The sequence below is a fragment of the Leucoraja erinacea genome, chromosome 34 (assembly GCF_028641065.1).
Source record: "Leucoraja erinacea ecotype New England chromosome 34, Leri_hhj_1, whole genome shotgun sequence".
Lineage (NCBI taxonomy): Eukaryota > Metazoa > Chordata > Chondrichthyes > Rajiformes > Rajidae > Leucoraja > Leucoraja erinaceus.
Genome location: NC_073410.1, coordinates 18585201 through 18657289, shown reverse-complemented (window position 1 = coordinate 18657289; position 72089 = coordinate 18585201). Strand labels below are relative to the sequence as shown.

The window sequence follows — 72089 nt, the reverse complement described above, 5'->3', positions numbered from 1 at the left end:
AGTATGGTGTACAATTTTGGTCGCCTAATTATAGGAAGGATGTCAACAAAATAGAGAGAGTACAGAGGAGATTTACTATAATGTTGCCTGGGTTTCAGCAACTAAGTTACAGAGAAAGGTTGAACAAGTTAGGGCTTTATTCTTTGGAGCGTAGAAGGTTAAGGGGGGACTTGATAGACGTCTTTAAAATGATGAGAGGGATAGACAGGGTTGACGTGGATAAGCTTTTCCCACTGAGAATAGGGAAGATTCAAACAAGGGGACATGACTTGAGAATTAAGGGACAGAGGTTTAGGGGTAACATGAGGGGGAACCTCTTTACTCAGAGAGTGGTGGCTGTGTGGAATGAGCTTCCAGTGAAGGTGGTGGAGGCAGGTTCGTTTTTATCATTTAAAAATAAATTGGATAGTTATATGGACGGGAAAGGGATGGAGGGTTATGGTCTGAGCGCAGGTATATGGGACTAGGGGAGAATACGTGTTCGGCATGAACTAGAAGGGTCGAGATGGCCTGTTTCCATGCTGTAATTGTTATATGGTTATATGAAGCTAGATTCGGAAGTAAGGAAAATGAACTGCAAGTAAAAGAAGAAATGTTGCAAAAGCTTCAAGAGGAGATAAAGGTCAAATCAGTCAACATTCAAGAACTCCAATTCAGAACTTCGAAGATGAAGCAGGCATTTATACAACTTAGTTTGGGTAGTAAGGATGCTGAAGCCAAGCATCAAAGTGAAACGGTGAACAAAGTTATTTGCAAACAGTGAGAAAAAAATTGAGAAGATGGAGGGGTTATTAAAAGACAAGGTGGCAACCTTATCTAGTTTATCACAGGAAATTAGTTATTTCACACAGCAATCCGAAGTAACCCAATCTGTGAATGAAGTAAGCCAATCTGTGAATGATTTAAAAATGGCAGAGTGCAGCTGAAAACAATGAACTGAAGCAAGAGATCAGGAATTTTCTCACCCAGGTGGATGACCTTAATTCTGAAAACGCGCTGCTATAAGCACAGTTGGTTCAGTACAGGGAGGAGCTAAACCAGGTCCTGTCTTTGAAGGATAATCAGTTGAAGGAGTTGTTGAAAAAGCACCAACAGCAAATTAAGAATCTTGAGAATGAGAAATGCATCTTTAAAGAGCAATGTAAAGTTGCTCAAGGATCACTTACCCCATGTAATGAAAGCCTAAAGTCCTTCCAAGAAGAAAATAAGTGAATTTTGGAGTAGATTACAGAGCTCAAGATTATTGGTTTCCAAAAAGAAGAGGATAAATATGTGACAAAGGAAGAAATGTTTTTATTTGTGTATGGGTCCCATTCTGCAACTGTGTAGTCCAAATGAGGTGTAACGAGGGTGACGTATAGCTCCCCCTTGACAGAATTTGAACAATGATGAACGTTGAGAACAATGAAAATGTTTTAAATTTTTTAGGTGGTATTTGAAGATTGAGGGTGGTTGAGTTAGAAAACAAATGGACAAGCTTCTTGCTGAAAAGTATGTCATGAGTATCCAGGTCCGAGATCTGATGGAAAGGCACGAGGCAGATTTGAAAAATGCCAAAACAAAACACAGCACTGCGTTCCATCAAATCAGGGAGCAACGTGAACAAGAAATATGGCAGAAGGATCAATGCCGTTTACAACTTCCGAAAGAACTGCAACTTTTACGACCTCATGCCAAGGTCTGTGCACCACTTGCAGAACAGGCAAATCATTCTTTCGATTATTACACTGAACGGAAGATTGAAGAACTGGAAGGTAATTACTTAAAGTTGACCTGTTCATATTTTTGGTAGGCCATAAATGTTCCTACTGCAGATTTGTACATCTGTCGTCACGTGGCAGGGAGTAGGTTTGCCTTAAAATATTCTCGCATGAGAGGAATGGAGTGCATTTTATGACAAAACATTTACAAAACATTAAACAAAGATGTAAATTATTTAAATGCTGCCACTGCAAAGCTTACATTGGAACTAGAAGAGAAACAGATGTCATTGAATCAGCAAGCAAATTTACTGCAACAGCTCGAAGCCAAAACTTTACAATGTGAAGAGCAGTTGGGCGAATATATGCAGATGATTTCAGGGTTGCGACATCAGGAGGTTCTGGTGTGTGAAACAGGTCAGCTTAAGCAGACTCTGGAAGAGAAAGATAAATCCATGCAACAGCAGGGAGATCAGCTTGGATATCTTGAGAAGAAAGCTGCAGAACACCATGCCCTGGAAATGCAATCCATGCAAAACATGGAAACCTTTTCCAAACTTCAAAGTCAAATCCAAGACGTGACCTTGAAAGCTCACAAACTGAAGCACACCGTCGATGTGAGAGACTTGCTGCTGCCTGTAAAGTGGAAGATTGTGTCAAACTCAAGAAGGTTTATTCTGAAATGGACGACACTGTTTCACAACTTAGTGCGCAACTGACAGCTGCCAGTTGTGAAGCTGAGAGATTGAAATGTGTTATAAAGAAAAGGACATGTATCTCTCTCAAATGACATATCTTTATTTTATAGGAGGTGGTTGAAGATTGAGGGTGGTTGGGTTCGAAAATGAAAATCTCAAGGACAAGCTTCTTGCTGGAAAGCACGTCATGAGAACCCAGGTCCGATATGTGATGGAAAGGCACGAGGCAGACTTGAAAAATGTCAAAACAAAACACAGCACTGAGTCCATCTAATCAGTGAGAAACACGAACAAGAAATATCGCAGAAGGATCAATGCCGTTTACAACTTCAGAAAGAACTGCAACTTTTACGACCTCACGCCAAGGTCTGTGTTCCACTTGCAGAACAGGCAACTAGTTCTTTAGATTATTACACTGAACGGAAGATTGGATAACTGGAAGGTAATTACTCAAAGTTGACCTGATCTAGATTTTGTGCTTCTGTTCAGTGTATTAATCAATGATTTCGATAAAGGGATTCAAAGAACGAAGAGAAGACACAAGCTCAAATTACTCAGAAGAAGAAGGAACTACTTGAGATTTTAGATCAACAGAAAACAATTCATTAGAAAAAATATTGAGGTATCAAGATAAACTGGATTTGCTGGAACGGGGCAAAGGCAGAGTGGTTGCAGCAACCTTGGAAATGCAAGTTGAAATGCATGGCTGAGATTTTATGATTAAAAAAAACTGTGTGATGAGTTGAACAACAATTTGGCTAAACTGGCAGCATTCACAAACTCTATGTCCTCTCTTCAGGATGACAGACAGGATTATTGAAGAGACCAAAAAATAGGAAGCTAGATTCCAAAGTAAGGAAAATGAACTGCAAGTAAAAGAAGAAATGTTGCAAAAGCTTCAAGAGGAAATGAAGGTCAAGTCAGTCAACCTTCAAGAACTCCAATTCAGAACTTCGAAGATGAAGCAGGCATTTATACAACTTAGTTTCGGTAGTAAGGATGCTGAAGCAAAGCATCAAAGTGAAACGGTGAACAAAGTTATTTGCAAACAGTCAGAAAAAAATTGAGGAGATGGAGGGGTTATTAAAAGACAAGGTGGCAACCTTATCTAGTTTATCACAGGAAATTAGTTATTTCACACAGCAATCCGAAGTAAGCCAATCTGTGAATGAAGTAAGCCAATCTGTGAATGAGTTAAAAATGGCAGAGTGCAGCTGAAAACAATGAACTGAAGCAAGAGATCAGAAATGTTCACTCCCAGGTGGATGGCCTTAATTCTGAAAACGCGCTACTATAAGCACAGTTGGTTCAGTACAGGGAGGAGCTAAACCAGGTCCTATCTTTGAAGGATAATCAGTCGAAGGAGTTGTTGAAAAAGCACCAACAGCAAATTAAGAATCTTGAGAATGAGAAATGCATCTTCAAAGAGCAATGTAAAGTTGCACAAGGATCACTTACACATTGTATCATTGGTATCATTTAAAAATAAATTGGATAGGCATATGGATGAGAAGGGAATGGAGGGTTATGGTACGAGTGCAGGCAGGTGGGACTAAGGGGAAAAAAAATGTTCGGCATGGACTTGTAGGGCCGAGATGGCCTGTTTCCGTGCTGTAATTGTTATATGGTTATATGGTTATATGGTTATTGTAATGAAAGCCTAAAGTCCTTCCAAGAAGAAAATGAGTGTATTTTGGAGTAGCTTACAGAGCTCAAGATGATTGGTTTCCAAAAAGAAGAGGATACATATGAGACAAAGGAAGAACTGTTTTTATTTGTGTATGGGTCCCATTCTGCAACTGTGTAGTCCAAATTAGGTGTAACGAGGGTGAAGTATAGCTCCCCCTTGACAGAATTTGAACAATGATGAACGTTGAGAACAATGAAAATGTTTTTAATTTTTTAGTTGGTGTTTGAAGATTGAGGGTGGTTGAGTTAGAAAACGAATTCTCAAGGACAATCTTCTTGCTGAAAAGTATGTCATCAGAATCCGGGTCCGAGATCTGATGGAAAGGCACGAGGCAGATTTGAAAATGTCAAAACAAAACACAGCACTGAGTTCCATCAAAACAGGGAGCAACATGAACAAGAAATATGGCAGAATGATCAATGCCGTTTACAACTTCCGAAAGAACTGCAACTTTTATGACCTCATGCCAAGGTCTGTGCACCACTTGCAGAACAGGCAACTGGTTATTTCGATAATTACACTGAACGGAATATTGAAGAACTAGAAGGTTGAGTTAGAAGCATTACTGTACACCTTCAAAATAAGTACTCATGCTTGAGTAAGGGTGGGGGAGACAGCCTACCTGGGGGCAGCGACAGCGGCCGGGCCTCTGGCACAAAGACCGCTCCGGTTGCTCAGAAGGGTAAGGAAAAGAAGGGGAGGGCAATTGTAATAGGGGACTCTATAGTCAGGGGGTCGGATAGGCGATTCTGTGGACGTAGACAGGAGTCCCGGATGGTAGTTTGCCTCCCTGGTGCCAGGGTCAGGGATGTGTCTGAACGTGTCCAAGAAATCCTGAAATGGGAGGGAGAGGAGCCTGAGGTTGTGGTGCATATGGGTACCAACGACATAGGGAAAAAAAGAGAAGAGGTCCTGAAAGAAGAATTTAGGGAGTTAGGTAGAGAGTTAAGGAGAAGGACTGGAAAGGTAACAATCTCAGGATTACTGTCTGTGCCACGCGACATTGAGAGTAGGAATGGAGCGAGGTGGAGGATAAATGCGTGGATGAGGGACTGGTGCAGTGGGTATGGATTCAAGTTTCTGGATCATTGGGACCTCTTTTGGGGAAGGTGTGACCTGTACAGAAAGGACGGGTTGCACTTGAACTCAAGGGGGACCAATAACCTGGCGGGGAGATTTGCAAAGGCTACTGGGGAGACTTTAAACTAGTATGGTTGGGGGGAGGGACTCAAATTGGGAAAGCTAGCAGTCAGTGTGTGAAGCAGGTGGCAGAGAATGGTAACACTCTGACCCAAAATGTAGGGGAGAGAGAAGAAAAAGAAAATAATCAGAGAATAAGAGAGGGTGGGTTTCTTAAATGTGTATATTTTAATGCTAGGAGCATTGTAAGAAAAGCGGATGAACTTAGAGCCTGGATTGACACCTGGAAGTATGATGTTGTGGCGATCAGTGAAACATGGTTGCAGGAGGGCTGTGATTGGAAACTAAATATTCCAGGATTTCGTTGCTTCAGGTGTGATAGAATTGGAGGGGCAAGAGGTGGAGGTGTTGCATTGCTTATCAGGGAAGATATTACAGCAGTGCTTTGGCAGGATAGATTAGAGGGCTCGTCTAGGGAGGCTATTTGGGTGGAACTGAGAAATGGGAAAGGGGTAGCAACACTTATAGGGGTGTATTATAGACCGCCAAATGGGGAGCGAGAATTGGAAGAGCAAATATGTAAGGAGATTGCAGATATTAGTAGTAAGCACAAGGTAGTGATTGTGGGGGATTTCAATTTTCCACACATAGACTGGGAAACACATTCTGTAAATGGGCTGGATGGGTTGGAGTTTGTAAAATGTGTGCAGGATAGTTTTTTGCAACAATACATAGAAGTACCTACTAGAGAAGGGGCGGTACTGGACCTCCTGTTAGGAAATGAAATGGGTCAGGTGGCAGAGGTATGCGTTGGGGAACAGTTCGGGTCCAGTGATCACAATACCATTAGTTTCAATATAATTATGGAGAGGGACAAAACTGGACCTAGGGTTGAGATTTTTGATTGGAGAAAGGCTAACTTTGAGGAGATGCGAAAGGATTTAAAAGGAGTAAATTGGGACCGTTTGTTTTATGGGAAAGATGTGGACGAGAAATGGAGTACATTTAAAGGTGACATTTTAAGAGTACAGAATCTTTAAGTCCCTGTTCGGTTGAAAGGAAATCGTAAAAATTGTAAAGAGCCATGGTTTTCAAGGGAAATTGGACACGGTTCAGAAAAAGAGTGAGATCTACAATAATTATAGGCAGCATGGAGTAAATGAGGTGCTTGAGGAGTATAAAGAATGTAAAAAGAATCTTAAGAAAGAAATTAGACAAGCTAAAAGAAGATATGAGGTTGCTTTGGCAAGTAAGGTAAAAGTGAATCCGAAGGGGTTCTACCGCTATATTAATAGCAAAAGGATAACGAGGGATAAAATTGGTCCATTAGAGAGTCAGAGTGGACAACTATCTGCAGAGCCAAAAGAGATGGGGGAGATATTGAATAGTTTCTTTTCTTCGGTATTCACCAAGGAGAAGGATATTGAATTATGTGAGGTAAGGGAAACAAGTAGAGTAGCTATGGAAACTATGAGGATCAAAGAAGAGGAAGTACTGACACTTTTGAGAAATATAAAAGTGGATAAGTCTCCAGGTCCGGACAGGATATTCCCTAGGACATTGAGGGAAGTTAGTGTAGAAATAGCAGGGGCTATGGCAGAAATATTTCAAATGTCATTAGAAACGGGAATAGTGCCGGAGGATTGACGTACTGCGCATGTTGTTCCATTGTTTAAAAAGGGGTCTAAGAGTAAACCTAGCAATTATAGACCTGTTAGTTTGACGTCAGTGGTGGGCAAATTAATGGAAAGTATACTTAGAGATAATATATATAAGCATCTGGATCAACAGGGTCTGATTAGGAACAGTCAACATGGATTTGTGCCTGGAAGGTCATCTTTAACTAATCTTATTGAATTTTTTGAAGATGTTACTCGGGAAATTGATGAGGGTAAAGCAGTGGATGTTGTGTATATGGACTTCAGTAAGGCCTTTGACAAGGTTCCTCATGGAAGGTTGGTTAAGAAGGTTCAATGGTTGGGTATTAATGGTGGAGTAGCAAGATGGATTCAACAGTGGCTGAATGGAAGATGCCAGAGAGCAATGGTGGATGGTTGTTTGTCAGGTTGGAGGCCAGTGACGAGTGGGGTGCCACAGGGATCTGTGTTGGGTCCACTGTTGTTTGTCATGTACATCAATGATCTGGATGATGTTGTGGTTAATTGGATTAGTAAGTATGCAGATGATACTAAGATAGGTGGGGTTGCGGGTAATGAAGTAGAGTTTCAAAGTCTACAGAGAGATTTATGCCAGTTGGAAGAGTGGGCTGAAAGATGGCAGATGGAGTTTAATGCTGATAAGTGTAAGGTGCTACATCTTGGCAGGACAAATGAAAATAGGACGTAGATGGTAAATGGTTGGTAATTGAAGAATGTAGGGGAACAGAGGGATCTGGGAATAGTTCACAGTTCGCTGAAATGGGAATCTCATGTAGATAGGGTGGTAAAGAAAGCTTTTGGTGTGCTGGCCTTTATAAATCAGAGCATTGAGTATAGAAGTTGGGATATAATGTTAAAATTGTACAAGGCATTGGTGGGGCCAATTCTGGAGTATGGGGTACAATTTTGGTCGCCTAATTATAGGAAGGATGTCAACAAAATCGAGAGAGTGTAGAGGAGATTTACTAGAATGTTGCCTGGGTTTCAGCAACTAAGTTACAGGGAAAGGTTGAACAAGTTAGGGCTTTATTCTTTGGAGTGCAGAAGGTTAAGGGGGGACTTGATAGAGGTCTTTAAAATGATGAGAGGGATAGAGAGAGTTGACGTGGATAAGCTTTTCCCACTGAGAGGAGGGAAGATGCAAACAAGGGGACACGACTTGAGAATTAAGGGACAGAAGTTTAGGGGTAACATGAGGGGGAACTTCTTTACTCAGAGAATGGTGGCTGTGTGGAATGAGCTTCCAGTGAAGGTGGTGGAGGCAGGTTCATTTTTATAATTTAAAAATAAATTGGATAGTTATATGGACGAGAAAGGAATGGAGGGTTATGGTCTGAGCGCGGGTATCTGAGACTAGGGGAGAATACGTGTTCGGCACGAACTAGAAGGGTCGAGATGGCCTGTTTCCATGCTGTAATTGTTATATGGTTATATGGTATACCGCCTATCGAAAAGACAGACAGGTGGGCAGAAGGGGTGGGGTTGCCCTGTTGGTGAGGAATGAAATTCAGTCCCTTGCAAGGGTGACATTGAAACAGGAGATGTGGAGTCAGTATGGATAGAACTAAGGAATTGTAAGGGTAAAAAGACCCCAATGGGACTAATCTACATTCCCCCAAACAGTAGCCTGGACATAGGGCGCAAGTTGAATCAGGAGTTAAAACTGTCATGTAGCGAAAGCAATGCTGTGGTACTTAAGGAAGTGGCTCTAGAAATCGTGGATGCATTGGTGATAATTTTCCAATGTTCTATTAACTCAGGATCTGTTCCTGTGGATTGGAGGATTTCATTGAGGAGGTGGGATGACTGTGTTGTGGCAGTCCCTGGGGGGTAGGCCACTCCTTGCATCATCCCCCTCGCCGATTGAGGGACAGGGGCGTTGGTGTGTCATGGGGTTTCCCGACGACGCTGTCAGGGGTGCTCTCTTCTGCTACGGGGTTTCCAGACGACGCTGTCAGGGGTGCTCTCTTCTGCTACGGGGTTTCCTGACGACACTGTCAGAAGTTCTCTCAAGGGTGTTGTGGTGTGTACTCTGACTGTTGGAATAAAAAGCTTCTTTTGAATCCGCAAGACGTATGGGCTTTTCCTGACCTTGACCAGACCACTACACTGGTAACCCTGCGTCGTTCATCACGCATCGTGATGGATAATAACGCTGTTGTGCTGAAGCTCCCAACTCTGTGGACCGAAGAACCGGAAACCTGGTTTCAGCAGGCAGAGGCAGTTTGCTGTGAGAGGTATCACGCAGGATGAGACTAAGTGCTATTACGTGGTTGGATCGCTTGATCAACTAACTGCCAGGCGAGTTAAGCCTTTCCTCAGGGCCCCCCCCCGGTAACAAATAAATATAGTGGCCTTAAAGAATTTCTCATCGGGAGGTTTGGCCTGGGTTACGCCGAGCGGGCAGCTCGCATTTTCAGAATGGACGGCCTGGGCGACCGCCAGCCGTCTGCCCTCCTGGAAGACATGCTCACCCTAATGGGGGACCATGAGCCGTGCTTTCTGTTTAAATATGCCTACCTGCAGCAGCTGCCTCCTGACATTCGCATGCAGCTCGCCAGGGATCCGTTTACCGACATGCAGGCACTGGGTGAACGTGCCGATGAGCTGTGGAATTCTCACCATCACAACCTGGAAGCAGTGGATGTCCTTCCCGAGGCGTTTGGAGACTCAGAGCAGGTCGGGACTGCTATTCACCGCGTCTCCGTTGCTCCCGGTCGGCCCCCGCGGCAAAATCCGGTGGTCATTGCGCATTCCACAGCAGGCACATCCTTCCAGCACGGCCAGCCTGCAGTTCAAACTAATGCCAGCAGAGGTCGCTGGCGCTCAAACCAGCCTAATTCACCTGCAGTTCAACCAGACGCCAGCAAAGCTGGTTGGTGCTATTACCATCGCCGCTGGGGAGCTGCAGCCAGGCTTTGTCGCCCACCCTGTTCGTTCTCGGGAAACTAAAGGGCCGGTCGTCAGTGATTCCTTTGTGGCCGGCACAATTCATCGCGTTTTCGCTTGGGATCGCCGCAGTGGGGGACGTTTCCTCGTCGACGCTGGTGCGGAAGTGAGTGTTCTGCCTCCCTCCATCGCCGACATCCGTGCGGGCAAACAAGGCCCCCTCCTCACCGCGGCGAACGGGAGTGCTATTCGCACCTACGGGTTTCGCACCATCCCCCTCAACTTTGGCCGCAACTCGTTTTCGTGGAGGTTCGTCGTTGCAGACGTTTCCCAGCCGCTGCTGGGCGCCGACTTCCTTCGAGCCCAATCACTGCTCGTGGATGTCAAGCGGCGGCGCCTGATGCACTCTGTCACGCTGGAGCCGGTCTTCCTCCGTACTGGTGATCCTGTAGCACGCCCTGATGGCCCCCGTCATCCGTGGATGTGACTTTCGCATGCATCCTGGCAGATTTTCCCGGCATTCTCAAACCCCACTTCCGCTCCTCCACCCCCAAGCACAGGGTGGAGCACCATATCCCCACTACTGGCCCGCCTGTGCACGCCCGGGCACGTCGTCTCGCCCCAGACAAGCTCCGTCTAGCTCGGGAGGAGTTCCGCCGGATGGAGGCGATGGGCATCGTGCGTCCCTCCGATAGCCTATGGGCCTCACCGCTCCACATGGTCCCTAAGAAGAACGGGGGCTGGCGCCCGAGTGGGGATTACCGTCGCCTGAATGATGCGACCGTCGCCGACAGGTAACCGGTCCCGCACATTCAGGACTTCAATGCCCATCTGGCCGGAGCATCCATATTCTCCAAGGTGGACCTCGTGCGAGGGTACAATTAAATTCCGGTCCGGCACGAAGACGGACATTATTACACCATTTGGTCTATTCGAATTTGTGCGGATGCCGTTTGGGTTGAAGAACGCCGCGCAGCCTTTCAGCGGCTTATGGACTGCATGTGCCGCGGATTGGACTTTGTCTTTGTGTACCTGGACGACATTCTGGTGGCCAGTCGCTCGCGGCAGGAGCACTGCATCCACCTCCGTCAACTGTGTCAGCGCCTCAGCGATTTCGGTTTGGCTATCAACGCGTCCAAGTGCAGTTTCGGGGTGACGGCTATCGACTTCCTCGGCCACTGCGTGACTGCACAAGGGGTGGTGCCTCTGCCGACCAGGGCCGACGCTATCCGCAGGTTCCCCCGTCCGACCACAGTTAGGGGCCTGCAGGAATTTGTGGAGATGGTCACCTTCTATCACCGCTTCCTGCCGTCAGCGGCTGCAATCATGCGTCCGCTTTTCCACCTGATTGCCCTGTCATCGCAGGGAGGTTGATTGATCCGTGGAAGCAACAGCGGCATTCGAGAGGGCTAAGCAGGCACTGGCTGAGGCCACAATGCTCATCCACCCACGAGAGGACACCACGACCGCCTTGACGGTGGATGCTTCTGAGGTTGCGGTTGGGGCAGTGTTAGAGCAACTCGTTGAGGGTTGCTGGCGGCCACTTGCCTTCTTCAGCAGGCATCTCGGTGGTCCTCAGCGTCGTTACAGCGCCTTCGACCGTGAGCTCCTTGCCCTGTATCTCGCCGTACGTCATTTCTGCTATTTTCTGGAGGGGAGACCATTTACTGCATTCACGGACAACAAGCCACTAACCTTCCCGTACGCCAAGGTATCAGACCCGTGGTCTGCCCGGCAGCAGAGGCAGTTGGCGTATGTGTCCGAGTGCACCACCTCCATCCAGTTCGTTGAGGGCAAATTCAACAGGGTGGCCAATGCCTTATCAAGACCTGCAGTCCACACGGTTCTCCAAGCCGGTGAGGGGATCATTTATTCCGCACTGGCAGCTGCTCAGCTTGTCGACGAGGAGATGACCGCTTATTGTATGGCGGTTTCGGGCCTGCAGTTCATGGACGTTGTCTGTGGTCCTGGGGGTACCACGCTGCTGTGCGATGTCTCCTCTGGAGTTCCACGACACATCGTCCCCATCACTTGGTGGTGCAGGGTGTTTGAGGTGCTCCATAGGTGCTCCTCCGTCAGGGCGACAACGGCCCTGGTAGCCTCCCGTTTTATGTGGCACGGGCTGCGGAAGGTTGGACATTGGGCGCGCACTTGCATTCCGTCCCAGACCGCCAAGGTGCAACGACACATGCATGCGCCATTGCAGGAGTTCCCCATTCCTCAGAAACATTTTGACCACATTCACGTGGACATTGTGGGGCCGCTGCCGTCGTCCCGGGGCACTACGTATCTATTCATCGTTGTGGACTGCTTCACGCGGTGGCCTGAAGCCATTCCGCTACAGAATTCTGCAACAACCACCTGTGCTCGAGCATTGTTGGTGCACTGGATCGCCCAGTTCTTCCGACCGGGGGCCTCAGTTCACGTCAGAGCTGTGGTCGGCCATGGCACGCCTCCTGGGTGTTCGTCTGCACCACACGATGGTGTACCACCCGCAGTCGAACGGCCTAGTAGAGCGACAGCTTAAGGGTGCCCTGAGGGCGCGGCTCACTGACCCAGACTGGGTAGATGCTCTACCGTGTGTTTTGCTGGGGATACGCACCGCACCCAAGGAGGACTTGGCCTCCTCCTCCGCCGAATTGATGTATGGGTCTCCGTTAACGGTGCCTGGGGAGTTCATCCCGCCGGCATGTGGCCAGGTGGAGCAGCCTTCGGACGCTCTGTAACGTCTTCGGCAGACGGTGGGCAAGCTGGCGTCGGTGCCCACGTCTCGTCATGGGTACTTCCGTCCGCACGTTCCCTCTGCTCTGGAGGACTGCCAGTTTGTTTTTCTGCGCAGGGTTGCACATCGGACACCTCTACAGCAGCCGTACGAAGGTCCCTTCCGGGTCTTGGAACATGGCTCGTCGACTTTCGTCCTGGACATGGGGGGTCGGCGTGAGTATTTCAGTTGCGAGGTTGAAGCTAGCACATATTGATATTGATCGGCCGGCCCTGGTAGCGAGGGCGGCCTCTGTCTAGGGTACCTCCTCCTCTGGCTACTACGTACCCTGCACTTGTTGCTCAGTCGCCTGTTCCGGGGCCGAGCGTTGTGTGCACCCGGGCTGGCCGCCGTGTACGCCCTCCTGTCCGTTTCGTACCTCGGGTACTTTGGGGGCGGGGGGGGGGGGGGGTCCTGTGGCGGTCCCTGGGAGGTAGGCCAGTCCTTGGATCGTCCCCCTCGCCGTTTGAGGGACAGGGGCGTTGGTCTGTCACGGGGTTTCCCCGACGACGCTGTCAGGGGTGCTCTCTTCTGCTACGGGGTTTCCCAACGACGCTGTCAGGGGTTACCTCAAGGGTGTTGTGGAGTGTACTCTGACTGTTGGAATAAAAAGCTTCTTTTGAATCTGCCTGGCGTCTGGCCTGTTCCTGACCTTGACCAGGCCACTACAGTGTTATCATTTATGCTGATGTTTCTAGGCTTCCTGTCAAACTACCGCTGATGAAGGTTCAGCTGATGAAGGTTCATCTTTCACCACCTTCAACATGCTGTATAGTGTAACAATGGATACTTCACCCATCACCAAGGAATCGAGCACTAACCATGGAAACACTGTCACTTTCTGATTGACTGCAACACTGGACTGTTTAGAATCTAGACTTCCTGTCCAATAGTTCACCAAGGAATCTACATTGCTTGTTTGCTCATTGAATAGTGCATTTATTTGGATCATAGTATTGAAGCCGCTACCACCCATTCGTACATTATAATGCAGATCTTTGTAACATGATAAGTAAATACAAATCTTCACATCTGTACCTTGATATTTTACCAATTAGTTTGATTCTGAAATAACTAATTAGTTGAGATTCATAAGTGATAGGATAGGAATTAGGCCGTTTGGCCCATCAACTCTCATTCATTCACCGTTAACCTATCTCTCCTTCGTGACCCCATTCTCCTGCCTTCTCCCCATAACCTCTGACAACTGTATTAGGTTGATGTTAGTTAGCTATTGACCTCTGTTTCTGTTTTGCAGGTGAAGAGTGGAGTGCTTTTCTTCAAGTACTGGCTGCGAGGCTGCAGTTTGTACTGCTCAAAGCTGATGGCTTCCTGGACCAGGTCACGCTACTTGGTTTTGGCATAGTTATTGACACTGCATTTGCATGTTTACATGTGCCTGACGAGACGTTTGTAGACACACTACAAAGGCTCTGGATAAAGAGGTGAGGGAGTTATTTTAATGCTGACATGGAAATGGTGAAATCCACATGGAATACCCGACACTGGTTCTCCACATGACTTGATTTGGTCATCTGTCTTGGAATAGATTTTCCACCAAATCCTCTGACCTTCCTGTCAAAAGTAGGGTGCAGTTGGAAGTGACACCTATGTGTTTATCAAAGCTGCTAATGAGTCAAACACTGATCACAGGTGTATAAATTAATCTTGTATAAAGGTAATGTAATGAGTGGGGGCGCTGTCGAGTATGTGGGGAGGTGGGGGGAAGAGAAAACTGTATATTTCAGTCCCTACCTGGTCGGAGAAGCGGCTTTCCTCCGAGCCGCATCTTCGCCCTTTCCTCGCAGCCTACCAATGGGACTGGAGCGGCGTTTCCTGCCGAGATCGGCAAGAACCTCAGCTTCGGCAGCGGCACAGTCCTGAAGCACCATCACGGAGCGGGCGATGCCTTATCCGGATCGCCGTGTGGTCAGTTCCGGAGTGCTGATACCGCCAACTCCAACATCGCGGAGCTGTGGTAGCGGAGCGTCCAGCTGCGGGCGGCGCTGAGTTTAAACACCGCGGAGCCTGGGATCTTTCGCCGTGATCGCCAGTGTTGGATGGCGTTGCAGGCTCGAAGGGCCGAATGGCCTACTCCTGCACCTATTTTCTATATTTCTATTTTCTATGTGGACTTCTGGAGCCGCGGTCTCCGGGGAGGAAGATCCGGTGTCGGAATTCTTCCGATACGGGCGATCCATCATCCGGTGAGAGGGCCTGAAACATCAGGCTGCCGTCGCGGCGACTGCGAAGGCCTCAATAGGCCCGACCATAGGTGAACAAGAGGAAGAGGACTGGACTTTGTTGCCTTCCCTCCAGTGGGAACCATTGTGGGGGGATGTTTTTATCTTTAATGTTAAATTCTTTAGTGTTGCGTTTTATCTTTATTGGTGTGCTGCAATTGCAACTCAAATTTCACTACAACAATTGATGGATATGACAATAAATGTCCTTTGTCCATGTATGAAATGCGTTGTCCAAATTGTTTTTGTCCAAATTGTTTTTGTTCAGTGACATTTTAAACTGGGCTCAAATTTGTGATTTTGTTTTCATCTGCTATCAAAATCCAAAGATTTTGTCCTGGCCCAGGCTCATCCTTGGTTCCAGCAGCAGCCTCCAGTCGTCAGCTCGGCCGCCGCCTGGGCTCCAGTGCAGGTTCCAACTTCACCGTCCCTGATCCTGGACCCAGGCTCGTCCTTGGTTCCAGCGACGGCTTCTTTATCAGCCCCAGTCATGGTCCCATCCCAAGTCCCAGGCTGGGCTCTCACTCCAGCTGGAGCACCAGGCTCGGCTCCAGCCAGGGCCCGCGGCTCAACCAGGTGTTGGGCACCGGCAGCGGGCGCATGAGCGCTGGAGTGGCCCACCCTCCCGGAGTGTCCCATCCTGCCTAGCGAGTCCATTGTGATGTCACTCAGGATTTTTCTTTCCCTAAATAGGCGAGTTTTTGGGCTTTAAAACTTTAAACGATTCAAAATGTGAGCAGAATGAGTGAAACTTGGGAAGGCTGCGGCCTTGCGTTTATAAGGAAATGGGAATCAAGCAGATTGTGCCCAGATGACTGACACACACACACACACACACTGAGCATTTTAGTTATATAGATATAAAAGCTTTAAATGCAAAATTAGGTATATTTCTGAGTTGTTAAGCAATGTTATTTAACTGTGCTCCTTAGGAATTAAGATGTCAGGCAAGGGTTGCGAGATTATATTTCTGCTTGGAAATGCATTGGTACATTTAAAGTGGTGTTGCAGATTTAAAGAAAGCACTGAGTAAAGAATATAATTTATCTATTACTGTCATTTTGATCCATCATAGAGGAGTTGCAGAGTGAGAATGATTCTTATCAGGTTTATCTTAATGAACTGTCATTTCCTGTCATTAGAATCCCAATGCCCCTGAAGGACAAGTCTGTGATGAAGGAAGGAAAGGTTCACACTATAGGGCAAGTGTGAGGAAAGAGTTAACAGGCATGGTTGATTTAGACTAGGGATAGAAAAATAACTTAGAAAGATATAAGGCAGAAACCAGACTGCTAGTAGATTAGAAAGTAACGATATAAGAACAGAGAGAAATTCTAGATAAAAAGTAGCAGTAGAAAGACTTCAGCAGGAGATAGTAAAGAAATTAGAACGAAGGGGAAAGGGACACGAAGTCACGCTCAACTACGCATGCTTGATGAGATTACATGAATATGTACACACACCCACTATGACAAGATGCCTAATTTAAATGCACATGCGATGCATGATAAGGGAGGTGTATTTGACGTTAGGTGGGCGTTCCCAGACGTTCTCGTGGGAAACAGGGCTTTATGTTATGATTGGAAGAAGCTCAATGGGGAGGGATGAGAATGTGATAATAATGAAATGAAATGTATAAAGATAAAAAGCATCTCCATCTTCGGTGTGCCTCTAGGGGACATCAGAGGAGAGGCACCTATTCTGCAGAATATGAAATTAATAAAAACACTTCTTTGTCTGAATTTGTCTCAAGAGCATTTGTGATTTTTGAATCTCACAACTTGGGGGCTCGTCCGGGATCCAATACTCTGGACAGCTGACGGGAGTAGACGGACGAAGGGAAGGTGCACCCTGCTGAGTTCAGCGGTCTCAGACTCCTTGCTTGCCTTCAGCTGTTTAAGCAGTAGTATCCGGACCACGCAGAGACTCGGCAAAGAAGTGGGAGTAGTTGGAAATCGTGAAAAATCAATCGAGCAATTTCTGTGCACAGAACCCAGGTAGGAACAACGACTAATAAAGTACTTCCTGGGCGATTGTGGAAAGACCTTGTGGTTGACGCCCTGAAGGATTCAGGGGCTGTAAGGTACCCAGAAGGGAGGGGAAGATAAGAAGTTCTGTAGAAATTAAGACCTTGTACGGGCAAAGCAGATATGATGAACACGGTATTGAGAATATGATGAACATGGTATTAAGAATATGATTATGATAAATAAGGTAATTAAACACGGTGTTAAGAAAAAGGGAGGGGAAAAGGCTGTGGGCCAAATCCCCGCATTCTGCCCAATAGTCCGTTGGGGCAAATGCTGGACCCTGGAGGGCAGGAAATATCCAGGGGTTGGAGGAGCCAACATGATAAGGTATAGTCCGTTGGGACAAATGCAGAGCCGGAGGGGGCCAAAATACCCAAAGGAAAGAGAAGACAGGGGCCGCGGTGGACGAAGATCACCCGGCCAACAGGACGGGGAGTCAAAGGGCAGAAGGGGAAGATAAGTTCGGTTGAAATTAGACCCCAGAGGGAGGTACCTAGGAGAGGACCCTGAGGGGGAAGGGGGTTTGTTAAATAGCCTCCTTGAAGATCCTTTAGGTCTGACAAGAACAGTTAGATCAATTCCTTTTCACAGAAGTGAAAAACAAGTAGTAAAGATTATGTTGCAGGCAGTAGAAAAACAGTAAATACGGAACAGAGAGAGACAGGATGATGAGGGAGTTACTCCCGAAAGTAGCAGATAAGAAGACGGCAAAGGCCGGGGACAAGAGTGCAGGACAGGGAGAAAATATAAAATGAATAATCTTATTTGAAGTAAGAACGGAACGAATGTGATTTGTATGGAAAAACCGGTTTGGAACGAATGGTTGTAAGATGAAAGGTTGGAATGAGCAAGTTGTAAAATTGAACACAGTGTCTGGAGCGAGGATTTCCACTGTAGTTCAAATTGGATTGCGAACAAGCTGTAAAATTAACTCTTTGTATCCTCGTAACCTGAAAAAGGGAAGTTGTAAAAATCAGCTTTTGATTTTCTTTTAATCGTTTCTTGATGTTCTTTTAGATTTCTTGTCAGTAAAGTTAATTTGGAAAATTGTTACTACTGCTAGGAATTGGACATTTAAAATAATGGTGAATATGGATTGAAATAATTGGAATAAGTTAATTGATGAAACATGACCAGCTTTTATGGTTTGTTGTTTTATGGTAGACATTCAAGTTGAGAAACAGAGAGAGAGAGAGAGAGAGAGATACAGACAACGAAACACAGAGATACAGCCAGAGAGAGAGAGAGAGCCAGACACAGAGATACAGACAGAGAGAGAGAGAGAGAGCCAGACACAGAGATACAGCCAGAGAGAGAGAGAGAGAGAGAGACACAGAGATACAGATAGAGAGAGAGAGCCAGACACAGAGATACAGACAGAGAGAGCCAGACACAGAGATACAGACAGAGAGAGAGAGAGCCAGACAGCTTTACTCAGAGAGTGGTAGCTGTGTGGAATGAGCTTCCAGTGAAGGTGGTGGAGGCAGGTTCGATATATGGTTATATGGTATACCCTTAGAAAGTATTTGCTGATGTGGACAATGTGTTGGTTTGTTCCACAAGTGAAGAGAGAGAAATACTTCAGAATATAAGACAGCAGATGATGACCTTGGGAAAGGCAGGATATAGTTCAGACTAGATTGGAAATTTTGAAATTGTATGGTGAAATGGAAAAAGTACATGTCAAAGAAGTTAAATTAAAATGCAGACAAAGCAGCTGAAACAGCATCTGGAAGAGATGTCCAGGGTAAGTCTGAATCGATCTAGGTATGAGCACTGTAGTGTCGTTTATGCTGAATAAGGTAATTAAGAGGTTTGATAAACCCACAGAAATCAGCTTTGACAACGGATTGTTTTCATTTGATGAAAAGAATAAATGGAACATTGAAGGTTAAAATAAATAAGATTTGTGTAATGCTCTGCCATTGGCACTGAAGAAATGTTGCATGCAAACTAACCAGCAGGTGATACAATGGAGAAGTTCCTGCAAGGGACGGAGTTTGGAACAGTTACAGATAGAATTAAAAAAGTATATGAAACAGTTAATAATGATATACAAGTCTATTTATGAACAGATAAAGTAAAAGCTGTCGGAGATGGACCAGGAGGAAGGACCCTTTAAACCTGAAGACAAGGTGCATGTATTTATTCGGCCAAATTTTAGAGCAGGTATTGGAGGATTTCCCAGGTCACGGGGAAACGCAACTATTACAGTATGTGGATGACCTCCTTTTGTCAGGAGCAAGAGAAATGGAAGTGAGGGATGCCACAATAAGCCTGTTAAACTTCTTGGGAAGGAAGGGTTTAAGAGTGTCCCGTAACAAGCTTCAATTTGTGAAACAAGAGGTAAAATATCTGGGACATTTGATAAGTGGAGGAAAGAGACGACTAAACCCCGAAAGGATAGCTGGGATCACGAGAGTACCACTGCCAAAGAATAAGAAAGAGATCCGAAAATTCCTGGGATTGATAGGATACTGTCGACTGTGGATAGATGATTACTCCAGACAAGTAAAATTCCTGTATGATAAATTGGGAGAAGAAAAAGACAAAGTTCAGTGGACTCCAGAACAGGAGGTGAAATTTGGGAAATTAAAGAACAGTTTGATTACTGCTCCCGTGTTGGCTCTGCCCTCAGTAGAACAACCTTTCCACCTGTTTGTAAATTCAGACAAGGGGGTGGCACTAGGGGTACTCACCCAGAAAAGAGGGGGAAATCGACAGCCAGTGGCCTTCCTCTCAAAAATATTAGATCCAGTCTGAAAGGGATGGCCGGGATGCATACCAGCGGTAGCAGCTACCGCAATATTGGTGGAAGAGAGTAGGAAATTAACCTTTGGAGGCACTCTGGTTGTTTCTACACCACACACAGTAAGAACCATACTCACTCAGAAATCCAACAGATGGTTAACAGACTCCAGACTTTTAAAGTATGAGGCCATCCTGATGGAAAAAGACGATTTGATGATAATTACGGATAAGAACCTTAACCCGTCCCAATTCCTGTATCCAGCAGAGAAACAGGGTGACAAGGAAGAGGGCCCAGTACACTGCTGTAGTGAAATAATAGATTTACAGACAAAAAGTAGAGAAGACTTAGAAGAGCAACCTCTGGCTGAGGGCAGCCGGTGGTTCACAGATGGATCCTCCAGGTGCATAGATGGAAAAATACATAGTGGGTACGGTATAGTGAACGGGGAAACTATGGAGGAAATTGAAAGTGGCAGGCTGCCTGGTAGTTGGTCAGCTCAATCTTGTGAATTATATGCATTAATGAGATCTTTGGAATTATTGGAGGGGAAGGAAGGAACAGTATATACCGATTCAAAGTACGCTTTTGAAGTAGTACACACCTTTGGGAAGATCTGGAAAGAGCGAGGAATGATAACAACTCGAGGTAAAGAACTAGCACATGAGCAATTGATAGGACAGACACTGGAAGCATTGCAAAAACCAGAACGAATAGCCATAGCACATGTGGCAGGGCATCAGAAGGGTAACACCCTGGAGGCCAGAGGAAATAGGGCAGTGGATGAGGTTGCAAAAAGAGCAGCCACAGAACAGATGGTAGAAATGAAGTCACTAATACCGTTAAGGGAACCAGAGGAAAAGATACCTATCTTTAGTGAGAAAGAACAGGAAAACATGAAAGAAATGGGGGCTCAGCGTACTTCAAATGGGAAATGGTGGACACCAAATGGAAAGCAGCTATTGAACAAAGAAATAATGAGGGAGTTATTAGGGAGATTACATGGACAAAGTCATTGGGGAACACAAGCCCTCTGTGACACCCTCCTCAGAACCTACGCTTGCTGTGGGATGTTTACCATGGCCAAACAGGTCATAAGGGGCTGTGCGATATGTCAGCGAATTAATAAGAAAATCATGAGAGCAGTCCCAGGAGGAGGACAACCATTAGCAGTTAGGCCCTTCCAAAGAATACAGATAGATTTTACCGAGCTGCCCCGGGTACGAACATGGAAGTACCTGTTAGTGGTAGTGGACCATTTCACCAGATGGGTAGAGGCATTCCCCACGGCAACTGCCACCGCACAGGCGGTAGCCAAGATATTATTAGAACAAATTATACCCAGATATGGGATTGTGGAAACAATAGACTCAGATAGAGGGACCCATTTTGCCTCAAAAACACATGAAATGATATGTGAAGCACTGGGAATAGAATGGAAATTGCATACACCATGGCATCCCCAGAGCTCAGGAAAGGTGGAAAGAATGAATGGCACCTTAAAGACCCAAATTACCAAGTTGATAGAGGAAACGAGACTCCCCTGGACTAAGTGCCTCCCGATAGCCCTGTTGAGAATCCGAACGGCACCTCGAAAAGACATAGGGATATCTCCATATGAAATGTTATTCGGGCTCCCATACTTAGGGAAGATAGAAGGAGTCCCAACAATACAAGGGAACGATGTGTTCCTGAGGAACTATTTACTGGCAGTGTCCCAATCTCTTGCAGAACTAAAAATTAAAGGATTGCTGGCCCAGAGCCCACCACTGGACTTTCCAATTCACTCAGTCAAGACTGGAGACTGGGTATTAATAAAAACGTGGAAAGAAGAAAAGCTGCAACCTAAGTGGACTGGACCCTACTTGGTATTACTAATCACGGAGACAGCAGTACGAACAAAAGAGAAAGGGTGGACACACGCACGTCGAGTTAAGGGTCCTGTGGAGGCCCCACCAGACGATATCAGCCCGTGGACAGTGCGCAAAGGAGAAGAACCATTGACTTTAATATTTACCAAGAACCCGCAGGAAAAATGAAGATTTCGTGTTGGTGGGTCGTGTGTTGGGTGGTTACCCAACTTGCAAGTAATGTAACATGCATAAAAATCACAATACCACAAAATAGAAGGTCCACCACCATCCAATTTAATGTATGTAAAGGAAAAAGGTGGTGCGGCTATACAATGTATGTATGCACCCATCCCTGTAAAGATTGGCACGCGGTGTTTACTTCATCAAAATATGGGTGGCATCGGACCACCTATCAAACTGATAGGTGGAGAGTATATCAAAACCCGAACGAGAAATTGCCAGGACGCATATATGTGAGCATACAGAGTGTCCAAATACAGGAAAGTGGTGGGTATTGGATATGTGCAGATAAAACAGGGAAGGACGCATGTCTGAAGTTTGAGATAGAAGGAGATGGGAAGAAGGTAATATACGAGGATAGGGGAGAGGTGTTCAAGATAGATGACAGTCAGAATAGGGATCCCGGGGCAACACCTGCACCACCAGTAGTCAGCAATGTCACCAGGGAAAATGAGTCTAAGAAGCTGAAGATAATGATAGTAGCAGGGGAAACAGGATTAAGGCAGTTATATGAGAAGGGAATACCAACACCAAGAAAAGGAGCCAACACCTGGCTTGCCTGGATGATGTACACAGCCAGAAGTATGCAACGAACCAATTGTTACGCCTGCGCCGGAGCTAGGCCTCAGCTGGTCCCAGTACCATTTCCCCTGAATTGGGATAGAACACCTAGGGCTATGACATGTATACTACAGCTATTCACGAATCCCCTCTTACAAAAAAATGAGATATGCCAGAGTTATCATTACCTATTTCCGGCCAGCAACAACAATACGAAGGGCCGAAGGGAAGATCCTCGACCTCCTCCATTTACCATTCCTTTTGGGGAGGAGGGGTTTGAGTGCTATACAAGAAATAACCCAAAGGGACAGGACATGGGGGAGGTGCTCAACTGCAATCCGACGTATAACATAACGGCTGAGGAACAGGGGCCACTCTTCAATAGCTCCTGGCTGAAAAAGCAGATAGTCAGTAGAGCCGATGTCTGGTGGTGGTGCGGTAGGAAATCCCTGTGGCCCCGGTTACCGGGGTCATGGACCGGAACCTGTACCCTCATACAACTGATGATGCCCTTCACCATAGCAATAGAACATGCTGTAGAACTCAATAAAGGAAGACAACGACAAAAGAGAAAGGTGAGAGGATCATTCGACACACACATCTATATAGATGCGATAGGGGTGCCAAGAGGGGTACCCGATGAATTTAAAGCCAGAAATCAGATAGCTGCGGGCTTTGAGTCCATACTCTTCTGGTGGTCCACAATTAATAAAAATGTGGACTGGATCAACTACTTATACTACAATCAACAACGCTTTATAAATTACACTCGAGATGCAGTTGAAGGATTAGCGGAACAACTGACAGCTACCAGCCAAATGGCCTGGCAAAATCGCATGGCCTTGGACATGCTACTGGCTGAGAAGGGAGGGGTGTGTGTAATGTTTGGCGAACAATGTTGCACATTCATCCCCAACAACACTGCTCCGGATGGGTCAGTGTCAAGAGCCCTAGCAGGGCTCACCTCTCCGTCTATCGAATTGGCTGAGAACTCTGGAGTTGACACCTCCTGGACCGGGTTTCTAGACTCCTGGTTTGGGAAATGGAAGCATATCTTTACATCTGCCCTAACATCAGTGATAGTCATGGTGGGGTTACTGTGTTTGTTCGGATGCTGTATCATTCCCTGCGTACGGGGGTTGGCTCAGCGATTGATAGAAACAGCCCTGACGAAGAACAGTGCAGCCACCATAATGGCCCTCAGACCACAGTATGACCTACGAGAGGAGGATAGGGAGGTGAAGAACCTTCTGCTAGCATTAGAAAAGGAGGAGATAGTGTAAATCAAGGGTGCGTAGCAAAAAGAAAAGGATGGATTGTGAGGAAATAGTTAACAGGCATGGTTGATTTAGACTAGGGATAGAAAAATAACTTAGAAAGAAATAAGGCAGAAACCAGACTGCTAGTAGATTAGAAAGTAACTCCTGGCACAGACTCACCACACGTTGTGAAAGGAACTCTCCCTCTAATTGGTCCCTTGAATTAGTATTGTCATCAGTAAGATGACAACTGATTCAACTTGTACCGGTGTGCTCCCGTTTTCCCCACCATCTCTCCACCTGCCTTCATCCTCCATCCACCACCAATTCAGTAATTAAAAAATGAAGGAGATTTAGAAGCTTTGGGCAAATTAAATTGTCACTTATTTTTATTTTTTATTTTTACGGAGAGAACAATTTGCGCATGCGCGGTTTAAGATTTTCTTTAATATCCGACTGACTGCCTACCTTGAGTAATTACTCACAGCACGTGCCTGCCCAGAAGCGACCTGTCATCCGGCAGTGAGAGTTACGGATGACAGTGTGAGGTACGGATTCTGCTTCGCGTTCTGATACTCCAGTCAACATTTAGCATGGGACTGTGTTTCTGTAGTGTAGTGGTTATCACGTTCGCCTAACACGCGAAAGGTCCCTGGTTCGAAACCAGGCAGAAACATTATGAAATATTGGTTTTACTGAATTGAGGCCGCATCGCAAATTGGAGGAACAGTGCTTTATTTTTGGACAAAGTGCAGGAGTAACACGACGGTTCAAGCAGCTTCTTTGGAGAACATGTATTGGTGATGTTTTGGGTCGGAAACATCCTTCAGACCAGAGGAGGGCTATGGCTTCTGATGGAACAGCAGCTGTGTTCATTTGAAGAATCGTCCAGTTGTCTCCATGTCACATCAACTGATTTCGCGAAAAACGAGATTCCAGAATGTTTCTGGTTTCGAACATGGGACCTTTCGCGTCTCAGGGGAAAGTGCGAACCACTATACTACAGAAACATTATCCCATGCTAAATATTGTACTTCGGTTCTGATTTTCTGCATTCTCTTTTTTCGGGCTCTGGTGGTGTAATTGAGCCACGGCTCGCCTTTAGGCCAAGGCTTTTTCATTTTTAGAGGAGCAACAGAATCCAGGATGGAGGAGCAAGTCGTATTGAATAGAGAAATGAGGTCATCTGAGATGCCTCAATAGTGCAGATGTCAGGGCAGCTATGACCCTCATAGAGAGCCTATGAGAGCAAGATGATGGAAGCAAGATGGCGGAAGCTGGTTAGGAAAATGGGTCATATAATTACCCATGAATCTGCCCATGACCGCACTACGCGTTTTGCGTAGGAGAAGTCCATCTTACTCCGCTATAGGATCTTTGATTTCAACTGTCTGGCCGCTGACCCAGAAGCGACCTGTCGTCAGGCAACGAGAGTTACGGATGACAGTGTGGGGTACGGATTCTGCTTCGCGATCTGATACTCCAGTCAACATTTAGCATGGGACTGTGTTTCAGTAGTGTAGTGGTTATCACGTTCGCCTAACACGCGTAAGGTCCCTGGTTCGAAACCAGGCAGAAACATTATGAAATATTGCTTTTACTGAAATCAGGTGATGTGACACGGTGACAAGCGGACGAGTTTCAATTAAACACAGCAGCTGCTGCTCCACCCACATCCATCATCTGGTCAGAAGAAGGTTTCCGACGAAAAATATCACCAATTAATGTTCTACAAAGATGCTGCCTGAACTGCTGAGTTACTCCAACACGTTGTATTATTTTGTGTAAACAATCATCTGCAGTTTCTACACATAATCCCCTTGACGTTCTTCCTGCCATTTCCCAGCTCCTATCCCGAGGCATTGCCGGGACTTGATGTATTTGTCGATGTCTTTGTTCTGCCTCTAATAGTGTTCGATGCACATCATAGATCCGCAATAGTTCACGTTGGGATAGGCACAAATTGCTGGGGTAAGGCACCATCTCTGGGTTGTTCGGTCCAAACGTAACAAGCAAGTGCTCTTTCTCCTTTTACAACAGCGGCCAAAGTACTTGGTGTAAAGATCGACAACTCAACGTGCCACCTATGATTTGTTTCTTACAGGGGCGGAAAATCCGGGGGGGGGGGGCGTGGGCAGAGGGGACATGTACCCCTCCCCCCCCCCAATGTTTTGAGAGGTGGGGGACATCCTACCCCTAGTTTTTGTCATCCGTATTTTTAAATCTCCGTGTTCCGCGAGACTGTGGAGGTGGGACGCTGGAATAACTCAGCGGGACAGGCAGCATCTCTGGAGAAAATGAATCTGTGATGTTTCGGGTCGACAAATATCTTCAGACAAATATACCTTACTTAAATTCATAGTTTAACTCAACTGAATTTGTGTATAACATGTCAGATCTGTTTCGGTAGTGTAGATGGTTTATGCATGCAACCTATAATGTAGCTACCGCAACACCACTACCCACGCCCAGCCATATCAGTATAACTGTGATATCCTCCTCTTGTTCCTTCCTTTTTCATGGTGGCGACCATGGTGGTGACCCACTCGGTGGGATCGGTTCCAGCACTCCCATGTCAACCATGTTTTTCAGCATAGCTTCAACCTTGCCCTTCATGGCAAACGACACCCTGTGTGGGGCACGGATCACAGGCACTACCGAGGGGTCAGTTGCGATCTTGTATACAAGTGGCAGCTTCCCCAACTGATCATCAAAGAGGTCAGGGTGCTCGGAGGGTGGATTCAGCATCACTCGCACTTCGTGGACCGTACGGTCGAAAGACACCAGACCGAGATCCTGGCAGGCTTGATTGCTCAATAGAGTTACACAGTCACAGTCCAGAATAAAAAACGACAGGTCACGGGATGATTTCTGCAGCACACAATGGAAGGTGGCCCTCCCCGCAGGTGTTAGCTCCTCTCCCCCATAAGCACGCAATATAGAGCGATCAGCAGTCAACAGCTCATTATTTCTTATCTGTTTGAATAGTGATGTCGACATAACTTTCACCTTCGCCCCCATGTCGAGCTTCACGGTGAAGGACTTATTGTTGACAGTAATGAGGACAGAAGGATCGGGGAGGCGAGATCGGCTATGAAGGAGAGTGTGAACACTAGTATCTCCCATGGAAATGCTGGGCTCAGAGTCGGGGGCAGTGTCGACAGAAGACTGGGAATCGAGTTCATTATCAACGCTGAAGGTTGTTTAAGAATTGTCTAGATGCTGGGGGAACGTTCCCATGGGAGCGACAGGCAGCTGCAAAGTGGTTCATCTTCCTACAGAAATTACAAGCTTTGCCAAATGCTGGGCACTGCGACTGCATGGAGTGGACATAATTGCAGTTGGGGCACTTCTTGGCAAGCGGGACCCGAGGTGCATGAACGGGCCGCAGCGTAGGGCGAAAGTTGTCTTGCTTGCGACGGGGCATAGCAACGCCAGTCAGATTAATAGCCTGGTTGTCAGATCCCCTCTGCCCATGTGGCGGGGCAACTACTTCAGCAATACGGCATGCATGCATTGCCAGAGTCAGGGTGAGGTCTGGTCTTTGCAGTAGATGAGCACGTAGCTTCTGATCTAGCATGCCGGTGACAAGGAAACCTCTGGTGAGCTGGTCACGCATGGTCTCGAAACGGCACCGCTGAGCAAGGTAGCGCAGGTCAGCGATAAAACATCCAACAGGCTCATCAGGCTGCTGCTTCAGTGTAAAAAATCTAGCCCGCTCCAATATGCGGTTGGAGGGCAAGTCACAAATCTCCGCAAACTTGCGTAAGAGACATACCGGGTCATTGGCAGATTCCGCCGGCTCGACGACCTGGTCGTTGTCATCCAGGACCGCTGGATTGTAGATGAAAGCCTGAGCTCGTTTCATAGCGTCGAGACCGGCAAGGTTCAGCAGGAGGGAAGCTTTGACCGCATCTGGGTCATTATGTGCACGATGTTGACGAAGTGGTTGTAGTCCATCACGAAAGTAGCCCAGCGTTCCGCAATGTCAGCGTCAAAGACAAGGGGAGAGGGCTTTCGGCATGAGGATGCCATAATAAATGGGGAATTAAACACTAGTTACACTAGGGACAAATAAAACCCGATAAACAGGAGGCGCGCGTTTAACTTGCTGACACCATGTAAAGGAGTCAAGTCTGACACACTGTGACCTTTACTGAGTCTTTTATTAAAGCACATGTCACACACGTCCCAGCACTGACTGCATCTAGTCTTCAGGCGTACTGGAACCAAAGGGGAGGAACAAGGGGAGGATATCACAGTTATACTGATATGGCTGGGCGGGGTTAGTGGTGTTGAGGTAGCTACATTATAAGTTGCATGCATAAACCATCATCAGATACCAACGAACCTGCCTCCATCACTTCCACTGGAAGCTCATTCCACACCGCTACCACTCTCATATAACATATAACATATAACATATAACAATTACAGCACGGAAACAGGCCATCTCGGCCCTACAAGTCCGTGCCGAACAACTTTTTTTCCCTTCGTCTCACCTGCCTGCACACATACCATAACCCTCCATTCCCTTCTCATCCATATGCTTATCCAATTTATTTTTAAACGATACCAACGAACCTGCCGCCACCACTTCCACTGGAAGCTCATTCCACAACGCTACCACTCTCTGAGTAAAGAAGTTCCCCCTCATGTTACCCCTAAACTTCTGTCCCTTAATTCTGAAGTCATGTCCTCTTGTTTGAATCTTCCCTATTCTCAAAGGGAAAAGCTTGTCCTCATCAACTCTGTCTATCCCTCTCATGATTTTAAAGACCTCTATCAAGTCCCCCCTTAACCTTCTGCGCTCCAGAGAATAAAGACCTAACTTATTCAACCTATCTCTGTAACTTAGTTGTTGAAACCCAGGCAACATTCTAGTAAATCTCCTCTGTACTCTCTCTATTTTGTTGACATCCTTCCTATAATTGGGCGACCAAAATTGTACTCCATACTCCAGAATTGGTCTCAACAATGCCTTGTACAATTTTAACATTACATCCCAGCTTCTATACTCAATGCTCTGATTTATAAAGGCTAGCATACCAAAAGCTTTCTTTACCACCCTATCTATATGAGATTCCACCTTCAAGGAACTATGCACGGTTATTCCCAGATCCCTCTGTTCAACTGTATTTTTCAATTCCCTACCATTTACCATGTACGTCCTATTTTCATTTGTCCTGCCAAGGTGTAGCACCTCACATTTATCAGCATTAAACTCCATCTGCCATCTTTCAGCCCATTTTTCCAAATGGCCTAAATCACTCTGTAGACTGTGGAAATCCTCTTCATTATCCACAACACCCCCTATCTTGGTATCATCTGCATACTTACTAATCCAATTTACCACCCCTTCATCCAGCTCATTGATGTACATGACAAAAAAGAGTGGACCCAACACAGATCCCCGAGGCACCCCCCTAGTCACCGGCCTCCAACCTGACAAACAGCCATCCACCATTACTCTCTGGTATCTCCCATTCAGCCACTGTTGAATCCATCTTGCTACTCCACCATTGATATCCCAACATTTGAACCTTCTTAACCCATGAGCAACCTTTTCAAAGGTCTTACTGAAGTCCATACATACAACATCCACTGCTTTACCCTCATTAATTTCCCTAGTAACCTCTTCAAAAAATTCAAGAAGATTAGTCAAACATGACCTTCCAGGCACAAATCAATGTTGACTGTTCCTAATCAGACCCTGCTTATCCAGATGCTTATATATATTTTCTCTAAGTATCCTTTCCATAAATTTGCCCACCACTGACGTCAAACTAACAGGTCTATAATTGCTATCTTATCTTAGGACCCTTTTTAAACAATGGAATCCCCTGACTGCGCTATCTTTAAGCGCCTACCTTCCTCTATCTTGAAAGTATCCAGACAACCTGCCTCCACAAACTCCCAACTCTGTGAGAAAAAAATGTTTCCTTGTCCCGTTCTAAATGGCTTGCCCCTTATTCATAAACTGTGGCCCCTGGTTCTGCACTCCCCTACATCGGGAACACGTTTCCTGCCTCTAGCGTGTCCAAACCCTTAATAATCTTATATATTTCAATAAGATCCACTCTCATCCTTCTAAACGCCAGAGTTTAGAAGCCCAGTCGCTCCGATCTTTAGCATATGACAGTCCCGCCATCCTGGGAATTAATGCCCCTGTCCCACTTAGGAAACCTGAACGGAAACCTTTGGAGACTTTGCGCCCCACCCAAGGTTTCCATGCGGTTCCCGGAGGTTTTGGTCAGTCTCCCTAATGGTCAAAAGTGGGTTCCGCTTCTTCTATGTTCCGGCGACTATTTCAAAAAATTCAAAACCGGCTGCGACTAAAAATAGGTTGCCGTTTTCAAAATCGGTAATTTTTTAGTTCAAGCCAGTTGCGATGTTAGTTGAAGGTGGTTGCCGGAGGTCGCAAGTAAGTGGACCAGGGGCATTACTGTGTAAACCTACTCTGCACTCCCTCAATAGCTCCATTAAGAAATCCTCAAATTAGGAGACTACAACTGCACACAATACTCCAGGTGTGGTCTCACTAGGGTCCTATACAACTGCAGACTCCTTTACTCCTATACTCAACTCCTCTTGTTAAAAAGGTCAAAATGCTATTCGCTTTCTTCACTGCCTGCTGTGATGAAAAAGGACGCCAGACCCCACTGTACTTCCTCTTTTCCCAACTTGACACATAGAGACATGAAAAATAGGTGCAGGAGGAGGCCACTCGGCCATTAGAGCCAACACCGCCATTCATTGCGATCATGCCCAATCAATATCCCATGCCTGCCTTCTTCCCATATCCCTTGATTCCACTAGCCCCTCGAGCACTATCTAACCCTCAAGGCGACATTTCAGAATGTTTCTACCTGGTTTCGAACCAGGGACCTTTCGCGTGTAAGGCAAATGTGATAACCACTACACTACAGAAGCACCATTTAGATAGTAATCTGCCTTCGTGTATTTGCTACCAAAGTAGATAACCTCACATTTATGCACATTAACTGCATTCGCCATGCATCTGCTCACTCACCCAAACTGTCCATGTCACCCTGCATTCTCATAGCATCCTCCTCACAGTTCACACTGCCACCCAGGTTTATGTCATCTGCAAATTTGCTAATGTTACTTTGAATCTCTTCATCTAAATAATTTATGTATAATGTAAATAGCTGTGGTCCCAGCACCGAGTTAGCGGTACCCAATTAGTCACTGCCTGCCATTCGGATAGGGACCCGTTAAGTCCTACTCTTTGTTTCCTGTCTGACAACCAATTTTCTATCCATGTCAGCACTCTACCCTCAATATCATGTGCCCCAATTTTGACCATTAATCTCCTATGTGGGACCTTATCAAATGGTTTCTGAAATTCCCAGTACACTACAACCACTGGCTCTCCCTTGACATTTTCCAAGTTACATTCTCAAAAAATTCCAGAAGATTAGTCAAGCATGATTCGTAAATCCCTGCTTGCTCGGACCGATCCTGCTACTGCTATCCAAATGTGCGGCTATTTCAACTTTTATAATTGACTCCAGCATCTTTCCCACCACCGATGTCAGACTAACTGGTCTATAATAGTAAAATTAAACGAGAACTTACCAGTTCGAAATTTGATCGTTATTTTATGAGGAGTACGTTGAGGGAATACGTGAAGAACCCCGCCAGGCCGCATGCGTGTCATTCTTCAAAGCAGTGGTGTGAAATCACAGATAACTGTAATGACGGAACATAGTAAGATTAGAGAAGAAAATACCAGTTGAGTACATGATCAAGCGTGGGAGCAGAGGGAACGTATTCCCTCAACGTACTCCTCATAAAATAACGACCAAACTTCTAACTGGTAAGTTCTCGTTTAATCTTACTATTTTACTTCGGAGTCACGTGAGTGACTACGTGAAGATTTCAAAGCTCTGTGATTTCATGCCGTGGAAACTAGTCCGTGCAGCACATCTGCCTTAATTGACTGTGGGAGGAATTGTGTTAACATGTTTAGACATGAATCCAACATTGAAATCGTTGATAAATTGTTAACAACAAATTATAACCCCTATTTATGGGGTAAAATTATATTATCTATCTATTAATATATAAAACTGTGTGGATGCCGGCGTCCGGCGTCTGGCGTCCGGCCGACTTTCTTCCTTTGATTCATTGCTACGCCGAAACCAGACGCAGAATCGCCGAGATCTTTTCCATTTCGGTAGAGATTTCACCTTTCTTTCTAAGTATCCACTCCTGATTATATTTCGTCGTGTTTATGTACACATTTCTAATCAAATCCTTCTTCCCCCCCCCCCAATGTTTGAAAAAAAACTGGCTTCTCACCCATAGAAGCTGCCACAGCCCCAGCCCTAGCCCTAGCCCCTGATGAACGTTCCATTATGTTATGTCACAATGCCCAATGCTCAAAGACATTGTTGCCATAGAGGGAGTACAGAGAAGGTTCACCAGACTGATTCCTGGGATGTCAGGACTTTCATATGAAGAAAGACTGGATAGACTCGGTTTGTACTCGCTAGATTTTAGAAGATTGAGGGCGGATCTTATAGAAACGTACAACATTCTTAAGGGTTGACATCTAGATGTCAGCAGATCTATATCGGTGAGACCAAGCGGAGGTTGGGCGATCGTTTCGCCGAACACCTCCGCTCGGTCCGCAACAACCAAGCTGACCTCCCGGTGGCTCAGCACTTCAACTCCCCCTCCCACTCCGTCTCCGACCTCTCTGTCCTGGCTCTCCTCCATGGCCACAGCGAGCAGCACCGGAAATTGGAGGAACAGCACCTCATATTCCGTTTGGGGAGTCTGCATCCCGGGGGCATGAACATCGAATTCTCCCAATTGTGTTAGTCCTTGCTGTCTCCTCCCCTTCCTCAGCCCCCCTGCTGTCTCCTCCCATCCCCCAGCCTTCGGGCTCCTCCTCCTTTTCCCTTTCTTGTCCCCGCCCCCGATCAGTCTGAAGAAGGCTTTCGGCCCGAAACGTTGCCTATTTCCTTCGCTCCATAGATGCTGCTGCACCCGCTGAGTTTCTCCAGCTTTTTTGTGTAACCTTCGATTCTCCAGCATCTGCAGTTCCCTCTTAAACATTCTTAAGGGGTTGGACAGGCTAGATGCAGGAAGATTGTTCCAGATGTTGGGGAAGTCCAGAACAAGGGGTCACAGTTTAAAGATAAGGGGGAAATCCTTTAGGACAGAGATGAGAAAAAAACATTTTTCACACAGAGAGTAGTGAATCTCTAGAAATCTCTGCTACAGAAGGTAGTTGAGGCCAGTTCATTGGCTATATTTAAGAGAGAGTTAGATGTGGCCCTTGTGGCTAAAGGGATCAGGGGGTATGGAGAGAAGGCAGGTATAGGATACTGAGTTGGATGATCAGCCATGATCATATTGAATGATGGTGCAGGCTCGAAGGGCCGAATGGCCTACTCCTGCACTTAATTCCTATGTTTCCGTTTCCCTCTCCTCACCCCTCTCCCACCCATCCCGCTCCCTCTCCTCACCCCTTTCCCTCCCTCCCCCGCCCCATTTCCCTCTCTCCACCCGCCCCCTTCCTCCTACCCCTATGTCCCCTCTTCCATCACTCCCCCTACCCCTCACCTCCTCCTTCCCCACTCTCTTCCACCTCTCCCCTTCCCCCTACACTCTCCCTCCCCACTCTTTCCCCTCTCTCCCACCCACCCCTCTCCCCCCTCCCTCCCCCACCCCCCCCCCCCCACATCTCTCTCCCCATCCCCCTCTCTCACCCTCTACTCCGCTCTCCTTTCCCTCCCAAATCTGTCCCGTTTCCTCCTCCTCCTCTCCTCTCCCTCCCCTCCCCTCCCCCCACCTGTGTGTTTGGGGGGGTGGTTAATGTGAGTGTGATGCCCGCCCCCCCCCCCCCCCCCCCCCGCAAACACCGTTGGGGAAACAGACCCAACGGGTCTGCACTTGGTCTAGTTATTATATAAAACTGTGTGCCTGCCGGCGTCCGGCGTCCGTCCAGCTGCCGGCCGCCTTTCTTCCTTTGATTCCTTGCTACACTGAAACCAGACGTAGAATCTCCGAGATGTTTTCCATTTCGGTAGAGATTTCACTTTTCTTTCAAAGTATCCACTCCTGATTACATTTCGTCGTGTTTATGTACACATTTTTTTAATCAAATCCACCCCCCCCCCCCCCCCCCCCCCCCCCCCCCCCCCCCCCCCCCCCCCCCCCCCTCCAATATTAAAAAAAACTGGCTTCTCACCAATAGAAGCAGCCCCAGCCCATGGTGAACGTTCCATCGTGTGATGTCAGAATGCCCAATGCTCACAGATGTCCAATCGGAATGGATTCATTTACATATGCCTTTGCAGGAGCCCCAGCACCTGGTGAACGTTCCATCGTGTGATGTCACAATGCCCAATGTTCACATATGTCCAATCGGAATGGATTCATTTACATATGCCTTTGCAGGAGCCCCAGCACCTGGTAAACGTTCCATCGTGTGATGTCACAATGCCCAATGCTCAAATACATTGTTGCCATAGAGGGAGTACAGAGAAGGCAGGTACAGTATACTGAGTTGGATGATCATATTGAATGGTGGTGCAGGCTCGAAGGGCCGAATGGCTTACTCCTGCACTTAATTTCTGTGTTTCTATGTTTCCCTCTCGTCACCCCTATCCCTCTCCCACCCATCCCTCTCTCCCCACCCCCTTCCCTCTCTACCCCACGGGTCTGCACTTGGTCTAGTAGAACTTAAAATTGACTCTGCAAAGTTCCAGTTTAACTACTGGTTTGTGGTAGAATAGTTGGAACATTTTACCCTGATGCATCCTGCTGTTTCGAGGATTTGGTTAATTGGTACATCCAACGCCATAGCTGCCGATGTAGCTGCAGCCCTGGTGGAATATGATTTGAATATGTTAGTATCAACCCCAGCTGTTGTTAAAACCTGTTTCAGCCATCTGGAAATAGTTTGAACCGAAAACTTTTTTGTGTTTTTTTTTGTGGCTGATTAGTAGTGCCATCTCATAGCCTCAGATGTTTTTGGTGTTCTCCATATATAACAATAATTGTCTTATTATACAGAGACGATATCTGTAGGGTAATCCCTAAATTCTATTTTGAGGCCTGATGATCCCGGTCTGTTCTGTTTGACTAATTCGCAATAGGAAACGTTATATTCCTGTTGAAGAAGTCATATAGTCCAGCCTTAACTGATGTACGACTGTACCCGTGACCAAAGCCATCAGCATGACTGTTTTGTGCGTCAGTCTTTGCAGGGACAGAGCTGTTGCTGGAGACTAATTCCTTAGCAACGTTAGGGCGATACTCATATCACATTTTAGAGAGTACCTGGTTCTTGGGGGATTGATATTAAAAATTCCCCTCATAAGTTTGGTTACCAGGGGTGAGTCCCAACCGAATGATGCTCTGATCCTCGTCATAGATATGTTGAAAGGGCACTTCTGGCGCAGTTAATGGGACTGTAACTGAGCCCCTCATCATAATGGAGGCCTGCCAGGAATTCCCAAACCGACGTTATGTTCATCGAACTGTAGGTGATGTTGTTTCTGTGATAATATATCTCCCATTTCCTGATGTATACCAGATATAGTTTTTTGGTGGACTGTCTGTGGCCCGCTGAGATAATGTTCAATGTTCGGTCTGCCAGTCCCAGTTGCAGTAGAGATTTCTTTAGACTCTACAAATTGATAGGTCTGTTGTATTTGACATGGATGGGTTCCCCTGTTACGGGATGAACCAATAATCTGGTTGTTTCAGGATGGTTAAAGGTACATGGTTAAAACCCATGTCGAGTATCAACAGGGAACCATGGTTAAGTAGGCCAATCGGCACTACCAATTAACAGACGCTGAGTCTTGTTGTATTTTCCATAATACCCGACTGATAATGCAGAAAAGGATGGAATGCATAGATAAACAATTTCCCCCTCATTGCATTGAAAAGCATCTGTCCCTGCTGTCCCAGGGTCTGGTTCCCAAGAAACACAGTTTGGTAACTGGAGATTAAGTCTTGTTTTATTGAATTTGCGTGACCTGATGTCTGTCACTGAATTTTGGGTTACCTGGTAGCTGATATTCAAATATTTCTCTGGATACACCATTACCAAATTGTATTAGTCAGATTGTCACTCTGTAGTCTAACACGCTGGTGATTTATTCCAGAGCAGTATGACTTTAGGCCATAGAACGCACCCCACATTTCCATGTAGTTTATGCCCAGTGTCTGTGATAATGATGCCTCCTGGGCCTTTCATCTACCTCCACAGATGGAGATGGAAATTGGTAGTACCCCAACCAAGCGCACTGGCATCAGTTTGTAGCACCACTAAGGGTTTGCTGATAACGATAGGATTGGAACAATGCCGAATGTTCTCCCTCCACCATTTTAATTCCATAAGCTTTGATTGGTGACTTATTGGTCTGTCAAAATGACCAGTATTAACTTTGAGTGTTTGTATTTTTGCCCTTTGTAGATTTTTGGTAATACAAAGGTCCAAAACGTGTGGCTGGAAAGGCAGACACTATGTGCCAATTACCCTTGCTACCAATCTGATAGACGGTTCACTGATGTCAGTGGGGTTGTTGCAGGCCTCAGTTAAGACTGTAGCCTTGTCATCACCGACATGTGAGCTGTCAATAGTGAACCCCAAATAATCCATTATGTTGGTAGGCGTTAGTTTAGATTTAACTGGATGGATGATAACCCCAGTTTTCACCCAATTGTATGGTGGCTGTTACAGCTAGTTAGGCCAACTGCAAAGTTAAGCCCACAATTAGTATGATCATATGATTATGTATTTAGTAGAGCTCTATACTGCCAGAGCTGCCCCATCCAGTTGAATTTTTTTAAATAACGTTTGTGATCATTCCGTGTCGGCACTGAATAGTAAGCATCTTTTCGGTCAATGCTAGCCAAGGAGTAGCCTTTGGAAATCAGTTCTTTAGCAGTTACCAGTTCCTATTTTGTACTGAATATATAGTGCAATGTATTCAATTTGGTCAATTCGATGATGATGCGACTGTCACCATCTATTTTGTTTTTGGTAAAGAAATAAGACACATATTCCAGCCAATCGTGTTGGGTTTACCCATTACCCCTTTTGCACAATTCAATGGTATATCCCTGGATACTGCTTAGGATATAAGTGTCTGTAGTTGATATACACCATGTATCCCAAAGAGTGTAATCTCCCACCAATGTGTGTATTATCCATTCTTCCTATAATTTGTAAGAGACCAGACCCACCTACCTCCATTGTTAACGACTTCTTTGCCTTGTGCATGTTCGCCCACCTGTGGAACAGTATGGGAACAATAAAGACCGCAGTATCACTTACCTGCTGGTCCAGGCTTAAAACTTGCCGTTATGGGGGAACGCCCTTCCACCCCTCCAACTGCCGTTTTGACTTGTCAAAGCCAGCGGCTCCGTACTGTATAGAGCCCTATACTGTAGCAATGTTACAAAATTTTGAGATTTAAAAAATCAAGTCTATAATTTATCCCATCAGATAAAGCATAACACGAAGTTTAATTTGACACCTAATTCACTTTCATATCTCAAGTAATAAAACAGTTATGGCCATTTTCATACTCGGAAATTAGCATCTTGTTCCCTATTGATTTTCTATGGACATAACAAAAAAGCTGTGATCGTGGACAGTCAAAAGCCCATAACCTTCTTAAAAATTAAGAGAACTGAATGAAATTTTCAGTTATCATAGATTGAAGCATTCTGAAACAAATATAAAATAATCTTACTTGGATGACCTGAAATTTTACTTCGGAGTCACGTGAGTGACTTCGTGAAGAAGCCCGCCCCAGGACGCATTGCGGCATTACGTTTCAGACATGCAAAGCGGCAGCCGGGAGTCAGGGCTCCCGAAGAAACGAGAGAAAATCTAAGTTTAGGTAAGTACTTACCTTTACTGTTACAGCCCCTTTGCGTCTGCTTGTTCCCCGCAGGGCGTGCAAGCGGCCCCCTTGGACTCCGGGAGGAGTTTTCCGTTCGAGGGAGGGGAGGAAAGACGCTACTAGGGAGAGAGAGCGCCGGCGGACCATGAATGGGAGCTGTGCCGGTGCCGGTAAACTCTCCACCGGGGCGACATTGAGAGCGCAGGAAGACGGCGCTAGCACTGCGTTGGGGTCCCCTCAGTCCTCGCTCGCTCGCGAGTACTGTCCAGGTGAGGCAGGCAGGCGGGCGGGAGGAGGCTTCCGACATTTGCGGAGCCGTTAGGGGGACCCACTGTGCAGTGCTGGCGTGGAGTGCGCTGCAGCCCGAATGCAGGTGAGCAGCAGCCCGAGTGCAGAGAGAGAGAGAGCGAGGACCGCTAATCAGCGCCCCGCTCCCGACTCTGCATCAAGCCGTCAGCACTAAGCTGCGGGCAACAGCGCAGCTGGGGCGGGGGGGGGGGGGGGGGGGGGGGGGGGGGGGGGGGGGGGGGGGGGGGGGGGGTCAGCCATGCGTGCCTGGCGGTAGGTGCGCCTAGCGACCGGTCCACTTCCGACGTTCACCGAGGCCAGCTTAGAAGAGACCTGGATGTGAGAGCCTTCCCCGGGTGGTGGGGGGGGGGGGGGGACCGGGCAGGAGCAGCCGAGAGCTGCAGCAGCTAGGGCATTGGCGGGGGGGGAAATTGCAGCTGCTGGGCGCCCCGCTGTGCTGCTACCCGACCCTGCGCGGCCAAACAGTCGCGCCAGGAAAACGGACACGCGCGGCCCGAGCCAAGGCCCGCTGAGGTCCGAGGCAGGGGGGGGGACATGTCTGGCTGCAGCGTTTGTGGAGCCAGAACCCAGGGTAAAGGGAGGGACTCGACGGGGACTGGGGTCAGTGCACGCACTGCCTAGTCACCCAGGCGGGGGGGATTTCCTCACGAAGCCGGGGGGGGGGGGGGGCGCTGGCTGGGGGGGGGGGGGCCAGGGGCACATGGGGCTTTATAAGGGGATTTCAGGGGAGGGGGCCAACAACGTGGGGGGGGGGACTTCGCCCTCGGGAGAAATAGCTCGCAACCGAGGGTCAAGAGCACCCGACAGGGGGGCGAGGGGGGCGGACCAGCCATCCAGAGGCCGGGCCATCAGGGAGCTATGCCAAGAGAGCGAGTACAAGGCCCGGCGCTAGCGCAAATGGGTTAGCAGGCTTGCAAGTGGGGGCCAAAAGCCCTCCCACTCTGCATCCGTACCACAGCGGGCTTGGGGAGGGGGCGGGGGGGGGGGGGGGGGGGGGGGGGGGGGGCAAACGGGGGGGGTGGGGGGGTAGGCCCTGCCCGCTGGACGAAAGGACGTCGTTGGGCAGCAAACAGGGGTGGACCGCTTAGCGGGCGGTCCGCAAACCCGACACCGCGACCGAGCCAGCCCGCTAGCACCTGAGCAGCGGGCTGGATGTGTGTAAAACCCGGCGGTGGAGCTGACATCGGACTGGGACGTCTCTCCACCCAGGAGGGGGAGAGACAGCCGCCTGAGCTGCAGGAGCGGCTCTTGGGCATTGGAAAGGTGAGTTTGCAGTTGTGTTTTATTACAGATTTCAGGAACTCAACGCAAAAAACTCGCAAAGAGAAACTGCCCCGCTCCAACTCTACCAGCGGGGCAGCAACCGGCGGCAGCGTCGCTCGCAGAGCGTTTTCGCTATCCCTGAGACCGAGCCAAGCCAGTCTCGCCAGAGCCTACACGGCGGACTGGGAAAGCGGCCAGGAAGCCAAACGGCCGGTCGTCTCCGATTCGTCGGAGGGGGACATGTCTCTACCAAAGCAGTGAGAGACAGCCGCCTGAGCTGCACTTAGCTGCTCCTGGAGGAGAAGGTCCACCGGGAACAGCAGCGCTCCCGGCGAGACAGGACAGGCACCTCCTCCATAGTGTCGTTCAGGCACTGCCCTTTGCTACCCTCATACCACGGGTTGGAGCAGGAGGCTAGCATTGGTGACCAGGGCAGGGCTGGTCTGCAAATGGGGCAGGCGGACAAAATCGGGAGTATGCATGAGGTGCAGGATCAGGAACAGCTGTTGGGTGTCGTGGACCGCTTCGTAGCAACCCCACGGGCTGGAGCACTGCCGGAGCCAAAACAATGGCAGCCAGCAAGAATATACAGCACCAGAAAACTATGAGGCCCTTAAGGGGAATAAGCCTAAAACAGCAAAATCTGGAAGTTGTGGGGGCCCTTATGCGGGCATAAAAACTCAAGCTACAGCGGATCCGAAGGCTCCTGATGTCAGCTATCACAGCCTATGCTTGTTCTGTGGAGATAAAGAGATCAACACGATTCGAACTAAATAATTTCTGAAGGGAAATACACTGCTATTTGGGGGAGATCTGAACAAAAAGCTGAAGGAGATCGAAGAGGTATCAAACACCTTCGGCATCATGAGGGCAGGCCAAGGGACGAGCAAACCACGACTTTCGATACCCTAACAGCAGCACCTCACGGCATCCACCAGTCTATGTCTAGAATATGGGACTGGTGAAAGCTTGGGGCCGCACTATCCCCAAAGATCTTTTAGATCAGGGCCCGCCGCGGACCCCCTGGAAAATGCGCCCCCCCCAACGTCGCCAGCACATCCTCAGAACAAAAGCACTCAGAAAACAGAAAACACAAAACCGCCAATAACCATGGAGGTAGGTGGGTCTGGTTCCTACCAGCATATAGAGCGCTTTCTTGGACTATCTTGGCTTTCATATTAATTCAGTCCACGTAACTATAAGGATGCCAAGAGACAATTGGCACAAACAAGCACAAAGTAATGGTCAAACTACCAACTACTCGACAAATAACAGAGTAATTGGGAAAAAATGGTACCATTTCTGTCTACATCATTCAGATGTTAGTATCAAAAACAACATATACGTTGTCATTGAGCATCTCATGAAGTTACCCACTGAAGTAATATCAGATAGACAGTGGTGGGGGTTACCACTTATACTGGGCATTAATTATCTAAAAAATGTTCGGGTGAATTTTATGAGTTTTAAAGCACTTGCATGTATGGGTATAAATAGACTACACTATGGAGGTGGCCTATATTAACCATATGGCAGCATAAAGTCGGTATCATATGAGAAGTTGGTCAAACCAATTTGGCAATGGTATATCCATAGATGTATTTGACTATCAACAACTTACCTGGGCGGTAAGAAAAATACAGTGACAGACACCAGGTCACATAATATTAAGGACTACATCAATTAGATGTTTTCATATAAAGTTAACAAAACTATTAAGCTAAATGATGCAACAGATATTAATGCATTTCATTGTCGCTGTACTGTACACTGACAATGACAATTAAAATGGAATGTGAAACTGATATCGATTATTTGCATTAACGCTATATCACCAGGTGTTCGGGGATGTCCTATGTATGTCGCGGGGGGAAACCAGACCCTGGGCCAGTGGAATCCTCATTAAAAAAAAAAATTCTCTGGGACAGATAGTTCCAGCAGAAAGATCGTCAGCTATATATATTAACTTTTCTGACTTATAGGTCATGTTGTCATTCAAGAATGTATTTATAATATTGATAGACAAATGCGTTCACGCTGCATTGGTGAAATTAATTCTATGTATTTTTCCCTTCTGCCTCACCAATCGAGAACAACGCACAGTACAAAAGGATTCTGCTTCAGGTATTTGATAGTACCTGACGGACTTACGCAGCCCTTGTTTCACTTCACGCCATGACATGGCTGTTGAAACTTGGATGTTGTTTTTCCAGTACCCAGAATTATTAATATCGGAGCCGGGCACAAATCAACTGTGCCATGAGAAATAAGCTCCTGAGCTGCAGATTCTGCGCAAGCCTCTGGGACTGGGATTGTTATACTGAACAATCAACACCATGTCAGCATCCTTTTGAACATCCACTGGACTACAACACTTGTCCAGCATCAAGAGAAGTACTGCAAGGATAAAGGGGAAAACCTCCTCATCCGATACAGGTACTACGAACTGGAATTCCTGGAGAACCTTCATCATGATGAAGGATTCGGCTACAGTGCCATCAACACAGCTAGAATTGCCCTGCCTGTTCTTTTTCAAAACAGCTACAGGACAACAGGCCATGGGGTCACTGGCTGGTGGTAAATTTAAAGGGTATTAAAACTCTAAACCCCTAGACTAGGTACACCTATATATGGGATGTCACCGTGGTTAACCACACTTCAGGGGATCCCACCAGCCAGAGTCCTAAACCTGAACCTTCTATGCACTAAAAACATATGTTAAAGGCACATGGAGCAGCACAGAGTGTCCAGTCACTACTCCTATTTTCCACTAGACACCATGCTCACAGCTTCAGACCAGATCTCTATCATTTGTTCAGGGAATGGTCAAACCAGACCAGGAACACTTTATCCAGTCATAAAAAACGGGCTACCCGCCAGAAAACACGGTATGTGCCAAGACCCTATTACCTTACATAGACACAACCTAATTATGCGAGGGAGATGAAAAGCCTTGTGGGTTGGTCACAAAACACCTTGTGGTCGGGTAACAAGCCTTTTTTGAAATGGCTCAAGCAGGTTAAAGCTCCTGGGATAAAACTAACATGTATAAAGTTGTCATCCCACAGGAGAAGCTTCCACGTCAACGGCAAAAGAATGGACGTGCCTGTAAACCACATCCTGGCTACAGCAGAATAGTGGGGGTAAAACGTTCAGAGAAATAAATTATTATAAACTGTTGACAAAACCTGTTTTTATTTGCAGAAAGATTCCAATCTGCAAATATTCAAATTAGCCAAGGGGAGCATTTAAAATTCTTCAGTGTTATTGTAAAATACCATTGGTTTTTTCTATAAGCAGAATCATTGATTGATTATGATAACACGCTTCCTCCCTCAAAGGCTTCGGCAGCGAGTGATATAAGCTGTTACACGGTTTGAAATCACAGAGCTTTGAAATCTTCACGAAGTCACTCACGTGACTCCGAAGTAAAATAGTAAGATTAAACGAGAACTTACCAGTTTGAAGTTTGATCTGTATTTTATGAGGAGTTACGATGAGGGATTACGTGCCCTCCGCTCCCACCCTCATTACATGGATCAAACTGATAATTGATGTCTCTTTATTCTTTACTATGTTACTTCAAATACGTGTCTGTCTGTGATTCCACACCGCTGCTTTGAAGTTATGCCGCAATGCGTCCTGGGGCGGGCTTCTTCACGTAATCCCTCATCGTAACTCCTCATAAAATACAGATCAAACTTCAAACTGGTAAGTTCTCGTTTAATCTTACTATTAAAGCATATAATTAGTTAGTTACCCAAGTGTAGCTAATTTCAAACTTCAATTACTAGATCTAAACATCTATCCATTTCTTAATAAATGATTAACGTTTTTAAATGGCCCAAGTGTCCAAATAATATTTATAAATAATTCACAATAAAACATGATTTTAAAATCTCATTTACATTAATTGATAGAAAACTCTCGCTTTCCCGGATAGCCCTGAGGTCATTCAGCCAACAGGGTCCTTCAGGAGCTGAATCTGGACGCACTTGCCACAGTTGTAGCAGCCAGAGTCTCCATCCGTGTCCCTGGCCTCCCACATCACGCAAGCATCAAACTGTCTCATCTTTCCCGTCATGTGTTCACCGCGTATCATTCTCTCCAGCTTTTTGCGTAGTCTCCTTTCTTTAGCCTCGTCGCAGAACCAAAGACTCACCATTTTCTCTCATGGCACTTCCCTCACTGCCGCTCCCCTGGAGCAGCCTTGCTTATATTGGCTGATAAATTGCATAAATTGCCTAATTTGCCAAGTTACAAATCAAATTCCTCAATAAGCTGTTCTCCCTGCTTGTCTTTGATTGTGCATCCCCGAGATCCACGTAAGCACTGGGCTTCGGTGTAGCGTTTGAGAAGATTTCTGACCGCTGCCATGAAATTTTACAACAGCTGCCAAAGTACTTGGTGCAAACATCAACAGTAGCTCGTGTTCAAGAAGGAACTGCAGATGCTGGAAAATCGAAGGTACGCAAAATTGCTGGAGAAACTCTGCGGGTGCAGCAGCATCTATGGAGCGAAGGAAATAGGCGACGTTTCGGGCCGAAACCCTTCTTCAGACTCACTCAGACTCACTTCAGACTAGTGACTTGTCTGAAGAAGGGTTTCGGCCCGAAACGTCGCATATTTCCTTCGCTCCATAGATGCTGCTTCACCCGCTGAGTTTCTCCAGCAATTTTGTGTACCATCAACAGTAGTGCTGCTGTTTGTTAACAGCCGATCTTGCCCATATTCCCAGCTGCAGCATGGCACACTTTATATCGCGGCAGTGGTATATCCTGGTGTTGGTCTGGTGCGAAATGGTTCAATGGATTAAATAATTTAAATAATTTAGTGATACTTTGGTGTTGAATTTCTTCTTGAATGCTATGTTGTATTTTTACTAGTGTGCTGCAATCTGAATTTCCCCTGAATAAGGGGATTAATAAAGTCTAATCTAATCTAATACAGATGTTACTGTTGACATTTCAACTGTCTGGGTGGTGACCCAGAAGCGACCTGTCATCAGGCAGTGAGAGTTACGGAGGGCAGTATGAGGCACGGAGTCGGCTTCGCGATCTGATACTCCAGTCACCATTTAGCATGGGACTGTGTTTCTGTAGTGTAGTGGTTATCACGTTCGCCTAACACGCGAAAGGTCCCTGGTTCGAAACCAGGCAGAAACATTCTGAAATATTGCTTTTACTAAAATCAAGTGATGTGACACGGAGACAAGCGGGCGATTTTCAATTAAACACAGCAACTGCTACTCCACCCACATCCATCCTATGGTCAGAAGAAGGTTTCCGACGAAAAACATCACCAATTAATGTTCTACAAAGATGCTGCTTGAACTACTGAGTTACTCCAACACGTTGTATCATTTTGTGGTAACCAATTATCTGTCGTTTCTACGCAGATTCCCCTTGACGTTCTTCCCGCCACTTCCCAGCGCCCATCCCGCGGCATTGCTGGGACTTGATGTCTTTGTCGATGTCTTTGTTCTGCCTCTAATAGTGTTCGATGCACATCATATATCCGCAATAGTTCACGTTGGGATAGGCACAAAATGTTGTGGTAAGGCACCATCTCTGGAGTAAGGCGGATAAGGCACCATCTCTGGATTAAAGAAATAGGTGACATTTCTGGTCGAGACCCCTCTTCCGCTTGAGAGTGAGGAGAGGGGGAAACTAGTGGTATGAAAACGTATGGAACAAATCAGAGCCGGCCACGATTACGAAAGAATGTTGGTAACCACAATGGTCCAATGTTGGCACTTTGATGTGGAAAAGGTGCGAGCGAAGGTACATCAACAGTGAAAACAGGAAGGAAGACGGTGGGGGGAGTACGGGGGGGGGGGGGGGGGGGGGGGGGGGGGGGGGGGGGGGGGGGGGGGGGGGGGACGCACGTAGAGAGAGGAAATGTAAAGATACCTTGAAATTAGGGAAATCCCTAATTGTAGGTTGTTTGATGTCCAAACGTAATAGGAAGCGCTGTTTCTCCTATTTACTTGCGGTCTCAACGTGCAAGTAATGATTTGTTTCTTACATCCCATTGTGTACATTTTCGAGCTGAAGAACCGGATGATCGGCCGGATATTGTGTTCAAAGCTGCGGCAGCAGAATATCGTAAACGTCCTTTGTGTAAACAAATATCTGCAGACCCCTTGGCTTTCTTCCCGCCATTTCCCTGCACATATCCCGAGTCATTGCCATATCCCATATCACCCACCCAGGCGCTAAATCGCCTTTAGTACTCCTGATGTATGCCCCACATCCGCAACAGTTCACGCTGGGATTTTGCTTCTTCATTGGGGACAATTCTACTCCAGATCGGAAGTTCGTGAAAATTAGACGTCCTGTGCCCCATGCGCTCGTGATTTGTTCCCAATGTTCCCTTTTCAGATCAGGCATCACCCAGAGATGCCACTGTCATATGGACATCACAAAACTTCACGTTTAAAAAATTCTTTTTTAGCCACCACGATTTTCTGATATAACGACTTCAGCGTGGCCTATACACAACAACTTTATTTTCCATTTCCACTCTCCGATTCACTCGACCCTTTCATACAGGTGCACTTTGTGGACTAAGTGTGTTCCTATGCGCAGGCCGTTCTCTCACCCATCATAAATCCTGTGATCATAAACGCTACCCGCTTTGTTCCTGGCGAGTCCTTGTATGAATGCCGTGGCCGAGATCAAAGCAAGGGAGCAGAAATACCGGAGAGAAACCGCAAATTTGTCGGTGGTCAGTGGCCTCACCGAGTAGATAACCGGACCGTCCCATAGCTGTGTAGGAACATCCTAAAGAGACGAGTTAGATCCAGAATGTCGAAGATCTTTGAAATCGTTGCTTTATTCACATCCCACGTTGCCTCCAGACAAAGGCAGATGATCGGCCAGATGTTGTTTTCAAAGCTTGGGAGCAGAATATAACGTTCGATCTCACGTCATCTGCATGTGCAGAGGGCTTCGTGCACGTCCAGGATGGATTACGGGTTGGCTTATTATTGTCACTTGTACAAAGGTTCAGTGAAATGAAGTTTATTGCATGCGACCCAAACAGATCAGACATACTATGCATAAGTTTGTCTTTATTGAATTTAATGAATGGCATATCTCAACTATCTTGATAACTTGCAAAACGCGGGGCAGAAAGCTAATCATAACTCACTTAAGTACCAGAAGCCCCCTTTTGGTGCGCATGTGACGAAGTATACCACTGATCCTCGTGGTGTGCAGGAAGGAACTGCATATGCTGGTATAAACCGAAGATGGACACACAACGCTGAAGTAACTCAGCAGGACAGGCAGCATCTCTGGAGAAAAGCAATCCGTGACGTTTCCGGTCGACAAACGTCTTCAGCAGACATACTTTACTTAAATTCAATAGTCAAACTAAACTGAATTTGTTTATAGCATGTCAGACCTGTTTCGGTAGCATACAAAAAGTTGCATTTTCCCTGTACTTTGGTACACGTGACATTAAGAAACGTAACCTAAAGTGCGGTGAATCTGTGGAAGTATTTGCCTCATAAGGCTGTGGAGGGCAAGTCAATGGATATATTTAAGGCAGAGATAGATTGATTCTTGATTAGTACAGGTGTCGGAGGTTATGGGAATAACGCAGAAAAATGGGGTGAGGAGGGAAAGATAGATCAGCCATGATTGAACTGTGGAATATACGATGAACCGAATGGCCTAAGTCTGTTCTTATCTATGATCTTATGATCGAACACCGAACCTCCCTGGACGTGCAGGAAGCCATCTGTACCTACAGTGGATGTGAAAACATAAAGTATATTCCATAGAAACATAGACATTAGGTGCAGTAGGCCATTCGGCCCTTCGAGCCTGCACCGCCATTCAATGTGATCATGGCTGATCATCCAACTCAGTATCCCGTACCTGCCTTCTCACCATACCCACTGATCCCCTTAGCCACAAGGGTCACATCTAACTCCCTCTTAAATATAGCCAATGAACTGGCCTCAACGACCCTCTGTGGCAGAGAGTTCCAGAGATTCACCACTCTCTGTGTGAAAAAAGTTATTCTCGTCTCGGTTTTAAAGGATTTCCCCCTTATCCTTAAGCTGTGACCCCTTTGTCCTGGACTTCCCTAACATCGGGAACAATCTTCCTGCATCTAGCTTGTCCAACCCCTTAAGAATTTTGTAAGTTTCTATAAGATCCCCTCTCATTATCCTAAATTATAGAGAGTATAAACCAAATCTATCCAGTCTTTCTTCATAAGACAGTCCTGACATCCCAGGAATCAATCTGGTGAACCGTCTCTGCACTCCCTCTATGGCAAGAATGTCCGTCCTCAGATTTGGAGACCTAAACTGTACGCAATACTCCAGGTGTGGTCTCACCAAGACCCTGTACAACTGCAGTAGAACCTCCCTGCTCCTCTACTCAAATCCTTTTGCAATGAAAGGTAACATACCATTCGCTTTCTTTACTGCTTGCTGCACCTGCATGCCTACCTTCAATGACTGGTGTACCATGACACCCAGGTCTCGCTGCATCTCCCCCTTTCTCAACCATTTAGATAATGCTTTCCCGTTTTTGCCACCAAAATGGATAACCTCACATGTATCCACATTATACTGCATCTGTCAAACATTTGCCCACTCACCCAGCCTATCCAAGTCACCTTGCAGTCTCCTAGCATCCTTCTCACATCTAACACTGCCCCCCAGCTTAGTGTCATCCGCAAACTTGGAGATATTGCCTTCAATTCCCTCATACAGATCATTAATATATATTGTAAATAGCTGGAGTCCCAGCACTGAGCCTTGCGGTACCCCACTAGTCACTGCCTGCCATTGAGAAAAGGGCCCGTTTACTCCTACTCTTTGCTTCCTGTTTGCCAGCCAGTTCTCTATCCACATCAATACTGAACCCCCAATGCCGTGTGCTTTAAGTTTGTATACTAATCTCTTATGTGGGACCTTGTCGAAAGCCTTCTGGAAGTCCAGATACACCACATCCACTGGTTCTCCCCTATCCACGCCACGCTTACATCCACGAAAAAAATCTATAAGATTCGTCAGACATGATTTACCTTTCGTAAATCCATGCTGACTTTGTCCAATGATTTCACCACTTTCCAAATGTGCTGCTATCCCATCTTTAATAACTGACTCTAGCAGTTTCCCCATTACCGATGTTAGACTAACTGGTCTGTAATTCCCCATTTTCTCTCTCCCTCCCTTCTTAAAAAGTGGGGTTACGTTTGCTACCCGCCAATCTTCAGGAACTACTCCAGAATCTAAAGATTTTTGAAAGATTATTACTAATGCATCCACTATTTCTGGAGCTACTTCCTTAAGTACTCTGGGATGCAGCCTATCTGGCCCTGGGGATTTATCGGCCTTTAAACCATTCAATTTACCCAACACCACTTCCCGGCTAACCTGGATTTCACGCAATTCCTCCAACTCCTTTGACCCGCGGTCCCCTGCTATTTCCGGCAAATTATTTATGTCTTCCTTAGTGAAGACGGAAACAAAGTAGTTATTCAATTGGTCCGCCATATCTTTGTTCGCCATGATCAACTCACCTGTTTCTGACTGCAAGGGACCTACATTTGTTTTAACTAATCTCTTTCTTTTCACATATCTATAAAAACATTTGCAGTGAGTTTTTATGTTCCCTGCCAGTTTTCTTTCATAATCTATTTTTCCTTTCCTAATTAAGCCCTTTGTCCTCCTCTGCTGGTCTTTGAATTTCTCCCAGTCCTCCGGCATTTCTGGCTAATTTGTACGCATCATCCTTCGCGTTGATACTATCCCTGATTTCCCTTGTTATCCATGGATGTACTACCTTCCCTGATTTATTCTTTTGCCAAACTGGGATGAACATTTTTTGTAGTTCATCCATGCAGTCTTTAAATGTCTTCCATTGCATATCCACCGTCAACCCTTTTAGAATTAATTGCCGGTCAATCTTGGCCAATTCGCGTCTTATACCCTCAAAGTTACATTTCTTTAAGTTCAGAACCATTGTTTTTGAATTAACACTGTCACTCCCCATCCTAATGAAGAACACAACCAAGTTTTGAACACACCATCCGACCGATTGTCCTGCCCTTTGTCTGGAGGTGAATGTACACAGTGGGATGTAAGTACCAAATCAGAGCCGGCACCGTGAGGCCACATCGGAAATTGAAGGAACAGAACCTCATGATTCCTCAAAGTGCAGGAGCAACACTGCGGTTCAAGCAGCTTCTTTGGAGAACATGTATAGCATGGCCTTCTGAAGGGGGGGGGGGGTGCGTTGGGTGCTACCGCAGTCCCCCCCTTCCTTCCCCCCCTAAGAAAAAATCACGATTTAATATTTTAACTCGGAAAAACATTTTTTTTTTAATGGCGGAAAAAAAAATCAACGTTTCCACTTTGGAAACGGCCAGTTCTCTGTTCTCCCGTCGCCGGGAAAGAGTGGCTAAATCTGAACCCAACAGCTCCCGTCGCCTCCCCCCGCCGCCCGGGCCCAAGCCATCTTCCCCCCAACACCACCCCCGCTGACGCCCGCTAGGCCCACGCCACCCCCGCTGGGGCCACGCCACCCCCGCTGGGCCCACGGCACCCCCGCTGGGCTCACGCCACCCCCACTGGGCTCACGCCACCCCAGCTGGGCCCACGCCACCCCAGCTGGGCCCACGTCTACCCCGCTAGGCCCACGCCACCCCCCCCGCTGGGCCCACAGCACCCCGCTGGGCTCACGCCACCCCCACTGGGCTCACGCCACCCCCCACTGGGCTCACGCCACCCCAGCTGGGCCCACGTCACCCCAGCTGGGCCCACGCCACCCCCGCTGTGTCCACGCCACCCCCGCTGACCCCCGCTGACGCACGCTAGACCCACGCCACCTCCGCTGACCCTCGCTGGCCCCACGCCACGCCCCCCACTGACCCCCGCTGGGCCCACACCACCTTCATCCCCCCCGCCCGCTGGGCCCGCGCCACCTTCATCTTCGCCCCCGCAAGAAAGATGGGGGATGTGAGAGGGGGTAGGGGGAGAGAGAGAGGGGAAGGGAGGGGGGGAGAGAGAGATGGGGGAGGGGAGAGGGAAAGGGGGATTATCTTTAGTGAGATTGCAAAATGAAGGTAGGTTTTAGAGCTATTATATTTTCTCCTACATATGAATAATATATAAACAATATCAAATAATATCAAACAAATGGAACTGCTTTCTTTACCTTGATAACAATAATGACAAATATGAATTCCATAGTTTGTGACATAAATACACATTTTAATGGGATCATTATATACAGATGTAACAATTCAATTTCGAGATGGGAGTGGGGGGGGGGGGGGGGGGGGGGGGTTTGGGGGGTAAATATGCATCAAACCGATAGCCTAATCTCTAAAGAGTTAAAATATAGCCTAATTGATAAAGGGCTGAGAAGAGGAATCAGAGCTGCCAAGGAAAGGTACTCTGAGAAGTTGAGGAGCATGTTCTCAGCTAATGACTCTTCAGTTTGGAAGGGCATGCAAGAAATCACCAGCTATAAGAGGAAAGCCCCCCGCTCTTTGGACAATCGTCAGCTGACGAACGACCTAAATGAGTTTTACTGCAGGTTTGAAAATCAGAAATGTAACCCTGGTACCCCCTCCCCAACAAACACAGCCAGACCCCAGTCTACAAAGAATGGACCCTGCACCCTCTCCTTCCCATTCACCACTTCACACCTATTTAAGGCAAGACTCCAGTATGAAAAGAGTGGACCCTTCCCCACCCCACCCAACACTTCACACCTACTCACAGCCTGACCTGAGTCTGAAAAGACTGGGCCCTTCAACACCCATCCCACTCCAATCACCACTTCACACCCAATTACTCATTTTTAACCAGTCGCTGCAAAGATGCACTGACACTGCCTGCTTCAAAGTCTCCACCATTGTCCCTGTACTCAAAAAGGCAAGGCTTACTGGTCCAAATAACAACAGGCCTGTCGCATTGACATCTGTAGTCATGAAGACCGTTCAAAGGCTTGTGCAGGCCAAGCTGGAAAATATCACAATCTCTCTGCTGGACCCTCTGCATTTTGCATATCGGGCCAATAGATCTGTGGATGACACCGTCAATCTGGGCCTGCACTTCATCCTCCAGTACCTAGACCACCAGGGAACCTATGCGAGGATTTTGTTTTATTGATTTTAGCTCTGCATCCAACACCATTGTGCCAGAGCTCCAAACTTTCTGCGTTGACTGTGCCTGAAACCCTCTGTCGGTGGATCACCAGCTTTCTGACAGTCAGGAAGCAGCATGTGAGGCGGGAAAGCATATCTCGGACCCGCAAACGCTCAGCATAGGAGCACCGCAAGATGCGTACTCTCCCCTCTACTCTCGCCACACCAATGACTGCTCCTCCACAGACACCCCTGTCAAGCTTCTCAAGTTTGCGGATGACACAACCCTGATTGGACTGATCCAGAATGGGGATCTCTGTAATCTTTTTAGTTTGACATATTTCCTATAACATGGTGCCCAGAACTGAACACAATATTCTAAATGCGATCTCACCAAAGTCTTATACAACTGCAACTTGACCTCCCAACTTCTATACTCAATACTCTGACTGATGAAGGCCAAAGTGCCAAAATACTTTTTGACCACCTGATATACCATACGACCTTCAAGGAACCATGCAACCATCTACCATTCCTCTGCCCACCTGGCTAATTGATCCAGATCCTGCTGCAATCTTTCACAACCATATTCACTATCTGCAAAACCACTCACTTCTGTATCATCAGCAAACATGCCAATCTTCCCCTGTACTGTGACGTTTCACAGTGTGCTGGAGTAATTCAGCGGGTCAGGCTCAGCGAGTATAGAAGTTGGGAGGTCATGTTGCAGTTGCATAAGAAGTTGGTGAGGCCGCATTCAGAGTATTGTGTTCAGTTCTGGGCACTATGTTATAGGACATATGTCATCAAACTGGCAAGGGTACAGTGAATAGTTATGAGGATGATGCCAGGACTAGATAGCCAGAGCTATAGGGAGAGGTTGAGAAGGCTGGGACTATTTCATGCAGCACAGGAGAATGAGGGATGATCTAATAGAGATGTATAAAATGATGATTTGAATAGATATGGTTGAGTATTTTGCCCAGAGTAAGTGAATCGAGGAGCAGAGGACATAAGTTTAAGGTGAAGGGCAAAAGATTGAATAGGAATCTGTGGGGTATGTTTTTCACACAAAGGATGGTAGGTGTATGGAACAAGCTGCCAGAGGAGGTAGTTGAGGCAGGGACTATCTCAACATTTAAGAAACAGTTAGACAGGTGCATGGATAGGACAGGTTCGAATGGATAGGGATCAAACGTGGGCAGGTGGGACTAGTGCAGATGGGACATACTGGGTCGAAGGGCCTGTTTCCACACTATATCACTCTATAACTCTATCATTCCCTCTCAAACCCATACTCGTGCCTTCTCCCCATTACCTCTGACACCCGTATCAATCAAGAATATATTAATCTCCTCCTGAAAAATGTCCATTGACTTGACCTCCACAGCTGTCTGTGGCAATGAATTCCACAGTTCACCACCCTCTGACTTAAGAAATTCCTGCTCATCTCCTTCCTAAAGAGATGTCTTTTAATTCTGAGGCTGTGGCCACTGGTCTTAGACTCTCCCACTAGTGGAAACATCCTCTCCAAATCCACTCCATCCAGGTTTTTACCAGGCTGGGACAGACGGCAACAGCTTCACACTGTGTCCCAAAGCTTGTGTCCTGTCCTGCATCACCCAAGGCAGCAGATATGTTATAGGAGAGGGCAAGCACCGTAACAAAGTAGCTCACGATGGTTTGGGTAACTTTCAGGAATGTCTATGCATGGCACATCATGAATATTACTGAAGAACTGTCTTGACCCGAAATATAATCTATACCATTTCTCCAGAGATGCCGCCTGACTCACTGAGTTACTCCAGCACTCTGTGACATGTCACCTATCCATGTTCTCCACAGATGCTGCCTGACTCGCTGAGTTACTCCAGCACTCTGTGAAGTGTCGCCTATTCATATTATCTGCAGATGCTGCCTGACCCACTGAGTTGCTCCAGCACTTTGTGACTATTTTGCCTTCACCCATCTGCCCAAGCCCACTCTTCCCCCACTTTTCTTATGTTCCTTTCCACCCATAAACCTCCCTCTGCCTTTACATTTCATTCGTCTTTCAAATCTGCTCTACTTATCTACATGCATTTTTTTCTTCTTCACTTTTTAGTCATAGAATGATGCAGTGTGGAAACAGGCCCTTCAGCCCAACTTGCCCACACCGACCGACATGTGCCATCTAAACTAGTCCCACTGACACGCCTCTGGCCCATATCGATTTAAATCTGTCTTATCCATGTACGTGTCCAAATGTCTCTTAAACAGTAGGATAGTCCCAGCCTTAACTACCTCCTCTGGCAGCTCCCCAGCACCCTTTGTGTGAAAAAGCTACCACTCAGGTTCCTGTTAATTTCTGAAATATTGGTCATACATTTGGTGCATAAATGTTCCAAAATAAGGTTCAGAATGCATCAGAGAGCATCTAAAAACCTTGGCATCGAGGGACTTCACGCAACGCGCACATTATTTCACATTAAGTTTTTTGTAATCCTGTCATGCCACCCCCCCCCCCCCCCCCCCTCCCTTTTTGAAATGCTTCGTACGGGCCTGTATAGGTGATGTTTTGGGTCGGAAACCTCCTTCAGCCAAGATGAGGGACAGCTTGTGGTGGAACAGCAGCTGTGATTATTTGAAGAATCGCCCAGTTGTCTCCATGTCACATCACCTGGTTTCACAAAAAGCGAGATTGCTGAATGTTTCTGGTTTCGAAAATGGGACCTTTCACGTGTGAGGGGAACGTGATAACCACTATACTACAGAAACATTATCCATTGCTAAATATTGACAGGATTATCAGATTATTATGAAGGGCAACGTGCCATTCGCTATCTTCACTGCCTGTTGTACTTGCATGCTTACTGTCATTGACTGATGAACAAGGACCCCCCCCCCCCCCCAGATCCCGTTGTACTTCCCCATTTCCCAACTTGACTATATTTAGATAATAATCTTCTTTCCTGATTTTGTTACCAAAGTGGATAACCTCACATTTATCCACATTAACCTGCATCTGCCCACTCAACCAACCTGTCCAAGTCGCACTGCATTGTCATAGCATCCTCCGCACATTTCACACTGCCACCCAGCTTTGTGTCATTTGCAAATTAGCTCCTTCGATCACCAATTCAGGAAGAAACAGACAGCACACACCCCACTCACCATCAATGGCAGTGCAGTGGAGTCTGCGAAAAGCACCAAGTTCCTGGGAGTGCACATCACAGATGGTCCACCAACACCATCTCCCTAGTCAAGAAAGCACAGCAACGCCTCCACTTCCTTCGACGGATGAGGAGAGCCGACCTCCCCCCTTCTGCCCTCACCACTTTTCACAGGGGTGCAATTCAGAGCATTCTTACCAGCAGTCTCTCGGTCTGGTATGGCAGTTGCTCTGCTGCTGACCAGAAGGTCCTACAGAGAGTGGTGAGGACAGCGGAGAAGATCACCAGATCACCCGAACCAGCAATCCAGGACATACCCATCTCGCTGTCGCAAGAGAGCAACCAATATTATCAAAGACACCACCCATCCAGCACACAAAATGTTCACCCTCCTACCATCCGGCAAGCGTTACCGCAGCATGCGGAGCAAAACCACCAGATTCAAAAACAGCTTTTTCTCTCAGACTACTCAACACACTCAAGAAAATTCCATGAACATTACACAAACAAAGACCAACTGACTATCAAAATAACTTTAACTCAATGTCTGCAGTATGCTATTTGCACTTTTCTATATTGCACCTTTTATTATTGCACCTTAATAACATACCTCAAAATTTTACTACACTCTGGCACACTGTGAATATTTTATATAATGTATATGTCCATTGTCTATCTTTATTGGTATATAGTCTGTCTGTGTTATAAATGTTACTTGCGCATTTGGAGTATGGGGAAACGCAATTTCAATCCCCTGTGTAACTACTTGCGGCACTATTTGAATTGACAATAAAGTTTACTTTTACTTTACTTTTACTTTTACAATTCGATCTTGCATATAAGTAAATTTTCGGCTTCAATAGCGAATAGGTGCAAGTGTAGGCCATTCGGCCCTTCGAGCCTGCACCGCCATTCAACGTGATCATGGCTGATCATACCGAATCAGTACCCCCATTCTTGCCTTCTCCCCATACCCCCCGTCTCCGGTATCTTCAAGAGCCTATCTTCCTCTCTTTTCAAAGTATCCAGAGAACCGGCCTCCACCACCCTCTGAGGCGGAGTGTTCCATAGACTCACGACTCTTATTCTTAAACTGTGGCCCCTGGTTCTGCACGACCCTGCATCGGGAACATGTTTCCTGCCTCTAGCGTGTCCAAACCCTTAATAATGTTATATGTTTCAATAAGATGCACTCTCATCCTTCTAAACTCCAGAGAATACAAGCCCAGCCGTTCTGTTCTCTCAGCATATGACAGTCCTGCCATCCCGGTAATTAACTTTGTAAACCTACGCTTCACTCCCTCAATAGCAAGAATATCCTTCCTCAAATTAGGAGACCACAACTGCACACAATACTGCAGGTGTGGTCTCACTAGGGCCCTGTACAACTGCAGAAGTACCTCTTTGCTCCTATACTGCTCTTGCTAAAAATGTCAAAATGCTATTTGGTTTCTTCACTGCCTGCTGTACTTGCATATTCACTTTCATTGACTGGTGAACAAGGACGCCCAGACCCCACTGTACTTCCCATTTTCCCAACATGACACATAGAAACATAGAAAAAAGGTGCAGGATGAGGCCATTCGGCCCTTCGAGCCATCACCGCCATTCATTGTGATCATGCTCAATCAATAACCCATGCCTGCCTTCTCCCCATATGCCTTGATTCCACTAGCCCCTTGAGCTCTATCTACCCCCCAAAGACCTATCTAACCCCACGACTATTATATAGTTGGGATCACGGAGACATGGCTCCAGGGTGACCAAGGCTGGGAGCTGAACATCCAGGGATATTCAATATTCAGGAGGGATAGACAGAAAGTAAAAGGAGGTGGGGTAGCGTTACTGATTAGAGAGGGGATTAATGCAATGGAAAGGAAGGACATTAGTTTGGAGGATGTGGAATCGGTATGGGTAGAGCTGCACAACACTAAGGGGCAGAAAACGCTGGTGGGTGTTGTGTACAGGCCACCTAACAGTAGTAGTGAAGTTGGAGATGGCATCAAACAGGAAATTAGAAATGCGTGCGACAAAGGCAAAACGGTTATAATGGGTGACTTCAATCTACATATAGATTGGGTGAATCAAATTGGCAGGGGTGCTGAGGAAGAGGATTTCTTGGAATGTATGCGGGATAGTTATCTAAATCAACATGTAGAGGAACCAACGAGAGAGCAGGCTATTTTAGACTGGGTATTGAGTAATGAGGAAGGGTTAGTTAGCAATCTTGTTGTACGTGCCCCCTTGGGCAAGAGTGACCATAATATGGTTGAGTTCTTCATTAGGATGGAGAGTGACATTGTTAATCCAGAAACAATGGTTCTGAACTTAAAGAAAGGTAACTTTGAGGGTATGAGACGTGAATTGGCCAAGATTGACTGGCAATTAATTCTAAAAGGATTGACGGTGGATATGCAATGGAAGACATTTAAAGACTGCATGGATGAACTACAAAAAATGTTCATCCCAGTTTGGCAATAGAATAAATCAGGGAAGGTTGTACATCCATGGATAACAAGGGAAATCAGGGATAGTATCAAAGCGAAGGATGATGCGTACAAATTAGCCAGAAAAAGCAGCATACCGGAGGACTGGGAGAAATTCAAAGACCAGCAGAGGAGGACAAAGGGCTTAATTAGGAAAGGAAAAATAGATTATGAAAGAAAACTGGCAGGGAACATAAAAACTGACTGCAAAAGTTTTTATAGATATGTGAAAAGAAAGAGATTAGTTAAAACAAATGTAGGCCCCTTGCAGTCAGAAACAGGGGAGTTGATCATGGGGAGCAAGGATATGGCGGACCAATTGAATAGCTACTTTGGTTCCGTCTTCACTAAGGAAGACATAAATAATTTGCCGGAAATAGCAGGGGACCGCGGGTCAAAGGAGTTGGAGGAATTGAGTGAAATCCAGGTTAGCCGGGAAGTGGTGTTGGGTAAATTGAATGGATTAAAGGCCGATAAAACCCCAGGGCCAGATAGGCTGCATCCCAGAGTACTTCAGGAAGTAGCTCCAGAAATAGTGGATGCATTAGTAATAATCTTTCAAAACTCTTTAGATTCTGGAGTAGTTCCTGAAGATTGGCGGGTAGCAAACGTAACCCCACTTTTTAAGAAGGGAGGGAGAGAGAAAATGGGGAATTACAGACCAGTTAGTCTAACATCGGTAGTGGGGAAACTGCTAGAGTCTGTTATTAAAGATGGGATAGCAGCACATTTGGAAAGTGGTGAAATCATTGGACAAAGTCAGCATGGATTTACGAAAGGTAAATCATGTCTGACGAATCTTATAGAATTTTTCGAGGATGTAACTAGTAGCGTGGATAGCGGAGAACCAGTGGATGTGGTGTATCTGGACTTCCAGAAGGCTTTCGACAAGGTCCCACATAAAAATTAGTATACAAACTTAAAGCACACGGCATTGGGGGTTCAGTATTGATGTGGATATAGAACTGGCTGGCAAACAGGAAGCAAAGAGTAGGAGTAAACGGGTCCTTTTCACAATGGCAGGCAGTGACCAGTGGGGTACCCCAAGGCTCAGTACTGGGACCCCAGCTATTTACAATATATATTAATGATCTGGATGAGGGAATTGAAGGCAATATCTCCAAGTTTGCGGACGACACTAAGCTGGGGGGCAGTGTTAGCTGTGAGGAGGATGCTAGGGAGACTGCAGGGTGACTTGGATAGGCTGGGTGAGTGGGCAAATGTTTGGCAGATGCAGTATAATGTGGATAAATGTGAGGTTATCCATTTTGGTGGCAAAAAACAGGAAAGCAGACTATTATCTAAATGGTGGCCGATTGGAAAAGGGGGAGATGCAGCGAGACCTGGGTGTCATGGTACACCAGTCATTGAAGGTAGGCATGCAGGTGCAGCAGGCAGTAAAGAAAGCGAATGGTATGTTAGCTTTCATTGCAAAAGGATTTGAGTATAGGAGCAGAGAGGTTCTACTGCAGTTGTACAGGGTCTTGGTGAGACCACACCTGGAGTTTTGCGTACAGTTTTGGTCTCCAAATCTGAGTAAGGACATTATTGCCATAGAGGGAGTGCAGAGACGGTTCACCAGACTGATTCCTGGGATGTCAGGACTGTCTTATGAAGAAAGACTGGATAGACTTGGTTTATACTCTTTAGAATTTAGAAGATTGAGAGGGGATCTTATAGAAACTTACAAAATTCTTAAGGGGTTGGACAGGCTAGATGCAGGAAGATTGTTCCCGATGTTAGGGAAGTCCAGGACAAGGGGTCACAGCTTAAGGATAAAGGGGAAATCCTTTAAAACCGAGATGAGAAGAACTTTTTTTCACGCAGAGAGTGGTGAATCTCTGGAACTCTCTGCCACAGAGGGTAGTTGAGGCCACTTCATTGGCTATATTTAAGAGGGAGTTAGATGTGGCCCTAGTGGCTAAGGGGATCAGGGGGTATGGAGAGAAGGCAGGTACGGGATACTGAGTTGGATGATCAGCCATGATCATATTGAATGGCGGTGCAGGCTCGAAGGGCCGAATGGCCTGCTCCTGCACCTAATTTCTATGTTTCTATGTTTCTAAAGCAAAATTTCTGAATGTTTCTGCCTGGTTTCGAACCAGGGACCATTCTCGTGTTAGGCGAACGTGATAACCACTGCACTACAGAAGCACCATTTAGATAATAGTCTGCCTTCGTGTATTTTCTACCAAAGTAGATAACCTCACATTTATGCACATTAACTGCATTCGCCATGCATCTGCTCACTCACCCAAACTGTCCATGTCACCCTGCATTCTAATAGCATCCTCCTCAAAGCTCACACTGCCACCCATGTATATGTCATCTGCAAATTTGCTAATGTTACTTTGAATCCCTTCATCTAAATCATTGATGTATAATGTAAATAGCTGCGGTCCCAGCACCGAGCCTTGCGGTACATAACTAGTAACTGCCTGCAATTCGGATAGGGACCCGTTAAGTCCTACTCTTTGTTTACTGTCTGCCAACCAATTTTCTATCCATGTCAGCACTCTACCCCCAAAATCACGTGCCCTAATTTTGACCATTAATCTCCTATGTGGGACCTTAACAAATGCTTTCTGAAAGTCCAGGTACATTACAACCACTGGCTCTCGCTTGTCCATTTTCCCAGTTACATCCTCAAAAAAATCCAGAATAGTCAAGCATGATATCCCCTTCCGAAATGCATGCTTACTCGGACCGATCATGTTACTGCTATCCAAATGCGCCGCTATTTCATGCTTTATAATTGACTCCAGCATCTTCCCCACCACCGATGTCACCACCTTTCCCGTCATGTGTTCACTGTGTATCGTTCTCTCCAGCTTTTTGCGTAGTCTCCTCTCTTCAGCCTCTCCGACGAAGACTCTCGAGCCAAAGACTCGCCATTTTCTCTCATGGCACTTCACTCACGGTCGCTCCCCTGGAGCAGTTTTGCTTAAATTGACTGATAAATTGCCTAATTTGCCAATTTACAAATCAAATTGCTCAATAAGCTGTTCTCCCTGCTTTTCTTTGATTGTGCATCTCCGAGATCCAAGTAAGCACTAGGCTTCGGTTGTAGCGTTTGAGAAGATTTCTGACCGCTGCCATGAAATTTTACAACAGCTGCCAAAGTACTTGGTGTAAACATCAACAGTAGTTCTGCTGTTTGTTAACAGCCGATCTTGCCCATATTCCCAGCTGCAGCAGGGGACACTTTATATTGCAGCCATATTATATCCTGGTGTTGGTCTGGTGCGAAATGGTTCAATGGATTAAATAATTTAGTGATACAGATGTTACTTTTGACATTTCAACTGTCTGGGCGGCGACCCAGAAGCGACCTGCCATCAGGCAGTGAGAGTTACGGAGGGCAGTGTGAGGTACGGATTCGGCTTCACGATCTGATACTCCAGTCACCATTTAGCATGGGACTGTGTTTCTGTAGTGTAGTGGTTATCACGTTCGCCTAACACGCGAAAGGTCCCTGGTTCGAAACCAGGCAGAAACATTCTGAAATGTTGGTTTTACTAAAATCAGGTGATGTGACATGGAGACAAGCGGACGATTTTCAATTAAACATAGCAGCTGCTGCTCCACCCACATCCATCCTCTGGTCAGAAGAAGGTTTCCGACGAAAAACATCATCAATTAATGTTCTACAAAGATGCTGCTTGAACTGCTGAGTTACTCCAACACGTTGTATCATTTTGTGTAAACAATCATCTGCAGTTTCTACGCAGAATCCCCTTGACGTTGTTCCCGCCATTTCCCAGCGCCCATCCCGAGGCATTGCCGGGACTTGATGTCTTTGTCGATGTCTTTGTTCTGTCTCTGATAGTGTTCGATGAACATCATAGATCCGCAATAGTTCACGTTGGGATAGGCACAACATGCTGGGGTAAGGCACCATCTCTGGAGTAAGGCGGATAAGGCACCATCTCTGGATTAATAAAATAGGTGACGTTTCTGGTCGAGATACTCCTTCCGCTTGAGAGTGAGAAATGGGGGGGGGGGGGGGGGGGGGGGGGGAGAGGAAATGTAAGGAGACCTTAAAATTAGGGAAATCGCTGGGTTGTTTGATGTGCAAACGTTCCAGGAAGTGCTATTTCTCCTATTTCCTTGTGGACCCAACGTTCCAGCTATGATTCTCCGCCAGCTGAAGAATCGGGTGATCGGCCGGATATTGCGTTCGAAGCTTCGGCAGCAGAATATCGGACACGTCCTTTGCGTAAACAAATATCTGCAGACCACCTTGACTTTCTTCCCGCCATTTCCCTGCACATATCCCGAGTCATTGCCATATCCAACATGACCCAGCCAGGCGTTACATCGCCTTTAGTGCTCCTGTGATGTTACATGTAAGCAAAGTGTATTTTAGCCCCTCCTAGTGGTTGCTTAAAAGATGCGGCCACCTGCGGCACTCTTGTTCTCCATTCGTTGCTTGTGATCACATGATTGGACTCATGGATGAGACAGGCCATTTTGTATTGGGATTGTGGACAGCAATGTGCTCTGAAGCCCTCTTTGTTAAATCCATTGACATCTGCCCGCGTTGAGCCTTGGAGAAGCTTCATTGTAAGTTTACATTTCATGTTTCTTGTTTAGGGATGACAATTGATGAATATTATGTTGTTTTAATTCATATTTTAAGAAAATAATAGATAATTCCCTAAAGCCTTTTTTGCCATGTGCAGCGTAGTCATACATCTCCATTATGTAATGTTAAGTTGCTATTTGTGTATTTACTTCATCTTTTACATGGTTTAAGGAAGTTTTCTTCTGTCTTTAATTTCAGTTTCACAAAAAAGAGTTATGGAAGCATTGTAAAAAGCAAGTTGATGAAGACAAACAAATAAATGAAATTCAACTTTATTTCCACGTCTAATTCATCACTTAACCATTTCAGTGCCAAGTATACCTGTTTAGCTATCTGTCACTTCGTGTACAGCCACACATGCAAGGGGACAGAATAGTGAAAAACGGCATCATGGCGGGGTCAACACAGCAATTCCTGTTAACAGAGGCAGCTGGTCATCTTTAACTGCCCTGTTGCATCTTCACTGCACCCTCCACACCAAATAAGAGCACACACAAGATGGACGACAAGGCAAACACAGAAGATCAATAGAAAGCTGAATCTGAAAATTCATCTGTAAAGTCATACATGAGCAGATCTGTTGCTAGTTCTTCTAGCAGCTCTAGCAAATCTGCACCATGCTTAGCAGCAGCTAAAGCACGTGCCTGAGCTGAGGCAGTACGCGCTCGCTCCACCTTTGTTAAAAAAGAGACTGAGCTCATGGTTGAAAAGGCCCATCTAAAGCTAGAAGAGGCATGCATGGAAGCTGCACTAACCGCACTGAAGCAAGAGAAAGAGGTTGCAGCTGCCTTAGCCTAGGCAGAGGTTCTGGAATCTGCTGCCGCAGGATTGGAATCTAAAGCAAACTCTGTGGCAATGAGAATTGCAGAGATCCCCCATGACTCAGCTAAGAAAAGAACAACCGACTATGTTGAATGTCATTCTACAAGGAGTCAGCTACCAATGCCCAGTCTTGAGTCTCTCACCAAACCCGGTCAGCCACATGATGTCCTTCACGTTTTGCCACATCAAGATAGAGAGCAACATCCCATTAGCACAGCTGCAGATGCACCAGACATCACTCCAGCTCACGTCAAGCAACATGCTAACTACCCCAGAGTAAACAGCATGAATCTGCCAGCTGTCCAACATTATCCTGGGACCCATCCATACAGCTTCTCACCCTTGAAGGGACCTCATACACCCTCTCTTGGGATGTAAGCTATGTCATCTGCTCCTAATCACACACCTATGGATGATTTTGCCATATACATGGCTCGTCGCGAGCTTCTTACCTCTGGGATGAACAAATTCGACGACCGTCCGGAAAATTATTGGGGTTGGAAATTCACCTTCATGAATGTCATAGAGGGACTGAGACTCATCTGTAATGGAGAGCTTAACCTTTTAACCAAATGGTTAGGCCCTCAATCATCAGAGCAGGTTAGGAGAATCAGAGCTGTTCATGTCAGTGATTCTGCCTCTGGGCTTATGACGGCATGGGCGCGTCTTGAGGAGTGCTATGGGGCACCAGAAACAATTGAGAAGGCTTTTGGACAAACTTGAGAGGTTCCCCAAGATTGGTATAAGGATCCCCTCAAATTAAGGGAGCTGGGCGATCTGCTACGAGAGTTGGAGTCAGCAAAATCAGACGGTTATTTATCTGGGCTCGTCTACTTGGATACATCTCGGGGTGTTAATCCAATTGTAGAGAAACTGCCATATGGGCTACAAGAAAAGTGGATAACACAAGGCAGTTCGTACAAGCTACAACATCGTCGTTTCCACCATTCTCCTTCTTCATTGATTTTGTCTGCAGAGAGGCCCAGACTCGTAATGATCCGAGTTTCACACTCAGCTCCTCTGGCATGACAGCAGGAAAACCAGACATTCCTGTGAAGAAGTACACTTACGCTAGAGGCCAAGTCTCATCCCACAAAACAGAGATCATGCCAGCACCTGCCACCAAGACTGCCTTTAACAAGTTGGATGTCGACGGACAGTGCCCGATTCACAATAAGCCTCATCCCCTTAAGCGACGCAGAGGCTTCCGAGCCAAGACACTAGAGGAACGCAAAACATTTCTTAAAGAGACAGGGATTTGTTTCAAATGCTGCTCCTCAACCAATCACATGGGGAAAAGATTGCAAAATGACTATTCAGTGCAAAGAGTGTGACAGCAATAAACACGTCACAGCTCTTCATCCGGGACCAACTCCATGGACCATCAAAGACCACGACTTTGTGGATGGCGGGGAGAAAAGGGAAGAGGTTTATCCTGACATAATTTCCAAATGCACTGAAGTGTGTGGTGAAGCCAATCACTCCCGCTCTTGCTCAAAAATCTGCCTCATAAAGGTACATCCTAAAGGACAACCAGACAGGCCAATGAGAGTCTATGCTGTACTTGACGACCAAAGTAATAGGTCTCTCGCTCGGTGATAGTTCTTTGACCACTTTAACATCGGGGGCGCAAATTCTCCTTACACTCTGCGCACATGTGCTGGAGTAACAGAGATGTCTGGGAGAACAGGAACCAGCTTTGTTGCTCAGTCTGTAGATGGGAGTCTCAGTGTGCATCTCCCCACACTCATCGAGTGCAACCATGTGCCAGATGATAGATCAGAAATCCGTACTCCCGAGGCTGCCAAACACCACTCCCACCTTGAGGCTATTGCTCACCTCATCCCTGAACTCGACCCTGGCGCACAAATTCTGCTCCTTCTTGGCCGAGATGTCTTGCAGGTCCACAAAGTAAGAGACCAACATAATGGGCCAAACAACGCTCCCTATGCCGAAAGACTCGACCTTGGCTGGGAATAGTTGGAGACGTTTGTTTGGATGCTGCTCACAAACCAAAGGTAGTCATCACAGATCGTACTAACGTTCTGGAGAATGACCGTCACTCTAACTTCAGCCCATGCCCCAACCATCTTGTTCTGAAAGAGAAGCTCACCGTAAGGACAGGCACACGCCCTCTCAGCTCCCAAAACCTACAACACTCTAATTTCTCTGACAGCACAGTTCAGAAATTTGATGATTGTTCACTAGGAAGTGAGATCTTTGTAAGAACAGAGGATGACAACAAGGTTGCCCCATCTATTGCGGACAAACGGTTTTTTCAGTTGATGGACAAGGAAATGTTCATGAATAATGCCAACAGTTGGGTGGCTCCTCTTCCCTTTCGTACACCAAGGCCACGGCTGCCCAACAACAGAGACCAAGCTCTGACCCGCTTCATCAGCCTCTGTCGTACTCTGGAACGAAAACCTGAAAAATAAACCGATTTGACCAAGCTTACATTTTCTGGCTTTCAGGCAGAAAATCGTTGACCAAGAACATGCTGAAGTGGCTCCACCATTACACGACGGAGAAGAATGCTGGTATCTTCCCAGTTTTGGTGTGTACCACCCACGTAAGCTTGGTCAAATCCGCGTCGTGTTTGACTCCAGTGCTCCACATCTTGGCGTCCCATTGAATGATGTGCTCTTGACAGGACCAGACTAAAACAACATTTTGCTGGGAGTACTGATCAGATTCAGGTGTGAGCAAGTAGCTGTCACAGCGGATATTGAACAAATGTTCCACAGCTTTGTCGTCAGTGAGGACCACAGGAACTTTCTCCGATTCCTTTGGTTCAAAGACAACGACATCACCAAAGAAGTTGAGGAATATAGGATGAAAGTCCATGTATTCGGCTATCGTCCCTCTCCGGGAGTTGCTACCTATGGACTACGACGAGCCGCTCTACATGGAGACGACGAGTTCGGTGCAAATGCAAAGCAATTCATACACAGGGACTTCTATGCTGATGATGGACGAAAGTCACTGCCATCTGCAACTGAAGCCATCAATTTATTGAAAGCAGCACAAGGTATGCTCGCCATCTCTAACTTGAGGCTTCATAAGATAGCATCCAACTGCACAGTCGTCATGCAGGCATTTCCATCAACGGACCATGCAAAGGACTTGAAAGACCTTGACTTAGACATTGACTCCCTTCCTGTATAACGTAGACTAGGGCTAAGCTGGAACCGTGTAAATGACACCTTCACATTCCATGTTGCTAACAGGGAGAAGCCATTCACTCGAAGAGGAGTGCTTGCAACCATTAATAGCCTATTCGATCCACTTGGTCTTGTGGCTCCTATTACCATCCAAGGTAAACTCTTACTACGTCAGATCATGAGCGACGCCAGCGACTGGGATGCTCCCCTACCATCTGAAAAGGAAGCAGAATGGATTGCTTGGAGAGATTCACTGCAAGATCTCGAACAGTTTCAAACCTCTCGAGCAAACATAGAAACATAGAAACATAGAGGCCAAAATAGGTGAAGGAGTAGGTCATTCGGCCCTTCGAGCCTGCACCGCCATTCAATATGATCATGGCTGATCATCCAACTCAGTATCCCGTACCTGCCTTCTCTCCATACCCCCTGATCTCCTTAGCCACAAGGGCCACATCTAACTCCCTCTTAAATATAGCCAATGAACTGGCCTCAACTACCCTCTGTGGCAGAGAGTTCCAGAGATTCACCACTCTCTGTGTGAAAAAAGTTCTTCTCATCTCGGTTTTAAAGGATTTCCCCCTTATCCTTAAGCCGTGACAAACACCACATCATCCCTTGCCGGTGCTCAACTTACAGAGATCCACATCTTTTCAGACGCTTCCATAAAGGCCATTGCAGCTGTGGTATACCTTAAAGTGGTGGATGTTGAGGGAAAATGCCACATTGGTTTCATAATGGTTAAAGCCAAGCTAGCGCCCATGTCATGTCACAAGCAAAGGCTGTCATTATCAGATGTGTACAAAGGGAAGTATACCAAACTGAGGTGTCCTGTCTAGAGAAAGGAAGGATCATTCCCAAAAACAGTTCCCTAAAGAAGCTCAATCCGATCCTTGATGGTAATGGTTCTTGAGAATAGGAGGCTGGCTTCAGCACGCTCCACTTGAGATAGAGGAAAAACACCCTCTCATCATTCCTAGTCGCAGCCATGTTGCCAGCTTACTTGTAAATCACTACCATCAGAGAGTTAGACATCAAGGCAGAATCTTCACCGAGGGCGCTATCCGCACAGATGGTATCTGGATTGTGGGAGCTAAGAGATGCATTGCCAGCAATCTGCATAGATGTGTCACATGTATCAAACTCCGTGGAAAGACAGCAGTACAGAAAATGGCAGATCTTCCATCTGATCGTCTCAGCACAGAACCCCCTTTTACAAACGTGGGTTTGGATGTGTTTGGCCCCTGGAATATCTCCACTCGCCGTACCCGAGGAGGTGCAGCGAATAGCAAAAGGTGGGCTGCATTGTTCACATGCCTAAGCATACGTGCTGTTCATATCGAGCTGATTGAGTCGATGGACACATCAAGCTTCATCAATGCTCTACGACGTTTCTTTGCAGTGCGTGGTCCAGTAAAGGTGATCCGCTCTGACTGTGGGACGAATTTTAAGAGAGCCTGCAAAGAGCTGCAAATCATCCTACAAGATGAGAATAACATCTCAAAGTATCTTAATGAGGAAGGATGCACGTAGCTTTTCAACCCACCCCACTCTTCCCATATGGGGGGAGTGTGGGAAAGAATGATCGGGGTTTCAAGACGGATCCTTGACTCCATGCTTTCTCAGACTAGCTCCTAACATCTTACTCACGAAGTGCTTTCGACTCTTATGGCTGATGTTACCGCAATAATAAATGCAAGGCTCTCTCGCACCTATCTCAGCTGATGCAGAATCACCCTTTCTTCTGACCCCAGCCACGATCCTGACACAGAAGGGTGGCACCACATCTCCTCCACACGGGACCTTTGAAAATGCAGATCTATATCGTCAGCAGTGGAAAAGACTCCAGCATTTGGCAAATGCCTTTTGGGAGAAATGGAGACGAGAATGTCTTTCTACTCTACATAGCCGAAGCAAGTGGCAAGACTGTCAGCCCAATGTCAAGGAAGGAGACTTGGTGCTGCTCACAGACTCCCAGGTGAAAGGAACCAATGGCCCATGGCTCTCGTTACCAAGGCTCACCCTGACGACGATGTAATGTCAGGAAGCTTGAGCTGAAGGTGACCAAAGGAGAGACTATTAAGACCTTCCTCAGGCCGGTAACTGAAGTAGTGGTGTTTATGCCATCCTAAGCCTCTACCATGGGCAGTTCCTTGCTTATTTTGTTACTTGGTCGTAAATAGTTTGTAACTGACTGTAATTAGAGAATTGGTAGTGGTATTGTGATCAATATGTGATGTTACATGTAAGCAAAGTATATTTTAGCCCCTCCTAGTGGTTGCTTAAAAGATTACGGCCACTCTTGGTCTCCATTTTCTCGTTGCATGTGATCACATGATTGGACTCATGGATGAGACAGGCCATTTTGTATTGGGATTGTGGACAGCAATGTGATCTGAAGCCCTCTCTGTTAAATCCATTGCCAGCTGCCCGTGTTGAGCCTTGGAGAAGCTTCATTGTAAGTTTACATTTCATGTTTCCTGTTTAGGGATGACTATTGATGCATATTATGTTGTTTTAATTCATATTTTAAGAAAATAATAGATAATTCCCCAAAGCCTTTGTTGCCATGTGCAGCGTAGTCATACATCTCCATTATGTAATGTTAAGTAGCTATTTGTGTATTTACGTCATCTTTTACACGGTTTAAGGAAGTTTTCTTCTGTCTTTAATTTCAGTTTCAGAAAAAAGAGTTACGGAAGCATTACAAAGCAAGTTGATAAAGACAAACAAATAAATGAAATTCAACAGTATTTCCACGTCTAAGTCATCACTTAACGCTTTCAGTGCCAAGTACACCTGTTTAGCTATCTGTCACTTCGTGTACAGCCACACATGCAAGGGGACAGAATAGCTCCTGATGTATGTCCCACATCCGCAACAGTTCACGCTGGGATTTTGCTTCTTCATTGGGGACAATTGTACTCCAGATCGGAAGTTCGTGAAAATTAGTTGTCGTGTGCCCCATGCGCTCGTGATTTGTTCCCAATGTCTCTTTTTCAGAGCAAGCATCACCCAGAGATGCCGCTATCATGTGGACATCGCAAAACTTCCCGTTCAAAAAATTCTTCTTTAGCCACCACAATTTTCTGATGTAACGACTTCAGCGTGGCCTCTACACAACAACTTTATTTTCCATTTCCACTCTCCGACTCACTCGACGCTTTCATTTTGAGGACTGTGTCTTCCTATGATCCGGCCGTTCTCTCACCACTATAAATCCTGTGGTCATAAATATTACCCGCTTTGTTTCTGACGAGTCCTTGTATGAAGGCCGTGACCGAGATCAAGGCAAGGGAGCAGAAATGCCGGAGAGAAACTACAAATTTGTCGGTGGTCAGTGGCCTCACCGAGTAGATAACCGGACAGTCCCAGAGCTGTGTTGAGACATCCTAAAGAGACGAGTAAGACACAGAATGTCGAAGATCTTTGAAATCGTAGCTTTATTCACATCCCACGTTGCCTCCAGACAAAGGCAGATAATCGTCCAGATGTTGTTTTCAAAGGTTAGGAGTAGAATATAACGTTTGATTTCACGTCATCTGCATTCGGCACATCCATGATGGTTTACGGGTTGGTTTATTATTGTCACTTGTACAAAGGTTCAGTGAAATTAAGTTTATTACAAACCGATCAGACATATGGTGCATCAGTTTGTCTCTATTGAATTTAATGGATGACATATCTCATCTATCTTAATCACTTGCAAAACACGGGGCAAATGGCTAACCATAACTTACTTAAACGTCAGAAGCCCTCTTTTGGTGCTCATGTGACGAAGTATACCACTGATCCTCGTGGTGTGCAGGAGGGAACTGCTTATGCTGGTATAAACCGAAGATGGGCACAAAAAGCTGGAGTAACTCAGCGGGACAGGCAGCATCTCTGGAGAAAAATGAATCCGTGATGTTTCGGGTCATAGAAACATAGAAACATAGAAAATAGGTGCAGGAGTAGGCCATTCGGCCCTTCGAGCCCGCTCCGCCATTCGATATGATCAAGGCTGATCATCCAACTCAGTATCCCATCCCTGCCTTCTCTCCATACCGCCTGATCCCTTTAGCCACAAGGGCCACATCTAACTCCCTCTTAAATATAGCCAATGAACTGGCATCAACTACCTTCTGTGGCAGAGAATTCCACAGATTCACCACTGTGTAAAAAATGATTTTCGCATCTCGGTCCCAAAAGTCTTCCCTCTTATCCTTAAACGGTGACCCCTAGTTCTGGACTTCCCCAACATCGGGAATAATCTTCCTGCATCTAGCCTGTCCAACCCCTTAAGAATTTTATAAGTTTCTATACGATCCCCCCTCAATCTTCTAAATTCCAGTGTGTACAAGCCGAGTCTGTCCAGTCTTTCTTCATATGAAAGTCCTGACATCCCAGGAATCAATCTGGTGAACCTTCGCTGTACGCCCTCTATGGCAATAATGTATTTCCTCAGATTAGGAGACCAAAACTGTACGCAAGACTCCAGGTGTGGTCTCATCAAGACCCTGTACAACTGCAGTAGAACTTCCCTGCTCTATGCTATGAATGCTAACATACCATTTGCTTTCTTCACTGCCTGCTGCACCAGCATTCCTACTTTCAATGACTGGTGTACCATGACACCCGGGTCTCGTTGCATCTCCCCTTTTTCTAGGCGGCCACCAAACCTGTGTCGACAAACCTCTTCAGACGGATGTACTTTACTTAAATTCAATAGTCATATTTAACTGAATTCATGTATAGCATGTCATATCTGTTTCGGTAACATATAAAAAATAGCATTTTCCCTGCACCTTGGTACACGTGAGAATAAGAAACGTAACCTAAAGGGCGGCGAATCTGTGAAATTCTTTGTCACATAAGGCTGTGGATGACAATGGATATATTTAAGGCAGAGATAGATAGATTCTTGATTAGTACAGGTGTCAGAGGTTATGGGAATAACGCAGAAGAATGGGGTTAGGAGGGAAAGATAGATCAGCCATGATTGAACGATGAAATATACGATGAGTCGAATGGCCTAAGTCTGCTTTTATCTATGATCTTATGATCTAACGCCGAACCTCCCTGGACGTGCAGGAAGCCCCCTGTACGTACAGTGGATGTGAAAACGTAAAATATATTCTGCACAAGTTTTGAACACACCATCCGACCGATTGTCCCGCCCTTTGTCTGGAGGCGAATGTACACAGTGGGATTTAAATACCAAATCAGAGCTGGCACCGTGAGGCCGCAACTGAAATTGGAGGAACAGGGCCTCATGATTCGACAAAGTGCAGGAGTAACACGACGGTTCAAGCAGCATTTTTGGAGAACATGTATAGGTGATGTTTTGGGTCGGAAACCTCCTTCAGAGGGGGGGCTATGGCTTGCGGTGGAACAGTAGCTTTGTTTATTTGAAGAATCGTCCAGTTGTATCCATGCCGCATCACCTGATTTCACGCAAAGCGAGATTGCTGAATGTTTCTGGTTTGAAAAATGGGACCTTTCGCGTGTTAGGGGAACGTGATAACCACTATACTACAGAAACATTATCCATTGCTAAATATTGACAGGATTATCAGATTATTATGAAGGGCAACGTGCCATTCTCTTTGTTCACTGCCTGCTGTACTTGCATGCTTACCGCCATTGACTGATGAACAAGGACCCCCAAGATCCCATTGTACTTCCCCTTTTCCCAACTTGACTGCGTTTAGATAATAATCTTCTTTCCTGTTTTTGTTACCAATGTGGATAACCTCACATGTATCCACATTAAACTGCATCTACCATGCATCTGCTCACTCACCCAACCTGTCCAAGTCACCCTGCATTCTCACAGCATCCTCCTCACAGTTCACACTGCCACCCAGCTTTGTGTTCTGAACAATGGCCCTGAACTTAAAGAAAGGTAGCTTTGAGATTATGAGACTTGAATTGGCCAAGAGAGACTGGCAATTGATTCTTAAAGGGTTGATGGTGGATATGCAATGGCAGGCATTTAAAGACTGCATGGATGAACTACAGCAATTGTTCATCCCAGTTTGGCAAAAGAATAAATCAGGGAAGATAGTGCATCCGTGGATAACAAGGGGAATCAGCGGTAGTTTCAAAACAAAGATGAAGCATACAAATTAGCCAGAAAAAGCAGCCTACCAGAGGACTGGGAGAAATTCAGTCCAAAGGAGGACAAAGGGCTTAATTAGGAAAGGGAAAATAGATTATGAAAGAAAACTGGCAGGGAACATAAGAAATGACTGCAAAAGTTGTTAAAGAGATTAGTTAAAACAAATGTAGGTCCCGTGCAGTCAGAAACAGGTGAATTGATCATGGGGAACAAAGACATGGCAGACCAATTGAACAACTAATTTGGTTCTGTCTTCACTAAGGAAGACATAAATAATCTGCCGGAAATAGTAGGGGACCAGGGGGTCGAATGAGATGGAGGAACTGAGTGAAATCCAGGTTAGCCGGGAAGTGGTGTTAGGTAAATTGAATGGATTAGGCCGATAAGTTCTCAGGGCCAGATAGGCTGCATCACAGAGTACTTAAGGAAGTAGCCGCAGAAATAGTGGATGCATTAGTGATAATTTTTCAAAACACTTTTGATTCTGGAATAGTTCCTGAGGATTGGAGGGTAGCTAATGGAATCCCACTTTTTAGAAAGAGAGGGAGAGAGAAAACGGGGAATTACAGACCAGTTAGTCTAACATCGGTAGAGTCAGTTATTAAAGATGGGATAGCAGCACATTTGGAAAGTGGTGAAATCATTGGGCAAATTCAGCATGGATTTATGAAAGGTAAATCATGTCTGACGAATCTTATATAATT

At 46.3% G+C, this 72089-nt stretch overlaps 6 non-coding genes across 6 annotated transcripts; 4 read left to right on the top strand and 2 right to left on the bottom strand.

Annotated features, from left to right (window-relative positions):
• The first annotated feature begins 24074 nt into the window (after positions 1–24074).
• Positions 24075–24147, top strand: trnav-aac (transfer RNA valine (anticodon AAC)). The gene has a single exon. It is a non-coding gene; the product is annotated as a tRNA-Val (tRNA).
• Positions 24148–24979: 832 nt separating this feature from the next.
• Positions 24980–25052, top strand: trnav-aac (transfer RNA valine (anticodon AAC)). The gene has a single exon. It is a non-coding gene; the product is annotated as a tRNA-Val (tRNA).
• Positions 25053–30331: 5279 nt separating this feature from the next.
• trnav-uac (transfer RNA valine (anticodon UAC)) lies at positions 30332–30404 on the bottom strand. Its single transcript has one exon. It is a non-coding gene; the product is annotated as a tRNA-Val (tRNA).
• Positions 30405–44039: 13635 nt separating this feature from the next.
• trnav-aac (transfer RNA valine (anticodon AAC)) lies at positions 44040–44112 on the top strand. Its single transcript has one exon. It is a non-coding gene; the product is annotated as a tRNA-Val (tRNA).
• A 14677-nt stretch (positions 44113–58789) lies between these two features.
• Positions 58790–58862, bottom strand: trnav-aac (transfer RNA valine (anticodon AAC)). The gene has a single exon. It is a non-coding gene; the product is annotated as a tRNA-Val (tRNA).
• A 1272-nt stretch (positions 58863–60134) lies between these two features.
• trnav-aac (transfer RNA valine (anticodon AAC)) lies at positions 60135–60207 on the top strand. Its single transcript has one exon. It is a non-coding gene; the product is annotated as a tRNA-Val (tRNA).
• The last annotated feature ends 11882 nt before the right edge of the window (positions 60208–72089 follow it).